This window comes from Littorina saxatilis, linkage group LG16 (genome assembly GCF_037325665.1).
Source record: "Littorina saxatilis isolate snail1 linkage group LG16, US_GU_Lsax_2.0, whole genome shotgun sequence".
NCBI classification, from domain to species: domain Eukaryota; kingdom Metazoa; phylum Mollusca; class Gastropoda; order Littorinimorpha; family Littorinidae; genus Littorina; species Littorina saxatilis.
In genome coordinates, this window is record NC_090260.1 from 38,258,296 (window position 1) to 38,318,424 (window position 60,129).

General features: G+C 40.6%; 1 long non-coding RNA gene across 4 annotated transcripts; it reads right to left on the minus strand.

The window, feature by feature from the left end:
• Positions 1–2,571: 2,571 nt before the first annotated feature.
• LOC138951024 (uncharacterized) lies at positions 2,572–18,119 on the minus strand. 4 transcript variants are annotated; one of them, XR_011450939.1, is made up of 8 exons: positions 17,946–18,119; positions 16,917–17,068; positions 15,046–15,171; positions 12,660–12,762; positions 7,373–7,496; positions 6,445–6,556; positions 5,223–5,336; positions 2,572–4,693 (listed from the first exon to the last, which is right to left on the minus strand). It is a non-coding gene; the product is annotated as an uncharacterized lncRNA (long non-coding RNA). The 4 variants fall into 4 exon arrangements; XR_011450937.1 differs by having other exon boundaries at positions 15,071–15,171; positions 17,946–18,112; XR_011450938.1 differs by having other exon boundaries at positions 15,071–15,171; positions 16,917–17,032; positions 17,946–18,109.
• Between the last annotated feature and the right edge of the window lie 42,010 nt (positions 18,120–60,129).

The window sequence follows — 60,129 nt, forward strand, 5'->3', positions numbered from 1 at the left end:
CACACACGCTCGCGCGCGAAAGAGAGGGACGGAGATCAGCAAACCGGAGACAGTGGAGTACGCAGTGTACTCTACAGTCTCTGACCAAACCGTCACGTAACAATTAACCCCGTGTGCACAAACATAATGTATGACAGTCACATCAGACCAGATCACTTTTTAAAGAAATCACCCGCAAACAAAGCTAGCATACACAAGGTAATGTTGAACTTTGGCGTGATAAATTCATAGCTCCCAATCCAGTGGCCTTTTTGGCTTATTTTTGATACTAGTCCCTTTAATCAAACCAAGGAATATTTATCGTGAAATTCATTGACGGATCGAGCTCCCAATTAAGCAGAATGAATGAATTCGGTCATTTGATCGAAGATAATGACGAGAAAATGCAGACAAAATATCGACAGAGTCGGACAGAGTTGCCTCCTTTCCTTTGAAATGGCGGCTTTGCTTATGCTTTCCTTCAAAAACGCATGCAAAATTGGAGGCTGAAATGCACCTGAATTGTGTGTGAGCTATGAATTTATCACGCTCAAGTTCAACATTACCCAAAATGCTCATTCAATAATAACATCAACTGCCCACAAGAAAGTTAGTCATACAATAGGCTACCTCTGCAAACACCTTCTTAATCCTTGGCCTTACTCTTCAAAGAATCAGAGGTAAACATGATATTCATGTTCAAGTTACAAGTTCCCACATTTTTGGGGGGAACTTGCAAGAGCTAGCGAGCGAAAGTGAAAGAATCGCAATTCTGCGTCCGACCATGTTCGCATTTTTTTAAACCCGCACGCGCGACCTCAAACTAAAGCATGTTTATGTAATATGTTCATACATTTAGTATCTCCACAACATTATCTGACTGTGTACCTAGTTTAAGTCATAGAAATCACAAAATAAGGGAGTTATGATGCATTTTCGAAGAGCTAGCGAGCGAAAAAGAAAGCATCGGATTTCTGCCTCGGATCAAGTCCGCATTGTGTTTAGACCCGCATGCGCGACCTCAAAATAAAGGATGTACATGTTATATTTTTACATGTCCACTATCTTCACAACATTATCTGACTTTGTACCAAGTTTTAGGTCTTAGAAGTCAAAAATAAGGGAGTTATGTCAACAATGGCGTTTTGCAGCAAACATTTTAGTCTGACAAGGTAAGTGACAAAGTGTTACATTTTCCAGCTTTAGTAAACGTTGCGTTGTCTGACAGGAAATGAAGCTTTCAATAAGACAGTCAGTATCATTCTGTGTACAAGTTACTCTCAGCAGAACTGCAAAGGAATTGATAATGCGAGTCAAAAAGCCCTGTAGCACTCCGAATGATTCGCCTTGATGGAGATCATAAGTAGTAGTGCTCAGTCAGATTATCTTGGACATGTGTGTTGCCTGTCGGTGATCCTTTCAAATGTGTATCTGAAGTTTCACTTTTACTTTTTTACGTATAATAATGCGTTTGTTAAAGAGTTGTTCTTTGCTACTGGTGACAAGTGGGGGTCAGCTCACACGGACGCAATACAGTCTAGGGGAGAAACTGGTCACAAAGCACCCAGTACATGCCAGAGAGATAGGAGAATCGCCACAATCAAAGAAAATACCACAATCATTCAATAGATATGGAAATGTTAAGATTTATTGTGAAAATGATAGCAAAAATGGCGACCAAAAACGGGAACGCACCCCAAGTAAAAAAGTACCACACTTTGTACTATAGTATACTATAGTAAAAGTACTATGAAATACTATAGTTTACTACAGTAAAAGTACTATGGTACATTGAATTGTACTACAGTATACTATAGTTTACTATAGTACAAAGTGTGGTACTTTTTTACTTGGGGTGCGTTCCCGTTTTTGGTCGCCATTTTTGCTATCATTTTCACAGTAAATCTTAACATTTCCATATCTATTGAATGATTGTGGTATTTTCTTTGATTGTGGTGATTCTCCTATCTCTCTGGCATGTACTGGGTGCTTTGTGACCAGTTTCTCCCCTAGACTGTAGGTACAAATAGTACTATAGTATAGTACATTACTGTGTACTATAGTACTTTGTGGTAAATGTACTATAGTATACTATAGTAAACTGTAGTACAATTAAATGTACTATAGGATTTTGCACGCTTTTGTACCACACTGTACTATAGTTTACTATAGTAAACTATAGTTTACTACAGTACATGTACCACAGTTTACTGCAGTTTACTATAGTAAACTGCAGTACAGCGTGGTATTTTCGTAGCAGTACAATTGTACTATAGTACTTTTACTATAGTTTACTACAGTACAGCGTGGTATTTTCGCCGCGGTACATTTGTACTATAGTACTTTTACTATAGTTTACTATAGTACAGCGTGGTATTTTCGTAGCTGTAAAATTTGTACTATAGTACTTTTACTATAGTTTACTATAGTATAATGCAGTACTTTCTTGTAAAAGTACCATAACCTTCCAAATTTAACGGGACGTAATTGTGACCCTAATTTTTGCTGAATCAATTGTTTTGTGTGAATTGAATGTGTGCGTGCATGATCAGGCCAGTGGCTGCAGTCACTCTGTCACATTTGGCAAGAAAGTAAAGGTTCATCACATGTTTATTTTAATTTTTCGGCCGAGCATTAATAATCAAAATTATGTAACAACATTTCTAAATATCCACTCACATGTAAAAGACACAATTTGTCAATTAAATAATAATTTTAAAAAAGGTGTCTATCTTGCACAGTGAGTTACCAAGCTGTTGATTTTTGGTAAATGTCCCAAAGCAGAGACAGTTTTAATTCAATTTTGTTATAACCCTGTTAACCAGAACAAGTAACAATAAAATGCACAAAAGAGATTTAATTATTATAGCACTCTTCTTTGTGGGAATTCATCTTTAGCACAACACATATTTTATCAAAATTATCTCCCCTTCAGCCAAGTTAATTTCTATGATTAGCTTTGAAAGTGACCATGCCTACATGATAACATCAGTACATGAAAAAAACCTGTAACCTGCATCTGGACGTGACAAGAACCTAACTCTGAACAATCAAGTGAGACAATAATTGTCACTATTATTGACCAGAACTCTACCCCAATCTGACCTTGAAATTGATTAATGCAATATATCAAGCTGACTTGATGTCATCCAACCCTGTATGTGTGTGACTTTACATAGAAAAAGTTATTTAGTTACAAAGATCTTGCTTCAAACACATTGAAAATAATACTATTTCTCTGTTATTATTTTTTTTTTAAAAGAACTCAACCCCTCTGTGAACTTAAAAGTTTATGAGGGTCAACTTGACATGGGTCACATCTAGAGGTCATCCAACTTCAATAGCCTGTGAAGTATCAAAGATCTAGCTTTAAAAACATTTCAGAAAAATATGAACACATGCTTTTGCAACACATCCTCGATATTTGTCAAAAATGTGGTTTTGAAAAAATGCCACATGTGGTCATGTTTGAAATTGATCAAACCATAGCAGTGTGTTAACTTTGTAAATTCTACCTTGAAAACCATCCAAGCAAACAACAATGTTCAATTCTGTCTACCCATTGTAAGTCAGCCTGATTAGTCACCAGGGCCGGAATGTATGTGTCCAGGTCTATCTTAACCCGGGATAAAAGCTTAGCTCGGTCTATCTATCCCCAGGATATCATCGATACTTTAGCGCAATGCATGAGTCGAGACTACAGAAAAGATAACTAACCCAAGCATTCCCCTCAATCTATTTTTGGCATGGGGATTTCCGAATCTCTGCGCATGATAGAATGTCAAGGTTGTTCTAAATTCAGGAATCCGCGTTCGAAAGGTGACGTCGCTCTGTTCTAAATGATCAATGTAGACGTTGACATCATGAAAAGCGTGACGAAATGTTTTTTTGAACTGGGTTCCGGTCTTGTTCTCGTGCCATTGTTTTCTTCGCGTTGTTGTTTTCTTGTGCAAATTCACATTAGGTAAGGCAAAATGCGGTCCAACAAGGACATTTGTTCTAGGATTCAAGTGAAGTAAGTTGGAGGGAAAGGGAGGGGCTGGGTGGATCGCCATTTCGACTTGAAGTTCAAATTCGTTTTTAACACCGGCAGTGGTCACACAAATCAGCGCGGCAAAACCGAAAAGTTTTTAACAGTTCATATACATCAAACAGGTTATTCCTGTGTGTGAAAACACGGTTTCTTAGCACTTGAAGTGCGACCGCCGCCATGTTGTTTTTGAACTAACCCCGGGATAAGAGACTTATCAGTTCTCTATCCTCGACACATACATTCTGGCCCAGGTGAGTCAAAACTCACTGAATGTTCAATGGAGAGTATTCAGCATGCAACCAGAAAGTATATAGTGTGGCTTATGTCCCTTTTTTCCAAACAGGGTTACAATCATATATGGCAATAATCAAATGCAATGTTCTCTGTCCTCCACATCTGTTTGATTTGTGATTGGTGTCCAGATTATTTGCTACAGGCATCTGATTAAGTTTATAGTAGCTGATGTCCGGTTCCCTTAGCCAGTGACATATGCTTTCCTGTTCTGTAACTTGTATTCATGTTCGCCGATGGCACCCGCTGAACAGTTCTGGTTGTTCTCTAATGGTATCTGCTTTGACGTCTGTAAGTGGTATCAAGGTCCTTCACCATGCACATATCTGCCGGGAAGTCAACAGGAGGCTCTCTTGCATATGACACCCACACCAGAGCATGGAATGGAACCTGCAATGACAGCAGTATGACTATGAGAAAGCATGCTAACTGAAGCAAATAGGGCCATACTTTAACACTTTCTACCCCACCTATGTTGACCAAGTTATCTTTAGCCGAGACCAGCTGTGCTGCAGCAGGTCACTCAGAATTGTGGTAACTGTGTAGGAACTGTGCTGGAATGCAGGCGTTAGATCGACATTACAGGAAGTGACTGTGTGTACAAATATATCTGTACCAGGTCAGATTGAGCCATATGAGTGGGTACGGATATATCCGTACCTGGGAGACAATGAGTTAAGAGAATGATAATGAAAGCTAACTTAAAAGTGTTGTGGCTTTCAGTGCATATCTAACTTATAAAACTAAGGGCTCCGAAACAGCTGCACCGACTGAGACGGTGGTGGTGGTGGGCGTTTGAAACGTGCTGGTGCGTGTGTTTGTGCTTGCATGTGTGCAGGCGTGAATGTGTTTATCAGTATATCTGTGTGTGTGTGTGACAATTTATTAATACAATAAATGTATATACATCTATACACACCCAAGAAGATAAGGTGCTCAGCAGGTCTGCACTCATGTACGTTGATCCATTATGTCGGAAACAGGCAGAACTGGATCCTCCACCCGACAGTCACTGCTGCAGTGCTGCTCTCAGCTATAAGCAAGAGAAAGCAGCTTGAGTGTTTCATCGCATATAATTCAAGTGTTTGCATACTCCATAGCACCCCCCGCGGGTTAGGGGGAGTCCCATATTGGTTGGGACGAGAAACAATTTACCCGATGCTTGCCAGCATGTTGTAAGAGGCGACTAACGGTTCTGTTTCTCCTTTTACCCTTGTTAAGTGTTTCTTGTAAAGAATATAGTCCATGTTTGTAAAGATTTTAGTCAAGCAATTTTTAAGAAATGTTAAGTCCTTTGTACTGGAAACTTGCAATCTCCCAGTAAGGTCATATATTGTACTACGTTGCAAGCCCCTGGAGCAATTTTTTGATTAGTGCTTTTGTGAACAAGAAACAATTAACAAGTGGCTCTATCCCATCTCCCCCCTTTCCCCTATCCCATCTCCCCCCTTTCCCCGTCGCGATATAACCTTGAATGGTTGAAAACGACGTTAAACACCAAATAAAGAAAGAAAGAATACTCCATAGCGATTAGCTGAAACTAAGTTTTCTATTTAGCTAAAACTATTAGAGGAATACCAAAGGGGTGGCATATATGTCATCCAAAATGTAAGGCAATTTAAAGTGTGATTGACGGACAGAAGCGTTTCAATGATACAAATAGAGAACACTACATGGCCTACTGTGTGTTACCAGGTTTACAAAAGTAAAAGTGAATATTTCAACATTTGAAAAGCAATAAGTGTAAATCTGGTGCCACACAGCAAGCCATGTAGTATTCTGTTTTCATCCTATGTACCGGAGAGATAACCCATGTAATAACTAAACCATACACCCACATGTGGGAATATCATTGAGGTCATGTCAATTTAGCTAGTCTGGCAGGGACCTCATATTCCACTGCTCATGATTACAAAGTCACAGATGCTAAGTCATTCTTGCAACACTTTTGGGCTTGCCATGAGAATGAAGTTTGTCTCGGAGATTTTGCATAAGCAGTGGAAAATGACATCCCTGTCAGGCATGTTGTTTAAACCAACCTCATTTACATGATAGACACGCCTGTGAAGAGATGGTTCATTTATCACATGGGTGGTATCTCTCAGGTAGGCAGAACAATATATCTAATTGCACCAATTTACCTCAAGTACTCAGCAGGTCTGCACACATGTTGATCCATTAGGTCAAAAAACCACCAGAACTCGATATGTTGCCCAAAAGTCACAGATACCGTGGAACCCCCAACTAAGGATCCTGAAAAAATAATTAAAAATGAAGAGCCAACACTTGTACAAATGATCTGTCTTTGTACATACAAGCACATGCACAAATAAATCTGCTTGCACTATGCCGGCTTATAATAGGCATGTGTAATAAAAATGATTTTGGGGGAGCTTCTCGATTCAACGGGAACTTTTGTTGTTGTCAAAAGCAATTTATGCCTCACACATTCTCTCACTCTAAGACTGAACTATGCATTCAAAATAACAAAGGCTAGTTTGTGAAAAGACACTGATTTAAAACGAAAATTTAAAATCAATTATTATATAATCTGTTCTGGGGCTTTTTTCCAGGTCTTTTAATTGAAAAAAAAAATGTCACAAACGATAACGGACACATTTTTCAATCCAATGAATCTTTGCAGCACTGTTGGCCGGACAGAAATGACAATATGTTGACAAAGCCGTGTTAAAGACATAGCCAGTCCTACCTTGGCGCAAAGAAGTATGAATGGTCTCTGTGTACTCTACAGTCTCTGAATGTGGCCCTATGTAAAGCACTTGCATGCTTTTCGCTAAGGCGATTCTTGACAGATTCTTCTGGATTTTAGCTTACTGATTTGCCGTAAATGTGTCTAAATTTATGCCAAAATGCAAACAAATCAGCAAAGAGGCATAAGCGAAAGAAAGCAGTTTGAGCTTCATGGCTTAAACTTAAAACTTAAACCAGAGTTAGTATTGCGTTCTAGTTTAAACAATCCTTGGAGGGTATAGGAACTGCATGTGTCATACAAACTTTCAGGCGATCAAAGTGGGCCTTTTAATAATATAGATACAAATATGTACACACCCAGGAAGCTCAGGCGATCAGCAGAATCTGCATACATGTTGATCATCCATGAGGTCAGAAAATGAGCTGAAGTTGATCCTTCACCCAACAGTCACTGCTACAGTGTAGCCAACCATTTAGAACTCTGAAAAATATTTAAAGTAAATCTATTAAAAAGAAGAGCAAATATTTGTACAAAATATCTGCTATTGCATAATAATGAGGTTGTTCTTTGCTACTGGTGACAAGTGGGGGTCATGCTGCTCACACAAACATGCACATATTTCAATACAGTCCAGGGGAGAAACTGGTCACAAAGCACCCAGTACATAAAAGAGAGATAGTAAAATCACCACAATCAAAGAAAATACTACGATCATTCAATACATGTATGCGAGTTGTTCTTCAGTACTACTGACAGAAAGGGGGAAAAGTGGTCAAAATTCAAATCTTTAGTTTTGTTTTTGAAATATAGCTTTTCAGAAAGCAGAAATACTGCAGAAGCAGAAGTATCTGATGTACATAAGAAAAAATCACTGGTTCACATGGTTCTTAAATAATCTAACTTTTAAAGCTGGTTCTTGTGTGTCTGTGTGTAAGTTTGTATGATGACGATAGGACTCGAAACGGCTGCACGGACTGAGACAGGAATTGCAGAGAATGTTCTTTGCCACTCGAGTCGTGTCATAAGGTAGATCTACTTTTGGAATAGTAAATTTGAAAGGATTCTTTAAAAAAAACAGCGGAAAACATTATATACCCTGTGAGCTATCGAGGATCCTCCCCGTCTGGGCTGTCGAAACATGGTCTTGTTAAAAGACGTTTTCAAATGGTTAACGGGGAGATACACTCGAAGCACATGTAGCGAAGTTATGTTGCCAAATCATGACAGATCAACATTTCACTACACGGATCGATGCACACAGTCGAAATAGATGTGACTTTCAGACGACCGAAGACTACTTACTAGCAGACGACAAGATCTAAATATTTAGATCAGTGAGAGCAATCCGTTGAAGAACAGTTACTCCGCTTATTCGTCTTCAGTTAAGCTTATTTCCCCTGCCATAAGTTTCCTTGCAGATCTGCAGTCGCGTAGTGAAATGAACTAGTGTCATCGGAAGATTCTTCTCAGTCAATGATCAAAGCACAGTAAGTTCTATGCTGACAAAAGTCACTTTTGGAAAACACGACCATTGACTTCATTTATGAGCCCAAAGGTAACAATATCGACAAGAATGTACGCATTTGACATTAAATGAAACATTCATAGACAGTTTCCAACTCACCAGATATGCCAAAGAGCCTTCATTCGTGAAAAACAATGATTTTAATCCGACAGGTACATGTATCGGAAACAATCTCTTGGTAACCAGCCGCGTTTCTCCTTCGGAAGCGACGTGACGGCGCCACATTTGTTTGTTTATGGCTGTTTATCGCGAAACAACACAGTTGAAAATTGTGTGTAAAATATCATAAATGTGTGGCGTGTAATCTCCGAATCAGTTCATTATCCGCGTTTCGATGGTAATTCAGTTAGCGTGGAGTTACTTTGAATCGAAGGCGAAGGTAACCTGCGTTGCATGTGGGACCGCGTGAGCAAATTTAATTGCAATATTTTATACAGGAAGTAAATTTCAATGATTCTGGTTCAGTCTTGTAGATCTGTTATGCAGTGTTTTGGAAGTGTATCTGCTTTTCTACTATGAAGCACATTTGGAGTGAAACGCTGATCGAAGTGGGGTACCCTATGTGGGACATCAGCCGTATGCAGATTACACCTCAGAACACTCTCGCATTTCACAAAGACAACAATAATTTGCAACATTTCTAGGACTGCATCCGTTTTATAAGATACTATTTCAACAACAACAGCACAAACACGACTATTATCAACAACACAGAACGGGAGGTAAGTCTTCAAAGACGCACCAAGTGTGCGTTCCCGTTTTTGGACGCCATTTTTGCTAGCATTTTCACAGTAAATCTTAATATTTCCATATTTATTGAATGAATTTGGTATTTTCTTGATTGTGCCGATTCTCCTATCTCTCTGTCATGTACTGGGTGCTTTGTGACCAGTTTCTCCCCTAGAATGTATTGAAAAATGCGTCCGTGTGAGCTGACCCCCACTTGTGACCAGTAGCAAAGAACAACTCATATGGTAATATTAAAATCTATTGTGAAAATGGTAGCAAATGTGGCGACCCAAAATGGAAAAGAACACTAGGAGTGTCTTTGCCGACTTACCTCACGTTTTATGTTGTTAATAACAATCGTATCTATGTTCTTATTGTTTAAATATTATCTAATAAAACAGAAATGTTGCCATTTATTAGTGTCTTTGTGAAATGCGAGTGTGTTTCAAGGCATAACCTGCATAGGACTGATGTCACACTTTGAGTACCTAACTTTGATCAGCGTAACGCTCCAAATGAGCTTCAAAGTAGACAAGAAGGGCAAAGCCCATACGACTCACATGCTTGACCTTGACCTTTCATGACATCATACACTAAGAACTGCTTTACACATTTTTCCTACCAAAATGCATGTGACCTTGACCCAAGGTCAAGGTCATCCAAGGTCATGCAACACAAAGCTGTTAATTCAAGACATAGGAAGTACAATGGTGCTTATTGGCTCTTTCTACCATGAGATATGGTCACTTTTAGTGGTTCACTACCTTATTTTGGTCACATTTCATAAGGGTCAAAGTGACCTTGACCTTGATCATATGTGACAAAATGTGTCTCATGATGAAAGCATAACATGTGCCCCACATAATTTTTAAGTTTGAAACAGTTATCTTCCATAGTTCAGGGTCAAGGTCACTTCAAAATATGTATACAATCCAACTTTGAAGAGCTCCTGTGACCTTGACCTTGAAGCAAGGTAAACCAAACTGGTATCAAAAGATGGGGCTTACTTTGCCCTATATATCATATATAGGTGAGGTATTCAATCTCAAAAACTTCAGAGAAAATGTGAAAAATGTGAAAAATAGTTGTTTTTTAGACAACATTTATGGCCCCTGCGACCTTGACCTTGAAGCAAGGTCAAGATGCTATGTATGTTTTTTGGGGCCTTGTCATCATACACCATCTTGCCAAATTTGGTACTGATAGACTGAATAGTGTCCAAGAAATATCCAACGTTAAAGTTTTCCGGACGGCCGGACGGACGGACGTCCGGACGGACGGACGGACGGACGGACGACTCGGGTGAGTACATAGACTCACTTTTGCTTCGCATGTGAGTCAAAAAGCATATACACGACCAAAACACTGCATTCAAAATCTATAAGACTGAGCCAGAATCAATTAAATTTACTTCCCGTATAAAATATTGCTATCAAATTTGTTCATGCCGTCACACATGATGCGCAGGCTACCTCAACTCACACTGAATTACCCTGGGAACGCACTGATTCGGAGATTACACGCCACACATTGATGATATTTTATACACAAAGTTGAACTGTGTTGTTACGCGATAAACAAACAAATGCGCGCTGTCACGTCGCCATGGAGGGAGATGTGCAGGTTACCAAGAGATTGTTTCTGATACCCGTCTGATTACAATCATCATTTTGCACAAGTGAAGGCTCTTTGGCAGCTCTGGTGAGTTGGAAACTGTCTATAAATGTTTCATTTAATGTCAAAAGCATTCATTCTTGTCGATATCTTTGCCTTTTGGCACATAAATGAAGTCAATCATCATGTTGTCCCAAAAAGACTTCTGTCGGCATAAAATGTATGGTGCTTCATTGGCCGAAAAGACTGGACAAATCTTCCACTGCAGGGATGTCGTTAGGCGTCGGACATCGGACATAGACCGATTTAGAGGCTCAAATGTCCGATTCACATAGCCGCATGGCGGTCAGATGTCCTACGGTTTTGAACTAAGCGCTGGCATTGTCCGATAAGAAATCAATTCCTTCGGACAGCGCGATATTCGTTAATGTTCCTTTCAAGATACACATTTTCAAAAAGCGACCAAAGCGACCAAGCACTCTCGCATACAGGTGCACTGAAGTTGTGCAGTGCGGATCTTGCGTTTGGGTGACACCCGTCTGCAGCACATTAAAGTTAGGAGTATGGGAGACAACTCCAACTGACTAAGTCTTGCTTCTGCTTTTGCTTTCAGTTCGAGACATTTTGACGAAGCGCACTGAGTTATGCCACCAAAAAAAATCTAAAGCCTGCCAAAGTTCAACAAAAGCTGAACACATTTGACTATTCAACGGCATCCTGTGCTACATTAGGGTCAAAAACAGGGGGAAACACGGCGAGTGTCATTCTTGAAAATGAAAAAATCCTGACGTCCTATTGAAATTTCTGAAAGCGGTCAAATGTCCTATTGATGCTGAATATATATCTAGGACATTTGTCCTTTTGGTATGAATTTGTAGCAACATCCCTGCACTGACACTAGTTGCTTTCACTACATGAATTACAAACCACAGATCTGCAAGAAAACTTAAGTTGGTGTCACACGGGCGATTCAATCGTGAGATTTATTCCCGCGATCCAATCAGGAGCTGATCGCAGATCAAATCGTAGGCCAAATGTAGTTCAAACTTGTTGAAGATCGACTGTCCTTCCCTTTCTTTAAACACTCTCGTAAATCACAAAACATCTGCTGAACCTGTTACATGATAATTGTTATACTGACGGGCGCTGTGGCGTGGTGGTAAGATGTCGGCCTCTTAATCGGAAGGTCGAGGGTTCGAATCCCGGTCGCGGCCGCCTGGTGGGTTAAGTGTGGAGATTTTTCCGATCTCCCAGGTAAACTTATGAGCAGACCTGCTAGTGGCTTATCCCCCTTCGTGTGTACACGCAAGCACAAGACCAAGTGCGCACGGAAAAGATCCTGTAATCCATGTCAGAGTTCGGTGGGTTATAGAAACACGAAAATATCCAGCATGCTTCCTCCGAAAGCGGCGTATGACTGCCTTAATGGTGGGGTAAAAACGGTCATACACGTAAAATTCCACTCGTGCAAAAAACACGAGTGTACATGGGAGTTTCAGCCCACGAACGCAGAAGAAGAAGTTATACTGCATCCTACAATTGTACGTATGTGCTGCTGTAATTGAACCAGGCTCCTTTCTGTGCACAATTGGTTTTTGTTACACCTGTGTCAGAATGCAAAATTATCTCATATTTTTTTTAAACATTTTACACATAAAAAGAGCAGCCAGGTCGTTGAGGTTGGTATATTTCCTGGAAGGATTATCCTTTCCCGTGTAAAATATTATATTGGTCTCTCAAGTGATTTACAAGAGAGTGAAAACTGAAATACTCACACATGTTCACTGTCAAACAGAAGAGTGCAAATTGTTCCATGACATTTGCTTTACACCCTTGGAAGTCTCCCAATCATTCCTACTTGTTTTGCAGTTTCACAACCTGCAAAATAACAATCAAACTAAGGTAATGATCTTCTTCCTCCTCCTCAGTCTCTTTCTACAATAGAATAAAGATTAAAAATCTAAACTAAAAGAGTGTTTTAAAGTAGTAATTATATCAAATATAACTGTTAATCAAAACTGCACACAGTTAGAAATCTGTACGTATACAACAAACTTAACAAAAACGAATTCCTAAAGAAAAACTGCCAAAACACCTTTGAGAAAGAACAGTTCCAACAGCCAGGCTGCATATCTGCATACACAGCAGCAACAACAAACAACAACAGCTGCGAACGGTTACGTTGTCGAAGCAATGCTAATGCAGCAGAACAAATCAAATCAAAGAGTAAATCATACAACTGAACTTCGCTTGGACCAACGTACAGGGAGGGGGGGTTTGCGGTGTGTTTAGCGGGCTGCGCATGCAAACTGACACAAGATCAAGATGATCATGTGCCTGTGGAAAACACAAACGCAGACCAGCAACAACTAAATAAAGCGTACTGCACAAAAGACATCAACTTGATCAAGATATATATACATACTGCAATGACTCGGTGCTCTCTTGTAACCAGTAAAGCCATTATTATGAAAGAAGAAAAACTGCTCAATAGGAACAGGAACTTCGCTCGAATGTCGCCATTACGAATCGCAACGAACGCTTCTTTTCTTGACAGACTTGTCAGCTGCTAAGTCACATGACACATTTTCGATCACATGTCTTCTGCTATGATTACATTAGGGTCGCTTGGTTCAGCTTGATGCAAAAAAATGAAACAAGTCGCGTAAGGCGAAAATACAATATTTAGTCAAGTAGCTGTCGAACTCACAGAATGAAACTGAACGCAATGCAACGCAGCAAGACCGTATACTCGTAGTCCACCGCTCACGGCATAGGCAGTGAAATTGACAAGAAGAGCGGGGTAGTAGTTGCGCTAAGAAGGATAGCACGCTTTTCTGTACCTCTCTTTGTTTTAACTTTCTGAGCGTGTTTTTAATCCAAACATATCATATCTATATGTTTTTGGAATCAGGAACCGACAAGGAATAAGATGAAAGTGTTTTTAAATTGATTTGGACAATTTAATTTTGATAATAATTTTTATATATTTAATTTTCAGAGCTTGTTTTTAATCCGAATATAACATATTTATATGTTTTTGGAATCAGCAAATGATGGAGAATAAGATAAACGTAAATTTGGATCGTTTTATAATTTTTTTGTTTTTTTTACAATTTTCAGATTTTTAATGACCAAAGTCATTAATTAATTTTTAAGCCACCAAGCTGAAATGCAATACCGAAGTCCGGGCTTCGTCGAAGATTACTTGACCAAAATTTCAACCAATTTGGTTGAAAAATACGTCATCAAAGACATTTATCAAAAAAATGAAAAAAACGTTCGGGGATTTCATACCCAGGAACTCTCATGTCAAATTTCATAAAGATCGGTCCAGTAGTTTAGTCTGAATCGCTCTACACACACACACACACACACACACACGCACACACACACGCACATACACCACGACCCTCGTTTCGATTCCCCCTCGATGTTAAAATATTTAGTCAAAACTTGACTAAATATAACAACTTTTATTGGTACACGGCGAGTAGGTGGTGTGCTTTCTGCCAGCTACTGAAGCCGCGCGCGAGGCAATGGGGCGTTGCTCTACTCTGACCTTTTATCGGCCACGCACGGTCCGATCAGTACATCCTCACTGTTATCCCCCACCCCCCCCCCCCCCCCCTCCCCTTCATTTTTCTCCCTATGAATTTTGTGTGTGTGAAAACATGTAACAGACAGTCCCAGGATTCGTATGTTTAAAGTGAGATGATATGGCTATTGGTAAGCAAGTAAAACTGACCATGCATACAGCCTTTATCAAATTATTTTGTTACCTTTTTTCCCCCTCCAAACTATACTTTTATTTCAAATATAAAATTTTCGTTCTTTTTAGATCGGGCCAGGAACTCCACACGCAAATTTCGTATACTTTCGCCGGATCAGTTTTGAAAGTTCCCAAATGTAAAATATGCAACTATGATGCTAGTGACATACGATATGAAAGACAAAACAAATCCTTAGCAGAAAAAAACAATGCTTCAGCGGATGATGACATTATTCAAAGTTGCTGCAGAAAAACAATTTTCTTCTGCAGCGGCATTTGTTTTTCTGCAGAATAACCGAATAAAGTCATAATCCGCTAAGGATACAAAACGATAGGGAGAGAAACACAAAGAAAAAGAAGAAAAAAAGGGGGAGTGTATCAATTGAAACCTTTCTGAGAAAACAACCACCCAACCATTATTGAACTATGATGTTCTTCGTGCAGCAGGGCATAAAGCCATCACAAGTCCATCGTCAGTCCTCATCGAGGTGCCGGCTGTGGGGTGTGTGTAGAATCTGCGCAGAAATTAAACAGGCAACCTGAACAGCTGTCAAGCCATTATATTGTGATACACACACACACACACATACACACACACACACACACACACACAGTAACTGTACACAGCATTGTGAAATGATTTAGAAGAGAGAGAGAGAGAGAGAGAGAGAGAGAGAGAGAGAGAGAGAGAGAGAGAGAGAGAGAGAGAGAGAGAGAGAGAGAGAGCACGCCAATGCAATCGTATGTAAGCATCATTTGGTGGTCGAAGCAATGTCGCGGTACACTGTGAACCTGTCGGTTACAGGATTTGAACCCCCCATGAACCCATGCACCAAAAGATAACACAAAAGGAAATATGACCGTTTTCTTTCTTTTTCTCCTTGTTAATTTCTTAGTGACACTGTTTTATGTATTAGGAAAAGCAACTGAGTACGGGGCACCATGTGTTTATTAATTCTATATTGTGCATTCTATGCATGTAATGTGTTCTATGCATAGAGAATGCATTCTATACGCATAAAATAGCTTTCTTTGTGCATAGATCTAGAATGCATTATCTGCCCACAGAAAGCATTCTTTGCATAGAATGCTTTCTATGTGCATAGAATGTATTCTTTAGTATTATGCATTTTGTATGTGAACCAACAATTCATTTGTATAACATAAATGTTTATTCTCTACGTCGAATTGAATTATATAACAGGGAATGACATTCTTTACATTGAAAGAATTCTATGTTATAGAACAAAATTCCCTGTTATAAAATTCATTTCTATGTTACAGAATTGATTAGTTTGTGATAATACTGATATATCAGTTATCACAGAATTTGATTCTTTGTGTACACAATAATATGAAATGTTCACAATGTATTCCATGTGTACATTATTCTTTGTGCAAAATGCATTCTATGTGCCGCGCCGCAATTCATTCTGTGATCACCATAGAATGCATTTTACAGATATAATTTAATTCTATTGCAATAGAATTAAATTCAACTACTTTTTTTTTAAACAAAGAATCAAATTCAAATATATGAAATCTTACTCTGTAACAAAGATTCAAATCCTGTAAGTATAGAATTGAATCCAATGTATAGAACTACATTCTATAGCATTTATATAATAATATTTCATGTTATACAAATAAATTCTTTGTTCAGATACAAATTTACGATTGACACAGAATGCATTCTATGCACACAATGCATTCTATGCGCATATAATGTTTCTAAGAACATAGAATGCCTTCTATGCGCATAGAATGCATTCTATGCATATAATGCTCAATATGCAATTAATGGACATATGGCGCCCCCATTTCACAAAGAAACGGAAAAAATGATTTTTATAGCTACTGTAGTTGATATTCATGAACTTGACGTAGTAGCTTTCACTCCAACGTGCTCTGTGGTATTCTGTTGGGAAGCTGCAAAGACCAAATGCAATCAGAAATCGTCTACTGATAGCGCAGCAGTAGAATCTACTGAAAGTGTAGCAGTAGAAGATGAAACTGTGAAGAGAAAATGATGTCGGTAGATCTATACACAATGACTCCCATCGTCCGTTTCCCCGTTCATCAACTCTCTCAGGGACATAGACAGGCACAAACACATAGTATACTAGGGACACACACACACGCCGCACACACACACACACGCACGCGCGCATACTTCATACATTATCATTGAGTGGAGACCCCGAAGTAGTTAACATACATGTGTACAATCTATGATCACATAAACTTACATAGAACTTACCAGCTAGGGTTGAGAAATTATTCTGCCAACTTCAATTGAATGGTTCTGCGTCCACTGTGATTCACTTCTTATCTGTTGACTGGACGTAGATCTAACTCTGGGCGAGAACCGGGTGGCTGAACAGAGGTGAACACGGAGTAAACAGGGAGTGACTGCAAGCGAGATAATAAACTAAGAGTAATACCTAATATACTGGACTCGCAACGAAATATATAAACAAATGACAATGGACAACGTTTCGACCTAAAGGTCTTCAACAGGTAAAAAAAATGAAAACAACAATACATTTATAACAAAACGACTTATCAGAGAAGATGGCGATGCTTCACAGCGCATCGCCATCTTCTCTGATAAGTCGTTTTGTTATTTGTATTGTTGTTTTCATTTTTTTAACCTGTTGAAGACCTTTAGGTCGAAACGTTGTCCATTGTCATTTGTTTATATATTTCGTTGCGAGTCCAGTATATTAGGTATTAGGTCTACTCTTAGAGGTGAACACTTCAAAGTAAAACCAAAGCTGTAAATCAGTCAACAGTGTGTTCAAACAAAAACAAACTGCACATCTTGCTTACCACACTGGGAAGATCGAGATTCGACCACATGATACATGTACACTTTGTGATTTCCTGATTTACTCCTCAACCGTTTGTTGTGACCTCCCGTTTGTTCACAGATCTAAATGCAAGGAATGGCATTTTCGGCTAGAGAAAAATAAAGATGTTGATACAATCTAATCAACCCGTACTCCTCTGACTGTGTTTTAAATACAACTCTTCAATCATAATTTTGCTATCCATTTTGTCGGACTTTCTAGCAGCAATTCAAACAGAAAATAATGAATGCATGTTGCATTAACTAAAAATATCACAAGAAAAAATGGAGTAGATCTAACGTAACTATGAACAAAAATGACAAGACGTTTCTCTACAACATGCCCACAAATGTTTGATCCCAGGTAGCACTCACATTAGGAAATGGGCTTTTGTTATAACATGGACACAAAAATTATATATATACTGTCTCACTTACCTTGCAAGTGTGAACAAACAAACATGAGTTGAACAGCGCGCTCTCAGACTTTAAAAAACAAAATGGCTGACAGTAACTCACAGTTGTCTGTTTACCGCATTTTACTGTGTGAGCAGAGATGAAGTGCTTGACATTCATTCTTGGAAAAGTTTCCAAAAGGACTAAAAAATGAAATTGAATAAATCATAAATATAAAAACAGTATTATTCTGCAGATGTATTCATGTTACATGCACGTTTGCAAAATGAATAGTGCATGTCCTTCGCGCAATGATACGTAGTACTTTTTGAATAAAGTACCGGCAGTCTCCTGAAAGTACTACAGTAAGCGTAGTACTTTTACTTCAGCTGTGGTACTTGTACTTCACCAGGGTACTCTCGGTACTATAGTACAAAGTACAAAGTACTCTAGTGTACCACACAGTACTATAGTACATGGTACATTTACTTCACAGTACTATAGTACAACGTACTTTGTACTATAGTACAATATGGTACATACTATAGTACATGGTACATTTACTGCAGTTTACTATAGTACAGGGTACATTTACTATAGTTTACTATAGTATACTATAGTACATCGTGTGGTACTTTTTCAGCTGGGACACTAGGAGTGTCTTTGCCGACTTACCTCCCGTTCTGTGTTGTTGATAATAGTCGTGTCTGTGCTGTTTATCTAATAAAACTGATGCAGTTCTTGACACGTTACAAATTATTGTTGTCTTTGTGAAATGCGAGTGTTCTGAGGCGTAATCTGCATACGGCTGATGTCACACATAGGGTACCCCACTTCGATCAGCCTATCACTCCAAATGAGCTTTATAGTAGAAAAGCAGATACACTACCAAAACACTGCATAACAGATCTACAAGACTGAGCCAGAATCATTGAAATGTACTCACTGTATAAAATATTGCAATCAAATTTGTTCACGCCGTCGCACATGCAACGCAGGTTACCCTCGCCTTCGATTCAAAGTAACTCCACTCTGACTGAATTACCATCGAAACGCAGATAACGAACTGATTCGGAGATTACACGCCACACATTTATGATATTTTACACACAAATTCCAACTGTGTTGTTTCGCGATAAACAGCCATAAACAAACAAATGTGGCGCCGTCACGTCGCCTCGGAACGAAAAACGCAGGTTACCAAGAGGTTGTTTCCGATACCTGTCTGATTAAAATCATCGTTTTTCACGAATGAAGGCTCTTTGGCAGATCTGGTGAGTTGGAAACTGTCTATGAATGTTTCATTTAATGTCAAATGCGTACATTCTTGTCGATATTGTTACCTTTGGGCTCATAAATGAAGTCAATGGTCGTGTTTTCCTAAAGTGACTTTTGTCAGCATATAACTTACTGTGCTTCGATCATTGACTTAGAAGAATCTTCTGATGACACCAGTTCATTTCACTACGCGACTGCAGATCTGCAAGGAAACTTATGGCAGGGGAAATAAGCTTAACTGAAGGCGAGGAGTAACTGTTCTTCAACGGATTGCTCTCACTGATCTAAATATTTAGATCTTGTCGTCTGCTAGTCTGCTAGTAAGTACTCTTCGGTCGTGTGAAAGTCACATCTACTTCGACTGTGTGCATCGATCCGTGTAGTTAAATATTGATCTTTGATGAGTTGGCAACAAAACTTCACTAAATGTGCTTCGAGTGTATCTCCCCGTTAACCATTTGAAAACGTCTTTTAACAAGACCATGTTTTGACAGCCCAGACTATATAATGTTTTCCGCCGCTTTTTAAACAATCCTTTCAAATTTGCTATTTCAAAAGTACCCTATGACCCGACTCGAGTGGCAAAGAACATTCTCTGCAATTCCTGTCTCAGTCCGTGCAGCCGTTTCGGGTCCTATCGTCATCATACAAACATACACACAGACACACAAAAACCAGCTTTAAAAGTTAGATTATGTAAGAACCATGTGAACCAGTGATTTTTGGCTCACGTAAGTGTAGCCTATGCGATGATCAACTTTGTCTGTCTGTGCGTGCGTGCGTGTGTGTGTGTGTGTGTGTGTGTGTGCGTGCGTGTGTGTGTATGTCTGTGGTAGAAACTCTAACATTTGAAGACGTCACATTACATTGACGTCACATTATGACGTAAGAGGGTTAGACGTCACGCGAAGGAAGTACTGAAAGTCTCGGTCATTATTATTTTGAGCGCGCCGAGACTAGTTGGCAGTCGTGTCCTGTAAGTAGGCTACATGCAGACAGACAGATCTAGATCTAGTGTCTCGCTTTCTTGCACAGTTTCACCTATGCTCTTTCTGTGTGTGTGGGTGTGTGTGTGTGTGTGTGTGTGTGTGTGTGTGTGTATGTGTGACGGAGTGATTGAGTTTGTGTTACTGTTTGTCGATTTCTTACGTGAGCCTTGATGGCTTCGCCTCTTGTTTTCCTATGACATGTACATCAGATACTACAGTATTTCTGCTTTATGAAAAGCTATATTTCAAAAACAAAACTAGAGATTTGAATTTTGACCACTTTCCCCCCTTTCTGTCACCAGTACTGAAGAACAACTCTAAAACTTCCATTCATGTCACAAATCGAACACTCGGAACAGTAAACGTGCGATTTGCATGCAAGAGTTCGAAGCAGAGTTTTCACCCAAAATTAGAGAGCTCTGAAACTCGTGTTTTTTCTTCCGATTAGTAACCCAAAAGAGAAGACATTATACTGATTCCACTGAACAATGTCGAGGGAATCAGTGTCTTGTGCATTTGTTATGTGAGTGTGTGTGTGTGTGTGTGTGTGTGTGTGTGTGTGTGTGTGTGTGTGTGTGTGTGTGTGTGTGTGTGTATGTGTATCAGACTAGTATCACTCTGTGCGTGCGCGCGTGTGTGTGTGTGTGTGTGTGTGTGTGTGCGTGCGTGCGTGCGCGCGCGTGCGCGCGCATGCGGGGGAGTATGTCAAACTCAAGTGAGCTTTTCTTGATGATGATTGAAGTTTGATAGAATAACTCATTAACTGTAACGGGAATGGATGAATAACGTATCCTTTTCAGACATTTGTCTTCATTTTCAGGCTATGGAAGTGTCACGTTCAAAACAACAACAGGGCTGCCCTGCAAGAGAAAGGTGCGGAGGCAGGACACAGAGGAATTAGCAGAGGTGTGGGCAGATGCAGAGAAAAGGACTGGTCTAAGTCGTCTCAAACTGGTTTGATGGGGAAGAAGGCTGATTCGAAAAACAATGTGAAGGTAAGTGAGGACTAGCTATAGATACTTTCTCTGCGTGCAAGAGTTAGAAGACGAAGACGTATGATATCAGAACCAAGGCTAGTTTTGTGAATTCCAATAGAGTGCTATCACCGAAAATGAAGAAATTACACTTATCCCACTGAACAATGTCAAGGAAAACAGTGTGTGTTGTTTATTTGTTATGTGTGTGTGTGTGTGTGTGTGTGTGTGTGTGTGTGTGTGTGTGTGTGTGTGTGTGTTTTAGGTATGTGACATTGTGTGTGTGTGGTGTCAAAGTGGTCTGCTGGCCCGAAAAACAATTTTAAGGTAAATCAGGACTAGTTATATGTACTTTCTCTCAATGCTCTCCCCCCCCCCCCCCCCACTAAACTCAATAATTCAAATAAGTACCTTTTTATTCTGCAAGATGTGTTAGGTGGATGACTTTGTTGCAGGGTATACTAAATAATTACAAAAGGTGAGGTTTTCCGCTCCCAGTCATAAATTCCATTACCGGTACCAAATGTGTTTTGCTGTTCTAGTGAATGTGTGTATTTCCTTTTATGAAAAGATTGAAAAAGAATGACAAATCAGCTTCAGCATTCAGAGTTTGTCTCGATATTTTGTGCAGTTAACTGTCTAAGTACACACAACCTTTTAGTGTCTCATAAAGGGAAGTAAAAATGAACAGTCCTCACAATTGGGGTGCGGTACCGTGAAACACCCCTTTTTAACAACCTTTACAATTGGGGTGCGGTACCGTGAAACACCCCTTTTACAAACCTTTACAATTGGGGTGCGGTACCGTGAAACACCCCTTTTAACAACCTTTACAATTGGGGTGCGGTACCGTGAAACACCCCTTTTAACAACCTTTACAATTGGGGTGCGGTACCGTGAAACACCCCTTTTAACAACCTTTACAATTGGGGTGCGGTACCGTGAAACACCCCTTTTAACAACCTTTACAATTGGGGTGCGGTACCGTGAAACACCCCTTTTAACAACCTTTACAATTGGGGTGCGGTACCGTGAAACACCCCTTTTAACAACCTTTACAATTGGGGTGCGGTACCGTGAAACACCCCTTTTAAAAACCTTTACAATCGGGGTGCGGTACCGTGAAACACGCCTTTTAAAAACCTTTACAATTGGGGTGCGGTACCGTGAAACACCCCTTTTTAACAACCTTTACAATTCAACATCTCCCCTATTTCAAGACCTTGCTTTTCAGATTTTCTGGTCATAGCCTCTGGTCATAGCCTCTGGTCATAGCCTCTGGTCATAGCCTCTGGTCATAGCCTCTGGTCATAGCCTCTGGTCATAGCCTCTGGTCATAGCCTCTGGTCATAGCCTCTGGTCATAGCCTCTGGTCATAGCCTCTGGTCATAGCCTCTGGTCATAGCCTCTGGTCATAGCCTCTGGTCATAGCCTCTGGTCATAGCCTCTGGTCATAGCCTCTGGTCATAGCCTCTGGTCATAGCCTCTGGTCATAGCCTCTGCAAATTTGGAGGTCGTAACAGGGGTTCCACTGTATTGTGAAATATGAATTCTGGTTTACTGTTTTAGCTACACCTGTATGCTGTTTGTAAAGAAGGATATTTTACAGATTGCAGGGTTTCATTTACTAGTGCGCCCTGCGCCATTGGCGCATTCAATTTGAAAATGTCCGATCACAATTCCCGTCAGTGCGTCAAAGCGCGCATTGAGATTACGTACAACTGCGCCACCAAATGTACACACACACACACACACACACACACACACACACACACACACACACACACACACACACACACACACACACACACACACACACACACACACACACACACACACATGCAGATAACACGATATAGCGGCTAATTCTCAGATGGCACCATATTGCACCATTTTTGCATCTTTGGTCAAAACGCGTACAGGCCTCTTTGGCGCTTCTTCCCTTCTATTCGACTATATATGTCCCATCGGAATTTGGTTGAGGGGGACCAATGTCCCATTGCCTTTTTCTCCCAGGCTAAACCATGGATTGAGGGGATCATTTCTGCCTCCATAATGATCTGGCTAGCAGATTACATGATCATGCTGTTATGTAATAATGTAGGAAGTCATAACTATGTTAAGGTTTTTAAATTGTGTCTGCCTTGCAGTTCAAATTGATGTCTGCCTTCCTGTTCAAGTGTTTAAAAAACAAGACAATCCCTGAAGCACATTTTCCAACCACATATCACACAGCATTTCTGCTTGAAACATCAGTATTGAATAATATATCAAACTGGCCTTTTTGCGGGTTAGCACTTGACAAATCGACAATTGCTGGACATCTCCGTCAGTACTCGATTTCTGATGATCAATTTTTACAAGCAGAGGTAAATAAATGAAGAATGCCAGAAAACTTTGTCTTCTTCCGAGCGAGCGTTTTGGGCCGACGCTGCTTCCAAAACTGGTAAACAAGTCTACATGCATGACGCAAAACATTGGCGTCATCGGTGTAATGACGCATTGCTGTGCGAGTGACATCGTCTTATTCGTAGATTCTGGTCACGGAAAAAGTGAAAGTAGATCTTGCAGGATTTCACTATGTGTTTCCGCATTAGTGACATTTCAGGGTAATGTTCGTGGCTTTTTCGGCAATGGTGAACATTCTTTCTCGCACCACCTTATTAGTAAACCAATATATGACTCACCTGAACAAAAGCACTACTATAAAAGCATAAATCTCGACTAAGACTTCTCACAGAACAGCTCTTTTGACTTGATACACCACTAAACAGTTCCGACGCTTACATGGAACGAAGAAGAAAACTCACGTGACCGCAACGACGCCTCTCATTGGCTGCGTACTTTTTTCGAGGAAAACTATCGTCTGCAACACAGCTTCGCGTATGTTCTTCGACTGACGCGTCCGACGCTTCTGCGATAAGTTCAGCGATTATCGATTTAAACAATGGCATACCACTGTCCGATGATTGATTGTGGCAACGGAAGCTACCGTCTTGAAAAATGGAAAGCGAAACTTTGCCAAATTCACCAGGTTTCACACGAGTCTGTGGATTGTTCATGCCAACCACTGTTCAGGTAAGCGCAACACTGAAAACGTTCTTCATAAACTTATTATTTTATTGCCTGACATGCGTGCGATTTAATGGGTTTTTTTCTGCAAATTATATAGCATGATTACAAAACCTAATAGCTAGACCTGCATTTTTACTGCTTTTAACACAAGAAAAAACTACACACTGCACGAAAGACTCGTGTTTGAATCTGCCATGCATGAGGTCAAAAAAGACGTTTACTGACATTACATTTTGTGTCTCACTGTCTGCTTGTTTCCATTTCTTGTTTTTTGTGTGGTATTAATTCATGTTGTTGGAACATGGCTGTGATCAAAAAGTAATTAAAAACTGCTTTGCAGAGCCATAAATAGTTACATGTGCCTGTTTTCAACAGCTTGCATCCGCTTCCAACACGCAAGAAGAAACCATCACAACGGGATAAGTGGATTCGACTGATCAGCAGTGAAGACACAACAGCAGACGGGAGACACAAGCTTTTTTCACCTGCGAAAGATGCAAGAGTTTGTTCTCGACACTTTCTTGATGGAAAACCAACTGCAGAGAACCCCTTCCCAACAGAAAACTTGGGATACCCTGGATTTCAACACAAAGTAATTTATTTTAATTTTAATAACCTTCTTTTCATATTTGTTGTGTGTATGCAAAAAAGGAAGGTGTGGAATGTACTTTTATCCTACATACGTGAGAGAGACACTCGTGAGATAATAATCGTTCAAATCACATGTGTGTATATCATGTAAATGAGGTAATGTCAAGCAAGTCTGGCAGGGACATGTTTTTCCACTGCTTATGATGCCAAAGTCACCGAGACAAACATCATTATAGAAAGAAAAAAATTACCCTTGATACATTTTTCTAGAACTAACACGTACGTCACGCCACACTTTCAGAGTGACGTTTCTTTGCTTTGACGTAATAGATTGCACGAGGTTTTAGAAGAGATCGAGGTTCCAAAACAAGCGTCTTCAATTTAGCTGCCTCGACTGCAGGACATTTTCAGTAAAATACATGTAAGTACAGTATGTAGGATAAACAGAATACTACATTGCTGGCTGTGTCGTATTAGATTTACACTCGTTGCTTTTTTCAAATATTGAAAAGGTTGCTTTTGCTCGCAGTTCACTATTTTAAATAGCAACTCGTATATATCTGTTATACGAGACAGCAAGCCATGTAGTATTCTCTATGTTCACACATGCTGTTCCTCGTAACATATGTGTCTGTCTGTGCCTTACAACTTGAGTGATTTGACTCTTCTTCTTTAAGTGTGTTCTGAAAACTGAACAAATCAAGACAGGAACCCAAACGAACAACACGTGGAGAGCCCTGCATGAAGATATAATAGTTTTTTATTTTAATACTACTGTACCATAATTAATAATTGTATGAACACTGGGAATGTTTCAGGCTGCCAGAGTGTTAAGAGACATCCCCCAACCAGACCACGAGCTAGGCAGAAGAAAACGGGCAAGGCGAGATCTGGAATCCCAGTTTGAGGCGTGCCAGGCCCAAGGATCATCAAGGGAGATGGATGGAGCAGCCAATGGATTGCCAGAAGAGTGTGACTCTGGCCCTGAGCAAGATCCATTCGCTACAGAAAAATGTCTGGGTGCACATGTTTTTGCTTTTTATTTGTTGATGGTTTTTTTTATAAACCGTTGCCGACATATGTACAGACGTTATGCACACAGTCTTGTTGCAATTGTTAAGCTGACGAAGGAGAACAATAGACTCAAAAGGCAAGTGTGTGTGTTAAAACTTCAGATTGCAAACATGGCAAAGAAAAAGAACGCAGACAGGAAAAAGCCACGGTTATTCAGAAATCTGATTTCTCACAAAAACGTATCGTATTACACTGGTATGGCCACAACCAGTCTCTTCCGAAGAATTCATGGATTAGTTTCACCCTTTGTGACAAGAAGATGGCAGGGGAAAGTCAACCATTCCAAAAAGGCAAGAACATGTATAAATCAGCCAATGTGTTTTGGCCCAAAACGTTTTGTAGATAGTATTGATAAGATGCTGTTGGTGTTCATGCGACTGAGACGAGGGTTAGACCTTGAGGATCTGGCCTATCGGTTTTGCATATCATCTTGTCTGGCAGGTAAGATTTTTTCATCTTGGGTATCAGCCTTAGCAGCCACACTTGGAAAGATGGTCTACCTCCCTGATGAAGTAAGTGTTCAGGCAAGCAAACCAAGGCGCTACAGAGACATGCCTCGTCTGATGGGAATTATTGATTGCACAGAGCTCTTCATACAAACTCCACAGGACATAAAATTCCAAAGTGCTACTTGGAGTGAGTACAAGCACCACAATACGATGAAGGTGTTGGTTTCTGTATTACCAAATAGTATGATTTCTTGTGTGTCTCGTGCCTTTGAAGGTAGGATGTCTGATAGAGCGGCCACTGAGGAGTCACAGTTTCTAAAAACAATACCCCCTTATGGCAGACAAAGGCTTTTCCATTGCTGATCTGTGTGAGCAGCAATCTTTGATATTGGAGATTCCACCAGGCCGTAGGGGACAGACACAAATGCCTTCAGCAGCAGTGAGGAAAACTAAAAACATAGCAAATCGAAGGATCCTTGTAGAGCAAGTGATCAGACGACTCAAGACCTTCAGAATTCTAAGCAATGAGCTCCCTATCTCTGCTTTGCACAATATTGATGATGTAATCCTTGTTTGTGCAGCCTTGTGTAATTTCAAGATGTCAATCTACACTGACAGCGAGTGTCCCTTGAACATTCCAATTCGTCACAAAATGTCCAGAATGGCACCATAAGTGTACTAACGTCAGGTTTTGTGGAACAATTTTAAGCAGACACCAATTAGAGCTATTTTGTTTAGTTTTCTATTCCATTGCTAGATAGGTGAGTTACATAAACTATAAGACAAAACCATTGCTTGATCCCCCGGTACAGGTTTCTGTGCTGGATCACCTGCACTACTGTAAAACCTATATGATAAAATATAATTTTTAGTGCCTGATACCCCTTCCTTATCAGTAACCAAATGATAGATAGCATAAGGGCGGTGAGTGTCGAGCCTGAATGCTGTACATAATTACCTTATCTTTTACCAAATAGTATCTAAAGCGCACTGAGCGTTCAATCCACACAATGAATGTTTGTTGCTTCTCTTTTTCTTGCATAAACTGTCATATTTTTTCTCGTTTCTTACACAGTTGGTACTTCCTCCAGCCAGTCTACCCAACCCAGCCTGCCATATCACAAGTGTTTCCCCAACGAGCCAGCCTGGGAGATTTGCATCATAAGGACAAGCTTTACCGGCCATATAGACCACCGAACCCGCGTAGGAAAAATATGTTATGGTGCTGTGCTTATGACAATCATCTACCATGAAATAAGCGTCAAGCAGTGGTTGATCGCCATTGAACTCAGACGGTCCTGCAGACATTATTCTACGTGAACAAGCCTCACGAAATTTGTTCTTTAACCCTAAAAATGTTAGCTTCTTGTACGGTTGTTGCTCTAGCCACCTTCTCCTTCCTAATTTCCCCTACTTTTGGTGCTTCACAGGCTGTTCCTCCTGTAAAGAGCTACATGCCTGTGCAGCCCCCCAAAATACCCTATTTCCAATCAACTTTACTTATCTTTTATTCTCTTTTTCTAACTTCAAGGAAGACAATCATCACTAGGTCACTGGTTTTTTTTCTCTTGCTATTTTTGCGCTGTCTTTACTCTTGTCTTTTACATTCCCTTTGATCTCACTAGGTCACTGTTTTTTTCTTTCACAGAGTCAACTTTGTGTGCAGACTCTCTTCGGTGTCCGAACCTCCCCCCGTGTACACTACATTGGGTGTGCACGTTAAAGATCCCACGATTGACAAAAGGGTCTTTCCTGGCAAAATTGCTTAGGCACATTTAATAATTGTCTACCTATACCCGTGTGACTTGGAATAATAGGCCGTGAAAGGTAAATATGCGCCGAAATGGCTGCAATCTACTGGCCGTATAAAATTTCATCTCACACGGCATCACTGCAGAGCACCTAGAACTGTACCCACGGAATATGCGCGATATAAGACTCATTGATTGATTGATTGTAATTGGTATCTCCACTGTAAATTGTTTTTATTATTTATTTTGTATTACTTCAATGGAGATAATCAACATTGTTTTTGTTTTCTCCACTGTATGTATGTAAATAACTGATACATGTAATGAATAAATATAGGTAGAGGAAAATAAATGTCACCACCGTGGCCAGGAGCAGCAACCTTTTAAATTCACTCTTTTTTTAAAAATGTATTTGTATGTTTCTCTTTTTATATTTAGTCAAGTTTTGACTAAATATTTTAACATCGAGGGGGAATTGAAACGAGGGTCGTGGTGTATGTGCGTGCGTGCGTGTGTTCGTGTGTGTGTGTAGAGCGATTCAGACTAAACTACTGGACCGATCTTTATGAAATTTGACATGTGAGTTCCTGGGTATGAAATCCCCGAACGTTTTTTTCATTTTTTGGATAAATGTCTTTGATGACGTCATATCCGGCTTTTCGTGAAAGTTGAGGCGGCACTGTCACGCCCTCATTTTTCAACCAAATTGGTTGACATTTTGGTCAAGTAATTTTCGACGAAGCCCGGACTTCGGTATTGCATTTCAGCTTGGTGGCTTAAAAATTAATTAATTCTTCTTTTTTTAAAAATCTGAAAATTGTAAAAAAAAAATAAAAATTTATAAAACGATCCAAATTTACGTTTATCTTATTCTCCATCATTTGCTGATTCCAAAAACATATAAATATGTTATATTCGGATTAAAAACAAGCTCTGAAAATTAAATATATAAAAATTATTATCAAATTTTTTTTTCGAAATCAATTTAAAAACACTTTCATCTTATTCCTTGTCGGTTCCTGATTCCAAAAATATATAGATATGATATGTTTGGATTAAAAACATGCTCAGAAAGTTAAAACGAAGAGAGGTACAGAAAAGCGTGCTATCCTTCTCAGCGCAACGAATACCCCGCTCTTCTTGTCAATTCCACGGGCACTGCCTTTGTCACGGGCGGTGGAGTGACGATGCTACGAGTATACGGTCTTGCTGCGTTGCGTTGCGTTCAGTTTCATTCTGTGAGTTCGACAGCTACTTGACTAAATATTGTATACTGTTCAAAAAAAGAAACGCATAGTTGCTACTTGCCAAATTTGTTTTATTTTTCGAAAAAATTAACAGAAAATCCAATATTTAGATTATTTGTTTGAAATTTGGTATGGACACAGTTGAATGCACACACAGTTCATTTGCATCTTCAAATCAATCAGTCAATCAATACGATTGGGCGCCGAGGCTGTCAAGTCAGTAGGGGGTGTGACTGCCTTGAGCAGCAACAACTGCCCGGCACCTTCTGGGCATGGACTGGATCAGATGCCGGATATCTTGCTGTGGGATGGTGTCCCACTCCTCCTGAAGTGCCTGCAATAGATCGCGGTGATTTGCCGGCGCTTCTTCTCGCCTGCGCACACGTCTGTCCAATTCATCCCAGAGGTGTTCTATCGGGTTCATGTCTGGCGACATGGATGGCCAGGGAAGTACCTGGACATGGTGGTCGGTGAGGAACTGGGTGGTGAGTCGTGCTGTGTGCGGGCGAGCGTTGTCCTGCTGGAATATGGCATCCTGGTCAGCCAGAAGAGGAAGGGCGTGTGGGCGCAGAATTTCCTCCACGTATCGCTAGGCAGTTATGCGCCCTTGGACGTGCACCAGGGTGCTCCTTCCAGCGGTATTGATCGCCCCCCACACCATGACGCCTCCACCACCATGAACGGGTGCCTCATCCACACAGTTGGGCGCGTAACGTTCGTTTACTCTCCGGTAGACCCTCCTCCGACCATCATGTCGCTGGAGCAGGAAGTAGGACTCGTCGCTGAACCACACGTGTCACCAGTGATTCCGGACGGTCCAGCGAAGGTGCTGGTTGCCCCACTGCACTCGGTTCTGGCGATGGCGGCGGGTGAGGACAGCTCCTCTGTGAGGTCTGCGAGCTCTCAAACCAGCTTCATGCAGGCGGTTCCGCACGGTCTGGTCCGATAATCGGTGTGGCCCAGGGAGAGCCTGGACAGAAGATGAGGCCGACAGGAAACGATTCCGGAGGTGGCGGAGCCGTATGAAGCGGTCGTGAGCAGCAGTTGTCGCCCTTGGTCTTCCCGCTCGTGGCAAGTCAGCAACGGAGCCAGTGGCTTGAAACCTGACCCACAGTCTACTGATGGTGCTCTGGGACACGTGGAAGTGCCTGGCGATTGCACTTTGACTTCGGCCTGCTTGTAAACGACCCAATGCAATTTGGCGGTCTTCTCTGCTCAATCGGGCCATCTTTCGTCGCTGAATTGTCGTCTGATTTCTTTGTGGCGAACAATCCGCTTTTATGGGTTTTGGAAGACATGGTGAGAGCTCAATATCATTCCCCGAATTTCACGAGATTACACTGAAGCATGACGAGTGGTCATGCCAAATGAGCAATTTTGACATTGTAGCCACTGATAACGCATGCGTCACGTGCAGAGCTCACTTGTGGCAATGGACGAAAGGTCGACGACCAGATAAACATTTTCTGCAGTTTGGTGGATATCCTTGTAGCCATATAACTAAATTAACCAAATATTACAAGCTATGCGTTTCTTTTTTTGAACAGTATATTTTCGCCTTACGCGACTTGTTTCTCCCTGCAATCTCTCTCCACTGCAGCTGCACTTTCCATACAAATTCTAGTGACAAGGGAGTATATGGTAAGGCCAAAAAAAAAATTGTCTGTTTAGGGTAACATGACCAAAAAAAGTAGGGTCGGTAGGTAGGTAGGGTTTTTTTTTTTTTTTTTTTTTTTTTTTTTGTGTGTGTGTAAATGCTATGTTGGCTGAACATTCACTTCTTATATTTGATGAATACATGTTTCAAAACTAACGTATAAATAAAACAGAGAGAAAGGGAGAGAAAGAAACGCCAAATGTCTCTTTTTAGCATTTTTACCTCTTTTTTTTTCTTCTTTTTTTTGAAATCAAAAAAAAGTTTTTGGGTCGGCGCCAAATCGATAGGGTCGGTCGGGTTACCCTAAACAGACAATTTTTTTTTTTTGCCTAATGGCAGAGGGAAATCTACCTTGCTCTGTCTACCCTGCTACTAGTTTACATCACCAATGACCACTGACCTTTCAAACCACTAAACCTGTGACATATCACCCTCACTTTGTGATCTACTCCCTTTACACTGTTCCACGTTCCCTTTGCTCTCACTAGGTCAATGGGTTTTTCCCCGCTATTTTTGCACTGCCTTTACTCTTGTCTTTTACATTCCGTTTGATCTCACTAGGTCACTGTTTTTTTTTTTTTGTCTCACTATTAATTTTTTGCACTGCCTTTACTCTTGTCTTTTACATTCCGTTTGATCTCACTAGGTCACTGTTTTTTCTTTCGCTATTTTTGCGCTGTCTTTACGCTTGTCTTTTACATTCCGTTTGATCTCACTAGGTCACTGGTTTTTTCTCTTGCTATTTTTGCGCTGTCTTTACTCTTGTCTTTTCCATTCCCTTTGATCTCACTAGGTCACTGTTTTTTCTTTCGCTATTTTTGCACTGTCTTTACTCTTGTCTTTTACATTCCGTTTGATCTCACTAGGTCACTGTTTTTTTCTTTCGCTATTTTTGCGCTGTCTTTACGCTTGTTTTTTACATTCCCTTTGATCTCACTAGGTCACTGGGTTTTTCTTGCTATTTTTGCGCTGTCCTTACTCTTGTCTTTTCCTTTGTTCTTCACCTTCCACACACTCCAATGTTTCTCAGGTAATTGTGCGCCTGCTGTCCTAACCTTTAATTCCTGTCACTGGAATGAGTTAGCCTCTACCAGAGCAGTTGTCCGTGCCATACTTTTGCCCCCGATTAATTATATTATAAGCTCTTATTGTTTTTGTATGTATGTAAATAATTTAATAACTGATAAATGTAATGAAGGACTATAGGTAGAGTAAAATAAATGTTTCCAGAGTGGCCAAGAGAAACCCTTGAAAAATGTATGTTTGACTCAGATTTTTTGTTTTGGTTGATGGTTGTATGACGCAATGTGATGAACAAAATCTGCCTTCTCCTACTATGTAATGGAGAAGGAGAGATAAGACAAAGTATTACAGCACAAGGTCAAACATATCAGCACTTGATAACAAAATACACACAATACAATCAGCTCAAAATTAACTTTACTGAAGTTGTTAAACATTATCACTAGCAGCAGTTCAAAGCTGATGACTTCATCCACTTGACAATGAACAACATATTGAGATTGAGAAGAAAGAAATCTAGTTATATAATACATACAAATAACACATGTAGTCCAGGAAAAGTCGATAACATTTGCGTACAGGGGAACATCCTTTTCAGAACTCAAAACAAAAATCTGATAAAATCCAATAAAATAAAAATATACGAAAATGGACATGAAAAAAACACTAGGCATATTCATTTGACAGCATTGTGATAATGTTGTTGATTGTATAGCCCATTATATGACTGAAAATGCCATTAATTTCCTCACATTATTCAACAGATTGAGTTAACATGATGTAGAGTGTATACAGTAGAACCTACAACAGACCAGCAATTCAATAAATTTCTGAGTCGAAGGCAAAATGTACAACAGCAAAATATGACTACAATCTGCTGTCTAGTGACAACATCTCTGAAAATCCACACATCAAAGGGAACTGACGCACTTTGGGAATTTCCAAATGTCTGCGTCATCTGGAACCTCCCCTTCTTTGATTCCTACGCAGCTGAAGTGGTACCACTGGGGGCAGTGATCACACTGTATGGAGAACTCTTTAAAATCCTGTGGATTTTCAGGGATGTCATCACCACAGCACCCACACAGGTACATAGGAGCAATCTTAGGTGTCGTCCTCTTTCTTTTAAGAACACGCCGCGGGGTGTAACTAACAACAGGGAGTTGAGGTAGGGAGGGGCCTGCAGGGAAAGAAGGCATAATGGTGGGTAAAGGGGGGGAAGATGAGGAGGAGGAGGGAAGATCAGCTGAACACAGAAGGATTAGTGGTCTCAAGAAGTTTGGGACCAACAAACCTGGTCCAAAACCATGTTAGCTTTTCACACATATCAGTCCAGAAGTTAGTGTCCTTGTTAACTTTCACAAAGATGTGACCATGCACAGAGTACACAAACAACATTGCAAAATCTGCACCTGTAAGAGCTATTTGACCTTGAATTTGACCAAAATAAACATGCCTTTCTTTCAACCTCATGTTGCCCTGGTTTAAATGAACATATGGAATGTTGTCTGCTGTGGGTACACAGTCAGCAACAGATATAGGACATTTAATCTCCACCACAAAATGTCCACAACAGGAACAAGACACAAGGAGATCAAGACTGGCGCCAATATATGGATGGTTTGCAGATACAAAAAGACCGCAATCTTTAAAATACAATCAGTGTGGCTTATCAGCAGCTCAATCTTTGCTGCCTCTTTTGCTGCAGGGTCTAATGCACGACCATGTCGCACAGCTGGCGTGTTTAGGTGCTTTTCTGTTATGAAGGAAGTTGCTAGCGGGTCGCCCATATCGTCGCTGACAGTAACCTGGTTAAGCAGAGTCAAAGACTTAGTGTACACAATATAAAACTTGGAGGCAGTTATCCTACCAAGTCGCTGACTGTGCCAGCTGGATGAGGTCGCCTGACCTCGGGTCTCAATTTCAACAAGATCTCTGTCCTGTTCTGGTAATGCAATTTTCCCTACCAGTTCCTTCACCGAAGTGCATCCTGCTGCTGACTGTATGAAAACGGGCGGCAGGATTTGATTACTTTGGGGAATAGTTGGTTGTGATGGCTGGCTCTTGGAGACAGGTGGAAGCCTCTTTCTGGTCCTGACAAAGATGCAATCAGGCGCTTCCTCCTCCAAAATTACTTGCAGCCTGTTGCGCATGGACTCTGCATCTTGGAGTTCAGCTGCCTGATGTGGAGAAAAAGCAGTGTACCCATCTCTGACCTGCTTGTTGGCCAGCTTCTCCTCCTGCGACGTTTTTTTTCCCGTATTTGTCTTTGGAAAGGAGGGTTTCACAGACAGCCTGTGGCTTCCTGCCAACAGGACCCTTTGGGATGATCCACTGGCAAGACACCTCTGTGGCGCTTTTCTACGTGACCCCACCCTTTACAGCTGCCTCCACACGAAAAAGCAGCCCGGCTACATGGTTGCAGGATCCGAGCAATCCAGAAGGACAGGTGCAGTAAGCCGCCTGGATCTCGCCTCCCACAGTGGTTTCACCTTTCTTTGAAACCATCCCCCACACCTTGTATGGCTTCCGCGTGGACATAGACGGGTAGACACTGGCAGATAGGTAGCAGTTGGCAGATGTGGTGCGGACTGGGTGGTACTTGATTTCCCGGACCCTCTCACAAATGTAGTACCTGAAACATTTAAGAGAGGTGTACACATTACTTTAATGAACACACCGGCAGAGTTTTCCTGAGTATTATGTTTTTCCATGTGGTACTGGTACTCCCAGCCTTCCACTGCAAAATACACAATATTAAACCTGCAAATTACTAATACTACAGGGGAACCCCTTTTTTAAGACCCTATAACAAATTCTAAGAAAACCAAGTTATAAAAAGGAGGGAATCATATAAACTAAAACACAGTGGAACTCACCTTTAAAATGTCATCTTTTTATAAGATGTTGATTTATTTTAGATAAACAACAGGATAACATTAACAATCAACATTTACTACTTAGTGTAACTTTATATGCTGTCTCCTCCTGTCTTGGTTTTCTTTTTTTTAAGCTAACAAATACATACGTCAAAACAGGTTCTCTATGTCCAAACAGGTTCTATTTGTGTTTTTATCGTTTGTGTTTATGGTGAGTACATTTTCATTGTTATCTTCCTCTTAATATTCTCACACACAGGCTCTTGTTCCTGCAGGGATGGCCAAATATCAAAATCTAAACCTACCTGCCAGCAAGTACTCGAGTAACTACAAGAAAGACTCTAGCCTGCCAGAAAATGTTGCATATAATTATATTGCTGACAGTGAAAGGTATAATTTTAGTGTGTAGTAATAGTAGTATACTGCTTTTTCAGGTTTGAGTCATTCCCTGTTCATCGAAACCAAAATGTTGTTAGGCCTGACAAACCATCTTGCATTTCAACTTGAAACTTGAACCCCTCTCTTTTTGAATTATTTAAAAAAGGGAGAGAGGTTTCCTACCTGTAAGCCCTTCCTTCTTTATACTCGTTGATGAGGCGATGCACGAGGTCGAGCTCACAGGCAGCCGTCTGCTTCAGGTATTCACTGATGTCAGTGATGAAGACGCTTGGCCACAGGAATCGCCCATCTTGCTCTCCTTTCCATCCAGTTGTGATGGCGAATGGATCGGGGAAAAGCACCCCTTTCACACACAACTTCTGCTTGTACTCCTGACGAAGCACTCTCTCTGCATTTTCTGCTTCATGGTCGACAGGAATCCCATCTTCCAAAGCAGCAAAAGCTCTACAAGAAAAATGCCTTGAGAACAAAACAGTCTTTCGCACCTGTGGCAGGCATTCCCCTTCCCCCCTCATCACCATTATATGTAAACTCACGAGACACTCACTGAAACAGCCTGAGGTAATCTTAGCACAATAGCAGCTACACAAACCGGCAGTGGCAACTTAGTATGCATGGCCATGTTTGTTGTACAGTTACTTAGTAAAACATGTCAGATTCAGTGAAAATAGAAAACTGTAGCCTACATTATATCACAACATCTAAGCATCACGAATGTAATTCTGCTTCTTAGTATTAGTAAGTAAGAGTACGTGTCCAGATCAACGGCACTTACTGACTTAATCGACTGAAAAGTATATTTGAAGAGAGAGCAACTGTTAGTGTTACTGGGCGGGAAACCGGTCTAAAGTTCCATTTGGAACAACACATCGCATCATTGAAAAGAGTAAATAACGAAGAAATAAAACTTACCTAGCTACAAGTTCCTCGTGTGCACCTTCCACACTCTTTTTCCGTACACACAAAAAGGCTTTCAATGCTTCAGTGCTCCACAGTTGCACCTTCTGGATGGAAATCTCGCTCAAATCGCACATGTTTCAAGTTGCTGAGAAGCTGGAAAGACGCTTCTTGTTTACTCGAAAAAAAAATGCTGCCCATGCGCACTGTCGCAATGGCCGCGGAACTGGTTAGTGGTGTATTGGAGTTAAAAATCACAGACATGTATTCATACCCCAAACATGTTTGTATTTTCGTCATCTTTGATTTTTCAAACAGTGCTTTGCCTTTTTCAGAACAAAACCATATCTTTAATTTTATCGTACATGTTTTCCTAATCATTATCTGAAAACTTCCATTAAAATAGTCTTGGTGCAAAGTTTTAAACAAGAAATTCCTCCGAGGTAGGAAAAACACCCCCGTTGGTCAAAGGGAAATAACCATTCTCACTGCCACCAACTGAGAAGGTTATTTCCCTTTGACCATTAATATGTCCCTCTATAAGTCCTTGTAGAATCTTAATCCACCAATAACTCCCTAACCTTTGTCGAAGATTGTTTGGCCAACATTTCAATCAATTTGATTGAAAAATGAGGGTGTGACAGTGCCGCCTCAACTTTTACAAAAAGCCGGATATGACGTCATCAAAGGTATTGATCGAAAAAGTGAGAAAAAAACAACCGGGGATATCATTCCCAGGAACGCTCATGTAAAATTTCATAAAGATCGGTCCAGTAGTTTGGTCTGAATCGCTCTACACACACACACGCACAGACACAGACACAGACACAGACACACACACACACACACATACACCACGACCCTCGCCTAAAACATTTAGTCAAAACTTGACTAAATGTAAAAAAAAAAAAAACATGTCTAAGGTACAGGTGAGAGAAATTCAAGTTTTACGCCCGTGTTTAGGTGGGGTCAGCCATCTGCACTTATGGCAGAATGACCGAGGTCTTTTACGTGCCACTGTGGTGACACGGGGGTGGAAGATGGATACCGTCTCTGGGTCTGCACATAAAGTTGACCTGTGTCCGTCCCGGCCCGGATTTGAACCAGCGACCTTTCGATCACAAGTCCAGTGCTCTACCACCTGAGCTACCCGAGCTACAGGTGCGTGACCCTACCTTTTTAAAAAAACAAATTGCCAAAAACCCATTATTAGTCTGTCGGCCAGAGACCGCTTGGGTCAACCCGACGGGGTTGGGGTTGCTACCACATTTTTGACAGATTTTAACAATAGAATTCTAAATCTAGAGTCCTGGGGCTATTCGTTATACCGCTTTTGAGAAAAAACGTGGTTTTGTGTGCGTATTTTCCTTCTTTGTGCTTTCTATTCCCGTTTTAGAGGGTTGGGTTCATTAAACGGGCATAGAAGTTGAACCGCTTGTCTGACATTCTTTAACGGCATATCATTGGAAAGGTAAGGTAATCATACAGATTTTGACGTCATGTAAAATGACGTCACGTTGTTCGTGTTTATGTAGTGATGACGTATTTTTGTTTCTTCAAAATATCGATATCGGCAAAGTCGCCGCTTGAGGTGTTTCATTTTAAATCATTTGAAAATATGCAAGACATAAAATACAACTATACAGTTTTAATCGGAAGTAAGTAAAACATGTTATAGTGCATCCTAATAGGGGAAAGGACCCTAATATGGACCACGTTTCACGCTGCTAACTAGCTTGTTTTTTTGCAAAGCCGTTTCATTTTGTGTTTGGTAGTTGTTCTCTCTTTCGTAAATCTTGAAGACTAATTAGAGAGAACTAGCTTTTACAGTCATTCGCTAAAAATAAAATACAGAAAAAAATCACAACTGGTCCATATTAGGGGCCTGGGCGCTTAATATGGACCAGTGATGAGACCTTCGAGAATCACTGTAAAAAGCCCTGTTTTCTTCAAAATAACATGATACAACTTGCAACTTACCATGCAAGTCAGCCTAATTGAAATATGCTTAAGATTTACAGGTTTGGATTCGACGAGAACTGTATTTGAAACACAAGAGGAAACTGTTTAAAACAAATCAAAAACAGAGAGAAAATAATTGAAATTATCAACTTTCACGTAAAGAAGTATAATTTTTTGAAATCTCGAGGGCTAGTTATAGGTCATTATCAGCAAGCTTCTTAAGAATGACTGAAACCGTCCTTTATCTTTTCTGCTATTTGTTGAAGGTGGTCCATATTAGGGGACACAGAGATACTTCGAGTTTTTGCTATAATTTTTTGCTTGTGACAGAAACTCGGGGCCAACACTGCTAAAGTGTATCGAATACAGCCTTAGCTGTCCTATAATGCAATTGTTGTGTGTTTATAGCTTTGTCTTTGGAGAGAAATTGGTCCATTTTAAGCGTCAGATTTAGAGTGAACGAAGCTAAAAGTGTGAAGAAAAAAAGGGAGAAAAAAACCTAACGGTTTTGTGCGTCCACAACTTTTTCGACATGTGCAAGTTATCAAGAGAGGATGCATTCAGCGAATAAAACTGTTCTGAGCGCTCTAGCACCATTAGTTTGTCAGAACGAAAGGTGGTCCATATTAGGACCCAGTCCATATTAGGAGGCCCTTCCGCTATAATTTGCACGTGTACATGTGACGTCACAAACATACACACCTTCTTAATCTTGACCGCACTGGTGCTTTGGAAGGTCTGCTAAAAGTTTATCTCGGGAAATCAATATTTCAGCAATGGTTGTCGACATTTTATCCACACAAAAAAACACCTCATGTTTGGATTGTGAGTTATTTGGGACGAATACAATTTTCCTTCATTCTTTTACTCCTTTCTTCTGTACAGCAATGTGCTTATTGGAAGCACACATGCCGAATGCAAATGATCAGAGGTACCTTAATTCTTAATTAAGTGAGATAACATGACAAAAACATAGCTGCAAATGATTCAAGTGATGACGTGTTTCAACGCTATTATCACACCACAGCCAGTTTATTTTGATTTTCCCCCAGGTTTGTCCCTTCCTAAGTAAGTCGACGTGAAGGTTTAAAATGTATAATATACACATAAAGGTGTGAATCAAGTTATTTCACAATCGTCATGCAGTCAGTGTGTGCAGAAGCAGTTCTTTGGAAATCAGTGGATAGCGAGTCTAAAAATAATACTGTGAGTGATGACAGTTTTTATGGTTTTTCTGTGGCATGTTTACACGAGTATACATAATTAGGAAGGGTCGGAGCTGAAGGGGCGTGTCATCAGACACACGTTCTTAGAACAACAGAGCAGACACCAACACCAAAGACGCCAAAAGTCTACTTCTTTTAGCTATATATCACTCATCTCCGAAAAAAACACCAGCCCTGAAATAGTGTTTTCAGTACAATTTACCGTCTTACAGGCACACTAATGATCTCATCAAAACTTATAATCTTAGATCTGACCGGTGCGTCCCGCTAGCGCTACGTGTCATTTGTGCTACGTATCGTTTGCGCTATTTTCTGTAGTGCTATCGACACAAATTGCCAAAAACAGTAGTGCTATCGGCACGTAGTGCTATTGCCACAATGCACACATGCCATTATCACTACGTCTCAATAGAACTACGTGTCGATATCACTATTTTTGAAAAACCAATTGACTGTAGCGCTACGTGTCGATAGCGCTACGTGTCGATAGCACTACTACATGTTCAAACGGCAGACACTTCCCTTTGTGTGTGCGTGTGAGTGTGTGTATATAATATTGTCTGCATGTCTGTCTGTCGGATCTGTATGTCTGTCTGTCTCAGTGTGTGTGTGTGTGTGTGTGTGTGTGTGTGTGTGTGTGTGTGTGTGTGTGTGTGTGTGTGTCTCTCTCTCGCTCTCACTCTCTCTTTTTTTAACCACGTATTTATTTCATGGATGTTGTTAGTAGTAGGAAAAGGTATGCCTCATCCCCCTTTTATTTGCGCAGCTGCGCAGCCGCGCAGCCGTATTTTGATAGAAGGTTATAGGTTAAGGTGCCTGTGTTTAAGTAGTGATAAGGAGATATTGCGCATAAACGGTTTATTGCGTTTTATATTTTGTCATGTGATTTCATGTGCCTGTACCTGTTGCTCGGTACTAATGACCACTCCAGCTGGGGTAATGACAGGATTACTGCCCCCCCGGCCTTTTTTTATTGGTGCTTAACGCGGCTGGGTTACTGAGCCGCCTCCTTTCTATTGACAGTAATCCCCTCCCATTTTCTCTGCGCTTCGCGGAGCCCTCTCTCTTTAATAGCTATGTAGTTTGGTGCCCTGTCAGGGGGGGTGTCAGAGTAAGGAAATTAAACGGTATCCCTGCGCTTCGCGGAGCCCCCTCTCCGGTAAACCTCCAGAGGGGGTCATTGGGTGCTTACGCCTGAGTTATTGCACCACAGAGACGCAAGACCTAAACATGTTAGAACTTGTTGATTGGTCAGCACCTAAAAATAGAAACGCGTAGTCAGAATACGGCGGTGATGCGGGCAAAGAGGGGTATAAATAAACTTCTTCTGGGGCTAACTCTTGAGTGTCTCTTCGACTTTACAAGTGGGTGGTGGTGAACAAAAACAACTATGGCGACCAACAGCAGCAGCAGCAGTGACGCTAACACAACACCACAACCGGCCTCAACAGTTTTGGTAAGTTGATTTTGTTTTTGTAAAGATAAAAAAAATAAAGGTAGAGTGTTACTTTTTTTCTCAGACATAGCTTTTTAGAAAAATAAATGTTTTTTTATGTAAGATTTTTTTTTTATATTGTTTTTTTTTGTAGCTCAGACATAGTTTTTTTATTTTTATTGCAGCGTAACCAATGCCCGCACTGTGAACAGATTTTTACACAGACCAAAAACCTTAACGTTCATGTTAACGAAGTCCATAGCAAAGCCAGACCTTTTCTCTGTGCTATGTGTGGCAAGTCGTTTAGCAGAAAACACGGCCTTGCTCGGCATGAAAAAACCAAAAACTGTCAAGATGTTGCGAGTCGGACACCTCCACCACCAGTGCCGACAGGCGGACAGAAAAGAAAAAGTTCGCCTTCACAGGATGCCCCTCCCCCCAAAAAGGGATTAAACAAACGAAGTCTAGAAAAAGAAAAAATCAAAAAGTTACCTTTTGAAGAAAGACAAATGTACGAAAAGCATTGGAATTCTGTTAAAACTCATAAGCGGCCTGGTAAACTTCAGTCAACCTATACCATTCTCTGGAACCCTTGTTCTGATTTCCCTGATTGGGACGAGTCGCTTCTTGATCTGTTCCATGAACAAAACAAGCGCTTCAAAATCAATTTTTCTCACTCTTTTCTTCTCAAAAACAAAGAGTCGGGTGACTTGTCTTTCTTTCACGCCTCAGTCAATAACCACTCTGTCTTACAACGACCGCGCCTGATCAACTCAAAGCAGGACTTTCTTTCTTTTCTCGGTGAAATCAGTGACCATGACATTCTAGAACAAGTTAGACTCGAACGCCCAAACTCTCGGTATGCTGTTCATACCATCATGTCTTCCAGTTTCTATGTCACGCCTTTGTCTGACTTTCCTATCGGATGTGCCTGTGGTAGTCTACCTGACTACATCACAAACACACCGTTCTTGCACAAACTCCAAAAAGACGAGCATCATCATTTTCCTTATACTGATGGTCTGTGTCTCTTTCGCTGTCTTGCTTTGCACAAAGGAGCCTCGCTTCATTCTTTGCAAAAACCCACAAAAACCTTGTTCAAACAGTGGGCCGGACATTTCCCCCCTGTCCACTTTCCGGGGGTCACTTTGTTTCAACTTGAGTCGATTGAATCTGAGTTTAAGGTGAACATAGATGTGTTTGAGTTTGATGAGAGCCAAACACCCGTCTGTCTTGTTCCTCTGCGTCGTAGCGCTTACAAACATTCTGGCGTTATGCGCCTCTTGCGTTACAAAGACCATTTCATGTACATTTTAGACATTGATAAACTCGGTCATGCTTTGGCTTGTTCCAAATGCGGGAAACTCTGGTCGTCTTTGTTTAAAATGAATCGACATGAACAGACTTGTCAGGGTGAGGGTTCAAAAGAAACGTTGAAAGGCGGGGTTTACTCACCACCCCAAAACATTTTTCAACAGTTACAAAACCACGGTGTTCAGGTAGCCACAGATTTTGTTTTTCCCTACAGAGCGACTTTTGATTTTGAGGTGTTTTTTGACACAGATAACTTGCCACAGACAAAATCAGCTGAGTCAAACTGTACACAGTATACAGCAAAACATATTCCTCTTTCTGTTTCTGTATGCAGTAATGTTCCCCATTTCACAGAACCAACCTGTTTTGTGAGTAAAGGTGACCCTCAAGAACTAGTGAACAACATGGTTAACTACCTAGAACGTATCTCCGAGGCCTCCTGCGCTCTTCTTTGTGAAGAATTTAAAGATGTGTTTGACCAGTTGACTGAGATCGAAGAGACACAACAACAAGAAACAGATAACCTCAACATCCCCGTAGAAAGACTCAGACAGAAATTATATGAGTATTTACAAGAACTGCCTGTCGTAGGTTTCAATTCTTCCCGCTACGATCTGAATGTGATCAAACCTTTTCTCATTGAAAAGTTTGTCAAAGACAAAACAGCCCATAACGATCTTCCAAAAGACGACAGTCAAACAGACCCTGTTTTTGAACCAGATGGTTTTGATACCGTGTGTGAAGAAGAAGAAGAGGAAGAAGAAGAAGAAGAAGAAGAAGACAAAGAAGTCAAAACAGAGGGAAAAAAGAAGGCCCCTAAAAGACCCCCTTTCAAGTTTGTTGTTAAACGAAACAACCAGTATATGTGTCTTTGTACAGACAAACTTCGGTTTCTCGACATCAACAATTTTCTTGCGCCAGGTTTTAGTTATTCCAAGTACCTCAAGGCGTTCGGTGTCGAAGAGCAAAAGGGTTTTTTCTGCTATGAATACGTCACTAGTCTAAGTACACTAGATGAAAGAGAACTCCCACCCCATGCAGCTTTTTTTAGTAAGCTCAAAAACTCAAATATTTCTGATACAGAGTACGCTTTTTGTCAGCGTGTGTGGACTGAAAACAAAATGATGACTTTGAAGGATTTTTTGGTGTGGTACAACAACCTAGACACAGGGCCGTTTCTGGTTGCTTTGCAGCATCAGATTAGTATGTACGCTAGTCTGCGAGTTGATTTGCTGAAAGACGGTATTTCTGTCCCCGGTGTGACACTGAAGTATCTGTTTGACACGTTGTCTTCAGATACCTACTTTTCACTTTTTAACGAAAAACAAAAAGACGTTCACGCACTTTTGCGAAAGAACATTGTCGGGGGTCCGTCTATTGTCTTTCACAGATACCACGAAAAAGACAAAACATACATTCGTGGTAATCAGGACAAACCGGTACAGTCTGTTCAGGGATTTGATGCAAATGCGCTGTATTTAGCTGCACTCATGCAAGACATGCCCACAGAGCACCCTGTCATTCGTAGAAAAGAAAACGCTTTTAAAGCGGAAAAAAACAGATCCCTACGGTCAGCTAGCTCGGGAATGGTTGGAGTGGGTCATGGCATCAAAACAGATCCATCTCCAACATAAGTTTAACGCGAAAGAGAAGGCCCTTGGTCGAAAAAAGATTAGGGTTGATGGATGGGATGCCGCAAATCAAATTTGCTATCAGTTTCACGGATGTTTGTTCCACGGGCATGACTGTTCTGTGACCGCCGGTAAAACGTCTAACCCTGTCACCGGAAAAACACTAGTTGAACTCAGAGAACATACAACCAACATCACCAAATACCTACGTGAGGAAGTGGGTGTGACTGTCGTCGAAAAATGGGAGTGTGAATGGCACGCAGACAAAAAACAAAACACCTCCATTCAGACTTTTCTACAAGGTCGTTTTCCGACACTTAAACCCTTCCGGCATCCTTCTACCATCACAGATCAAACTGTCTTAGACGCGGTGCAAAACAAAACTTTGTTCGGGTTGGTACAGTGTGATATTTATGTACCTGATCATCTAAAAGAACATTTCAGTGAAATGCAGCCTATTTTCAAAAATGAGTCTGTCAGCCGAGAACAGATCGGGGATTTTATGAAAGACTACGCTGAAAAACACAAGCTCTTATCTCAACCACGCCGCACACTTGTTGGGAGTTATCACGGTGAACAAATTCTGCTAGCCACACCCCTCTTGTTTTGGTACGTGCAGCACGGGTTGGTTGTTAAAAACATCACGCTGATCGTGGAGTATCAACCCAAAACCTGTTTCCGTCAGTTTGGTGACAGCGTTTCAAACGCAAGACGAGCAGGGGACCAAGACCCATCAAAAGCTATCTTAGCTGAAACTTTCAAACTGCTCGGTAACTCAGCCTACGGGAAAACCTTAACTAACGTGGCCAACCATCGTGATATTCATTACGTTTTGTCTGATGAGGCCTCAAAACTGATCAACAATGGTCGTTTTCAAAAACTAACAGAAGTAACAGATTCTGTCACTGAAGTAGAGATGGCTAAAAAAAAAATCAACTGGTCACTCCCCTCTCAGATTGGTTACTTTGTTTACCAGTACGCTAAACTACGCATGTTGGAGTTTCATTTTGATTTTCTAGATAAGTTTGTGTCCAGAGCCGACTACCAGCTTTTGGAAATGGATACAGATTCTCTATACATGGCGCTTAGCGCTTCAACGTTAGAAGAGGTAGTTCGTCCTGAACTACGAGAGCAGTTTTACCAAGTGTATAACCAATGGTTCCCTGCACAAGCCTGTGACCAACACGAGGCAGCCTTCCAAAACACCCGTTTAGCTAACGCCCCATGGGACCCGACTCTCTGTCAGGCCTGTACAGCGCGTGTCCACTATGACAAACGAACACCCGGTCTCTTTAAAACCGAATACCAAGGAAATGCGTTTATTGGTTTGTGTTCTAAAACCTACTTTTGTGAGGGAGACAGTGGAAGTAAATTTAGTTCAAAAGGTTTGAACAAAAACCAAAACAAACTGACAAAAGAGTCTTACCAACAGGTGCTTCTAACGCAAGAAAGTGGTGGTGGTACAAACACTGGTTTCAAGACAGACGGAAAGTCTATGTTCACCTATTCCCAAACCAGAAAGTCACTCTCGTTTTTCTACATCAAGCGTGTGATCGCTTCTGATGGGGTTTCAACCCTGCCTACACCCGTCTAACGGGTCTCTTTCTTTTTTGACTGTGATACCCCTCTAATGGGTCTCTTTCTTTTTTTGACTGTGATACCGCCGCCTGTGATATGGTTAACATTCCAATGCCAAACAACTTTGTCGTTTTTGTAAATAAATTTGATAAGACATGTTTTGCTTCTGTAAATAATGCTCGTATTGTTTAATCCCAAAAACCCCCAATGTGGCTTTGACATACCTTGTCAAAACGGTCCCAAGCCCGTGAAAACACAGAGGGAGGGTCAATTACTGAATTTTATTGGTGCTTACCCCAGCTGGAGTGGTCATTAGTACCGAGCAACAGGTACAGGCACATGAAATCACATGACAAAATATAAAACGCAATAAACCGTTTATGCGCAATATCTCCTTATCACTACTTAAACACAGGCACCTTAACCTATAACCTTCTATCAAAATACGGCTGCGCGGCTGCGCAGCTGCGCAAATAAAAGGGGGATGAGGCATACCTCTTCCCTACTACTGTTGATGGTGTGTGTTTGTTTTGTTTTGATTTTGTTCTTCCCCCATCCTGCGTGGTTTGTATATGAGTCTGTGGCCTAAACCATTCTGAGCACTCTCTCTCTCTCTCTCTCTCTCTCTCTCTCTCTCTCTCTCTCTCTCTCTCTCTCTCTCTCTCACACACAGACACACACACAGACACACACACACACACACACACACACACACGCACACAAACGCATACATACACACGGTATCGTACACACAAACTCACACACAGAAAAACATCCGTGTATGTATATACAGTATCGTGCGAGAGAGAGAGAGAGAGAGAGAGAGAGAGAGAGAGAGAGAGAGAGAGAGAGAGAGAGAGAGAGAGACTGAGAGAGAGACAGAGACAGAGACAGAGAGACAGAGAGATGGATGGATGGATGGATGTTTTATTGTTCTAATCAATGATTTGATTTTGACAATTTTCAGACAAATGAAATTGGTGCATAAAACGAAATTACTAAGGGTGAGATACATTGGGCTTTATAAACATAGCCTACACATGCAAATAAGTGAGGCAAAATAAAGAAAGAGCCTGCCAAATGTTGGGACATAATCATGGAAACATTTCTTGGAAAGATGATATAACTTAAGCAAACATTGTCAGACGACACCAAGACACATACACAGATATACACGTACAGACACGGGCACACACACACATACACACACACACACACACACACACACACACACACACACACACACATACACACATGTGTGGGCACACACACAGCAGATTATATACACATATGAAGCAGTCATTAAATGCATACAACAAATGTATGAAACTAAACAGCATACACACACACATATACACACACGGGCGCGCGCACACACGCACGCACACACACACACACACACACACACACACACACACACACACACACACACACACACACACACACACACACACACACACATACATACACACACACACCAATTAACGCACATATTTTCCGAGATGAAATGCATAATAAGAAGAGGTTGTAACATGCCAGGGAGTTCACGTTTACGGCACCCTCAAGTCAATCTCTTGTTACGGGGAATGCATCAATGTTTCCAGAGCATGATATATGTTCGTACAGGGAACGCGAGAATCACGTGAGCGGTTCGTTTTCTGCAAGTCTTTTTTGTCGCATTCGTGAGGCCAAGAACAGGTACTTTGCAAAGGATACAAGCTGATCCTCTACCGTACAAGTGAGCAAATATCGTAAACAGTCTTCATCTGAAAAATACTGTATTCTGCCAATATATCTCTGCCTGATGCCATCGTAAGTGGGGCAATAAAAAACAACATGGCTTTCGTCTTCAGCATTATCCGGGCAGAAAGGACAGTCACGACTGGTGTCAGAGTGAGAGTAACGATGTCGATGGGCATTGAATGGGGAGACCCCCAGTCTAAATCTGGACAAAGCAACTTTATAAAGGCTCACATGAATCATGTCCAGGTATTCTTCGTGCCCAATACAACTTTTGAAACTGTGGTAAAATTCAAGGCGTGTACTTTCTGACAGACGTGTAAACCATTCCTGTGAAAACTGGTGCCTCATTGTCTCCTTCAGGTCTCCCAGAAACAACTTTTCATCTGCCACCCCAGCACACAACCAAACGAAACCATATCCAGACTTGCACAAAAGGTCTTTGACATGTGTGACCCAGTTTGTTTGCCCTCTGTCGTGATTGCTTAAAAGAGACAGATATGCCATCTTTGAAAGTCGAGAGCATGGTTGTTTTAACAGCCGAAACCAGTATTGCACACATTTTGCAGCAGCTTCAACGTAAAGTGGATATCTTCCTAGCTCGCCGTATATCGTATCGTTGGGGGTCGACGGGGGTACGTTTATAAACAACTTACAGGCAAAGAGGTGGACTTTCTCAATCTGTTTATTGTTCTGGTGGCCCCATATTTCTGCTGCATACAATAATGATGGAACGATCTGTGTATCGAACAACTTAAAGAATACAGCGCACGAATGACACCCATTGGTTTTAAGGGCCTTGAGAATTTCAAGAGTGCCTTTCTTCGCCCTGCATACGAAGTCCTCAGTACCAATATTATAACTTAGCATTGTTGAAAAGTTTAGTCCCAGGTACTTGTATTTTCCAACAACCTCCACTTTCTCATTTCCCAAGGTCCATTTTTCCCTTGCTGACAGGTGGCCACCTTTGCGAAAAACTACCACCTTGGTCTTTTCAGTGTTTACTTTTAGTCCTAGTCTTTGGGAGGACTCGAAGAGAAGGTTTAACTGGTTCTGTAGTCCCCATACTGTGGAGGACAACAACGCCAGGTCATCCGCGAACAGCATTAAGAAGATTTCGATCTGGTTTGGCAGAAGCTGAATACCATGATTTCCTTTAGCCATGACATCATTAGCTAACTCGTTTATAAAGTACGTGAATAAAATTGGACTGCAAATACAACCCTGTTTTAAGCCCTGGAGGCTGCTGAAGTAGTCTGAAATGTCTCCACTGCTGATGCATCGCACACATGCCTTGATGCTAGCATACATACTCTGAAGCATGTTAAGCATTTTACCTTGAACTCCTGTCTTTGAGAGTACTGTCCAAAGCATTGTATGGTTGACTGTGTCAAAAGCTTTGTAAAAATCTACAAAAGCAACATACAATTTAGCGCTGCGAGAAAATTGTTTTTCTATCATTCCATGCAGTGTAAATATGTGATCGATGGTCGAATAGCCTTGCCGAAACCCGGCTTGTGCGTCAGTGATAACGCTATTGGTTTCTGCCCATTCAGTCAGTCTAGCATTTAAAACCGATGTGAACACTTTGCTTGATGTACTCAGTAAAGATATTCCTCTGTAGTTGTCAGGATTGTTTGGGTCGCCTTTTTTGTATAAAGGTATTATGACTGACTTAGTCCACTCTTCCGGGAAGACTCCCTTGTTGAAAATTGCATTAAAAAGTTTAACAAGGTAGGGAATAATTACTCTCTCCGTCGACCTTAGGAACTCATTTATGACCATATCATGACCTGCAGCTTTCCGACTTTTCAGTTTTCGGAGTGCACTTTGAACCTCGCTTTCTGTTATTTCAGAGTCAAGTAAACAATCAAAGGCCAGGTTTTGCAACTGTCCAGGTTGTTCACACGGTTGAGTGTCGCTTGCACCTGAGTTAAGGAGCCTAGAGAAGTGGTCACACCAGCTTTCAGCTGGGATGTCCACTTGGTTGTGTTTTGACCGCCTGCACTTTCTAATTTCACTCCAAAAATCTTGAGGATTTTGCATTGCAGCCTCTAACCGCTGTACACGTTCCTGTTTGTACTCCCTTTCTTTTGCCTGTAGTAAAGCTTTATATTCTTGCTTTTGCATAAAATACAATTGTTCGTCAGGCTTTTCCTGGGATTTTCTACAGTGTCTTAGTGCACGTCTGGCGAGTCTCTTTTTCTCAAGGCATTGTGAATCAAACCATCTGCTACAGTATTCAGTGTTTAACTTTATTGCCTTTAACATACATGCCCCCGCCTCAAGAATACTGTCTGTGAACTTTTTCAGACTTAAGTCTATGTCAGTATCAACAAGGTCACACGCACAGGTTAATTTCAAAGCAAAGGTATCTGAGTCAATGTTTTGAAGGTATTCTTCTGCTTTTTCGCTTTGCCAGACATACTTATGTAAAAATACGGTGTCACTGTTATTTACAAGTTTTACCAGAGAAGTGTCAAGAGTCACTTCCAGTGGCATGTGGGTTGATTCTACCCTATGCTCCACGATAAAGCTTTTCACACGATGCACAAATTCTGCTGAAGTGATGCAATAATCTATCACACTGTTTCCCTGACAAGAGAGGAACAGTAACAGTGGTTTTTAAAAACATAATTTAGTTGGCTCATATATCTGAGACAAATGATCGGACAACAGCCCTTTACATTATCGTGACACATATTTTTCTGAGGCACACTGGACAGTAATAGTGCAAAGGGTGGGGTTAATCAAGGGAGTGAACCCCCCTAAAAACACTACCAACCTGTCGTTTTTTTTGTTTTTTTTAATGCCGTTTTGATCGCTCTTGCGTTTACAACCCATCTCATCAAATCGTAATTTATTTCCAGGCTACCAGCAATAAAATACCTCAACATGAGGAATAAATTTAAAATAAACTCTGGCAAAAGACGTGACGTCACAAAGTTTGAGTATGCGCAACATTTTCGTTTACCAGTGCACTTCGTTACCTGCCCATTGCTGCTTTGGGTGATATTTTTTAAATGACTATTCCTATGCAGATGTTTGTGTAATTGGCCGTTTTCAAAACATACCCATTTTTCGATTTTTCGGTCCAAAATTCAAAACGGGCACTGTCTTCCGAGACTCATAGCTCCGAAACGAACCCACTACCCTATTTTTATATTTAGTCAAGTTTTGACTAAATATTTTAACGTAGAGGGGGGAATCGAGACGAGGGTCGTGGTGTATGTGTGTGTGTGTGTGTGTGTGTGTGTGTGTGTGTGTGTGTGTGTCTGTCTGTGTGTGTGTGTAGAGCGATTCAGACTAAACTACTGGACCGATCTTTATGAAATTTGACATGAGAGTTCCTGGGTATGAAATCCCCGAACCTTTTTTTCATTTTTTTGATAAATGTCTTTGATGACGTCATATCCGGCTTTTCGTGAAAGTTGAGGCGGCACTGTCACGCCCTCATTTTTCAACCAAATTGGTTGAAATTTTGGTCAAGTAATCTTCGACGAAGTCCGGGGTTCGGTATTGCATTTCAGCTTGGTGGCTTAAAAATTAATTTATGACTTTGGTCTTTAAAAATCTGAAAATTGTAAAAAAAAATAAAAAAATTATAAAACGATTCAAATTTACGTTTATCTTATTCTCCATCATTTGCTGATTCCAAAAACATATAAATATGTTATATTCGGATTAAAAACAAGCTCTGAAAATTAAATATATAAAAATTATTATCAAAATTAAATTGTCCAAATCAATTTAAAAACACTTTCATCTTATTCCTTGTCGGTTCCTGATTCCAAAAACATATAGATATGATATGTTTGGATTAAAAACACGCTCAGAAAGTTAAAACAAAGAGAGGTACAGAAAAGCGTGCTATCCTTCTTAGCGCAACTACTACCCCGCTCTTCTTGTCAATTTCACTGCCTTTGCCATGAGCGGTGGACTGACGATGCTACGAGTATACGGTCTTGCTGAAAAATGGCAGCTACTTGACTAAATATTGTATTTTCGCCTTACGCGACTTGTTTTTTATGCTGAATGCATAGCAGACAGATCGAACTTAAAAAATAACCAACTTTTGGGAGAAACCAAATTATATTTAACGGGTCCAGTGAACTACCTTAAAGCACAAAAATGATAACACGAGCGTTTGTCGTGATGTCTTGCGTGCAACACATTCTCAAAAAGGAAAATAGATAATGTTCTTAGACTTTTTTAAGTTAAAACCTTGAAACTTCACATACATTTGGGGATAAATCGCCCCCATGCATGGTACAAGTCTTGTTGACCCTTGTCAAATTTCAAGGTCACGGCTGGGTCACATGGGGATCAGAAAACGAAAGAAAAATATTTTTCAGAGATTTTTGAAGCTAGAACCTTGAAACTTCAAACAACGCTTTTGTTTAATGATGATTCGACAAGGAAACTTTCAGGTTGATCTTTGAGAAATCTGAAGGTCATAGCAAGGTCTCGTGTTGGTAAACAAAACCCACGAAAAATAACCTTTTCCTCAGTATTATTCAAAGCAAGAACCCTAAAGTTCACACACTTTCGGGCTTAATAGCCTCCATACACGGTGGAAGTCTGATTGACCTTTGTCTAATCTCAAGGTCACGTATGGACCATAAACAATAAATTAAAAATTATCACTTTTTTCCGTTGTTTTTAAAGGGAGAGCCTTCGAACATCCCAAAACGCCGTAGCTCGATGATTCTCCGACACAAAGAAGTTCAGAAAGATCCTTGTCAAATGTGAAGGTCACAGCAGGGTCTCGCACGGGTAAAAACAAACAAACAGACAGTAATCCTTTTCTCAGCTTAGTGGTAAGCTAGAAACTTAAAACTTTACACACATTCAGGGCTTGATAACGTTTTGACACGGTGAAAATCTGGTTGACCCTTGTCAATTCTCAAGGTCATAGCCGTGTCGCGCATGGGTTAAAAAAGCAGATTGTTATCCATTTCTGCTTTATTTCTAAAGTTAGAACCTTGAAACTTCATACAACGCAATCGATCAATTATCCTTTGACATGGAGAAGATCAAGTCGATCCTCAACAAAATTCAAGGTCACAGGCATACAGACTAAAAGTAATACACACTCATAAATATGGCATTCCGTTTGTCAAATAATTATTTGGATACTTTTTCATGTTTTTTTCACCAGTTTTAGCTAAATAATCATTATTTAGAAGCTCATGTGCTAAATAAGTAATTGTTTATAAACAATGTAAAACAATTCTAAATAATTTTTTGTTTACGTAAACAATTCATTATTTACCTAAACAATTCATTGTTTACGTAAATAATTCATTGTTTACGTAAATAATGATTTATTTACGTAAACAATATATTATTTAGACTTATATTACATTGTTTATAAAGAATCAGCAATGTTGCTAAATAAATCAGTAAACAATTCATTATTTACGTAAACAATGAATTGTTTAGGGAAAGCAGTTTTCATTATTTAGGGGAATCAAGAATTGACTTCTAAGCTTCATTTTTTTTCTTTGTGTATATACTATAATTCAATACAAGGTATCTCCAAACATTATTTATCAGAAAATGTTCGTAAATTTGTTTATTTTACAAGCTGAAATTGCCGTACGAAAAGAACTGAATGCGAAAACAAACAAAAGGTCAAGGTCATAACCGGGAGTGTTTAGTGTTTGCATTCTCTCCCTTGAAGTTGTTGAAAAAAAGTTTTCCGTCCTAAGTTTTCTGTTCTGTCTCAACAAAAACTTTCTCTTTCCATTTCTCTTATTGCAAGATTACATTTTTTTTATCTGTAGGTTACACAACACAACACAACTTGGTATGAGCTCTGACGCGATGACGTCACACAGTCGTGTGCAGAGTTGTCCGGCCTTGCCTCTGGCATTCCGGCGGAACTCGCGAGAAGGCAACACGCGGAATCTGCACTCTGAATCTTCCGCATTATTTTATCGACATGGTCTCTAGTTGTAGTGTTAAACATTGCCATAACAGACAAGATAGAGATAGGGACAGAAGATTCTTTTCTGTTCCATTTGTTGTCAACGGAAAGGGCAAAGAGACAAGGGATTTGACTGCACGACGCGGGCGAGAATGGTTGGCACAGCTTCAGCTGGAGAATTTCAACTTTGAATCAACAGCTGGGAGATACGTGTGCTCTGATCATTTTGTCAATGGTAAGTACTCATGCTTTTGTTCACCTGCCTTGGTTAGTCTGTGTTTTATGCAAGCTGTGTTGTGATGGTAGTGTGCGGACAGTCGGTCAGTCCTGCACCGAGTGCAGTCTATGACTGAGTGAGTCAGTCTTACACTTACTCTCAGTATAACAACTTATCATGGTTGCCCAAAACCATGACTTGTGAGAATACCATAGGTGTGAAATACTTGGATTTGATAATCAGAATTTATTTGAACACTAAATGGTCATTGTTGATACAACTTTATAGTTCAGCTTTAAAGGGTAGATCTGTGTCTAGATTTACTCATTCATTTTGTTTGGGTGACTTATTTTTAAAATAACTCCCAATCCATAATTTACAATACATTTGCCTTTGATTTTTTTTGCAGGGCAACCATCTGTGGGAAGTAAACACCTACTTTGAAACTTGGGTATGGTGCAGGGACACAGCCTGACAGCCAACAAGGACAGTACCAGAGACTCAAGGAGAGGAAGAAGCTTGTGGGGAGTGAGTCAACTCCTTCTCACCCTAATTTAGCAGAGGATGCTGTTGATGGCGACGGTGAAGGTACTTCGGATACAGCAGAACTGGCTGCTCCTCTTCCCGAGAGAGGTGACTGTGGCGGTACTTACTGCCAGACTGAAACCTATGACAATTTTGCCTGGATTTCTAAAGATGAAGAAAAGCAGCAAAGGGATGAACTAAACAGGCTGGTGCTAGAAACTCGGGAACTTAAAGACGAACTTGCCAAGAAAAAAAATGACACTTGATTCTTTGAGGGACAATGACGATACTGTACGATATTTTACTGGGATTTCTAATTTCTTCACACTTGTTACATTATTTGATTTTCTTGCATGGCATTTGCCAACACACTCGCGCAGAGCACTGACACAGTTTCAAGCTCTCATTCATGCATATACGCCTTAACACACCTCTGCAACACCTGGCATACATCTTTTCTGTGTCAAGAACAACTGCCAGCAAAGTTTTTCACGAGACTGTGCATATCATGTACCACAGACTGCGGCCACTTGTTTTCTGGACAGACAGGCGAAGTATAAAGACAAGTCTACCGCCACAGTTCCTTCCCTATCCATGGAACATAGTAGTCATCTTGAACACACACGGCCAGTACCGTGTAACTGGCCTTGGCACGGAACGATCCAAGGGGGGCAATCTCAGTCATCTCAAAGAGGGAAATCCAAACGCAATCCGCTTTGTTCGATTTTATGGGCTTGGACGATAGAGAAAAATAAGAAAAGCAAAAGCTGGAGTCCAGTCTGGACGAAACTGCTATCAAGAACGCAGAATTGATTTTTTCTGAGTTTTTTTTTTAGCCGTAAGCGCCATGTTTATCGGAGCAGGAAACTCTTCCATAGTGAGGCCCCTTTGTTGGTTTCACTGCGGCCGCATTGTGAACAGCAGTTAAACATGGCGCTTACGGCTAAAAAAAAACTGAGAAGAAATTAATTCTGCATTCTTGGTAGCAGTTTCGTCCAGACTGGACTCCAGCTTTTGCTTTTCTTATTTTTCTCTATCGTCCAAGCCCGTAAAATCGAACAAAGCGGATTGCGTTTGGATTTCCCTCTTTGAGATGACTGAGATTGCCCCCCTTGGATCGTTCCGTGCCAAGGTCAGTTGCACAGTACATGTACTGGCCGTGTGTGTTCAAGATGCAGAGTAGTGTCCATTATTGACTGTTTTGAAATATATTCATTGAGAGACCCTCCAGTGTTGATGCTAGTGCACTCACCTGGTCAAACTACAAGCACAACAATACAATTAAATACCTAATATCAATTACACCTCAAGGCCATATTTCTTTTATTTCTAAAGGGTGGGGTGGGATTTCAAGTGACAAGCACATCACTGCAAATAGTAACGTCCATGTTCATGGCATCCTCCAGATTCCGAGTCTGACACAACCGTCGTACGAAGAAGAAGAAGACTGCAAATAGTGGGTATCTAGACAATATTGTACAAAATGATGTGATTTTGGCCGACAGGGGATTTGACATTAATGAACTAGTGGCTATGAGAGGTGCACAAGTGAAAATCCCTGCCTTTACAAGAGGGAAGAGTCAGCTTACAGCTTATGAGATAGTCAACATGCAAACTAGCTAATCTGAGAATTTATGTTGAGCGAGTTATCGGTATTCTTTGTGGAAAGTACAAAATTCTGAACTCTGATATTCTGACTGATCTTTTGTTTGCAAGGGAAGAGGAAGAAGTGGTAACACTGGACAAAATAGTCACTGTATCACCTGGGCTTGCCAATGTTTGCACTGGTATCATGTGATTCTTGCTGTGACGCTGCATAAACACAGCCTAGTGAACTGAAGGCATTGTTTAGACTAGAGAATATGTTAATTAAACTGTGGTGTATTGTATCTGATTCTGATGTCTCGCATGAGCAGCAGCAATAGTCTTTCTGTTATGTTTTCACTGGACGGAATCTTGAATTTGAAGATGAAGGCATTGTTTAAAGAATGTGTTAATTAAACTGTGGTGTATTGTATCTGATTCAGGTGTCTCACATGAGCAGAAGCAACAGTTTTTCTGTTATGTTTTCACTGGATGGAATATACATGTGTATATGATCTGACCTGCTGCTATTTCCTTCCAATTCAAGAGCAGATTTCACTCTTTCTATCACACACACACACACACACACACACACACACACACACACACACACACACACACACACACACACACACACACCACTTTAACATACACTTTGAAATCATTTTGCATAAATGTGACATGTATTGACACAACTGACAAAGGTTGAATTATGCTGATTAACCTCAAAATAGCTCTACAGGAAACAAGATAAGGAGCATTGAAAAATTAAATGGCCTACACTTGAAATGCGAGCACACATTTAAACTACCAATAACATGCAACTGCAAGCAACACTGAACATACCACTACCAGTATTGCAGGTATGGAGCCAAAGTGAAGAGAACACTTTCACTAAATGTTCAAAATTGAAATAACATACTGTGGGTATGTGAGTCATTAACTATTCATTATGATCAATAGACCTGTGCGCTTTTTTGCAGAAATAAGTGTGTTCAATTTTGTTGTCATCAAAACAGAACTAGTTGATGATAGAAACTAACTTTCAGTTCCACTGCCAATTTAAACACTGTATTACTTGACTGTACTGATGCAGAACTATGCTGGACCACACACTCTTATTTGTTCCCTAAATCAAGCAGCCAATCTGTGTCACTGGAAACATTGAACAAGGAGAATGAACAATGTACCTGGCTGAATAAGTTGATAATCAAACTGCTCATGATTCTTTGTTATTCACAGCAGTGGATGTAAAACAATCACAAAATAAGGTCCTGTATGCATCATAATTTATACTTGTAGCACTTGATTTTGTATTGTGGTCGGTGATCCTAAACAAAATGTATGTCTACATCTGTGCATGATTTTACTTTAAGAATAAAATGAAACAAGAATGGAACAATTAATGACTTCTCTGTGAGTGTGAACTGTGATTTAAAACATTGCATGCTCTCTTTTCTCTCCCTCTTCTTCTTCTTCTTCTGCGTTCGATGTATTCTCTCCCTCTCTACAACTTTAATGCTGCCACTTTCTGTGTGTACAGTCATACATGATGTTTGTTTTCCCACACACATGAGCAAGCGAGTCTGGCATTGTCACTGTTTCTTGCTGCGTTTCACGGCTGGTGTTTGCAGCTGCTCCTGGTTCACATCCACTCCTTGTAAAGGCTTAGCTTCTCTGTCCAGCCAGTTTCCAACTAGCTCTGGAAGAACTGCGAGTCTGAACACTTTCAAAGCTTTCCACATTGCCCAAAAATCACAGTCAGGCAATACTCGGACAATAACTTTACCCACAGTAGTCCACACCATGAAATCGCAATAGGAGGAACTGGTCATAACAATCTGGCACTGTACTTGACTAAAGTATTGGTGGTCTTTGCGCAGACAAAGCATCCCCTCACTGTTAGATTCCAAACAGAAATGGCGGTCTGCCACAGCACACTCAACAGCTGACTCCTTGAAGGTGAAGGGACGTGTGTGCAGGTTTCTCCAACTCTGGTCATGCCGGTTTCTCCAACTCCGGCCATGCAGGTACAGTGTGCTGCCAGTATGTTGCCATCAGAAGTGGCGATGATCCAAGGAGAAAGTGCTGGTTCATTAAGGCGTTGTGAATGAAGAATCTGAAACATAAATTGAAGGTCGCACAAATCAGCATTCAGCTAGATCAATTGAATGAATATAACTCTAAGACGCACATAATGTGCTTTACAATAACCTTAACAATGAAAAGTAAACAACAGATTTTTAACTGAATATGAACATGAACCTTATTATAAATATAATATTTTGCAAACTATTTCAAAATATAAATATATTCAAGACTATCTACAGCTTTTGTCGTAGTCCAGAATACAAACTGAAGCGAAGAATATATCAAAGACAAAGCCTCAACACAATATCCTGAACTGCAACTTGTGATCTGCAACACAAGACAGAGAACACTCACGTTCATTCATCAAAAACTGAAAGCACATTCTTACCTTTGCAGAAATGACAGAGTTCTGACAGCCATCAGGGCTGTAGCACTTGACATCCCTCACCCAGCCAGAGACAAAAAGTCGGTAGGAATCCAAACTGTTGTAAGCTTTTCAGCTGCTCACATGTGTATCTGTATGCACTCTTGCCAAGCACAAAATAATTTACGATGTTGATGTAACTCAGCTCTGGCAGATCGTCCGGATTTGCTGACCAGCACCTGGTTGAGAATGTCATACGGATCATTCCCGTCAATCTCCAAAATCTTCTGGTGGTATCGCCGCCTCTCCTCTGGTAACAATCGCTCAGAATATTTTCGCTTCTCGCCCGATCGCAATGTTTTGCATGAGGCAAGGGAAGTCACTCCAGATTCTTCTCGGAACGCGTCGGAGGCATTGTTTCCCGTTTTTCAACGGTTCACAGCTGTTTTTACTTTTCTCTTTGAAATGAAACGATGAAAGGAAGAGAAATGGAAAGACAGGCATGTTGTTGGGACATAAACAGAACAGAGAACATAAGGAGAAAAAACCCTGTGTTTCAACAACTTCAGGCAAGAAAATGCAAACACTAAACACTCCCGGCAGGGAAACACCTTAATTGACCTTGACCTTTGACTGTGTTTGAGATCAGTTATTTTCGTACTCGGCTTGTAAAATAAACAAAATAATATCCAAACAACAGCTATTTTAAGATAAGAGTGTGTGAAGAGACCTTGTATTCAATTATAGTAATCACTGAAAGACATAAAACTTAGTTCAGAAGCGAATCCTAGAAACCCCTAAATAATGGAAAATGTGTTGGCTAAACAATTCATTGTTTACGTAAATAATTCATTGATTACGTAAATAATGATTTATTTAGCAACATTGCTGATTGTGTATAAACAATGTAATATAAGTCTAAATAATATATTGTGCTAAATAAATCATTATTTACGTAAACAATTCATTATTTACGTAAACAATGAATTGTTTAGGTAAATAATGAATTGTTTACGTAAACAAAAAATTATTTAGAGTTGTTTTACATTGTTTATAAACAATTACTTATTTAGCACATGAGCTTCTAGATAATGATTATTTAGCTAAAACTGGTGAAAAAAACATGAAAAAGTATCCAAATGATTATTTGACAAACGGAATGCCATACATAAAGGGGAAAACAAGTAGAGTCGAATTTCATTTTATCCCTGGGCACATCCACACCTGACGGTTTGAATGCAAAAATGTGATGTATTCCCCAAACATACTGTGGATTTACGGTACGTGTGTGTGTGTATTTGTATCTGTGTGTGTGTTGTGTGTGTTTCTTTCTGTGTATGTTTATGTGTTTGGTTTTGTGTGTGTGTGTGTGTGTGTGTGTGTGTGTGTGTGTGTGTGTGTGTGTGTGTGTGTGTGTGTGTGTTTGCGTGCGTGCGTGTGTTTTTCCTCCCTTTTTTTCCCCTCCCCCCCCCCTTTATGAGTGTGTATTACTTTTAGTCCTTATGCCTGTGCCCTTGACATCATCCAACCACTTCTCTCCCCTTTCATTCATTTCCGTTCCTAGAGTTCCTTCCCCTTTTTGCGTGTTTCCCCCTCCATTTTCTTTCAAACCTTGTTCGTTCCGTGTTGCGTCTGCTTTTTGTTGTCTTTTGTGTTCTTTTCCTGATGAAGCTTCCAGAAGCGAAAATTCGTAATCGTCTTGTGTCGTCTTTGTATTGATGAGTACAGTAATCCTTTGTTTTTTAAATTTATTGAACATTATTACATCTAGAACTTTGAAAATTCACACAAGTTGGGTGCTAAAAAGCCAGCGTTCAGACATGGCAGAAGTCTGATTGACCCTTGTCAAATTTCAAGGTCACAACTCGGTCGCGTATGGCTTAACAAGGATAACAAATCATTTTCTGCATTGCCTTTAAAGGACCCCAACAGGCTCTTTTTAAGGTCAGATAAAGCAGTTGGGGTTGATTTAATGATATAGATAAGCATCTAAAGATGCAAAAACCGAACAGTAAATCACAGGTTTTGTGTTGCATCAGTCTAATTTTACACAAAATGCATGCTCAAAAAGCGGCCAAATTCGTCTGCTACGCGGGACTTCAAAATCCCCGCGGCGGCAAGCCGTTGGCTGTGACGTCAAAAGCAGGAATCGGAAGCGAAAGTAGCGACGCTCGGTCTGCGTCTTTGCTGCAGCCGTGGATGCGCGCGTACTCCCGACATCCCGAGAGTGTGCTACTGCCCTATGTTCGGAGTTGCAAAAAAAGGACTCAGGCTTGAGTTTTCATTTGTTTCCATCCGACTCAAGGCTCAAGCAGGAATGGGCTGTGAAAATGAATCGGATGGA